Below are 72,089 nucleotides of genomic sequence, written 5' to 3' on the forward strand. Positions count from 1 at the left end.
AAAGACATGAATTCAGAAGCCCTCCAGAGATTCAGCAAGGGTGCGTGATAGTGTATGAGTGTGAGTGTGTGGGTGTGTGTGTGTAAAAAGGACACGAAGCCAGAAGCCCTCCAGAGATTCTGCTGGGTGCGTGTATGTGTGCATGTGTGTGTGCGAGTGTGTAAAAAGGACACGAAGTCAGAAGACCTGCAGATATTCGGCAAGTGTATGAGTGTGAGTGTGTGGGTGTGTGTGTGTAAAAAGGACACGAAGCCAGAAACCCTCCATAGATTCTGCAAGTGTATGAGTGTGAGTGTGTGTGGGTGTGTAAAAAGGGCACGAAGTCAGAAGCCCTCTAGAGATTCTGCAATGGTGTGTGTATGTGTTTGTGTAAAAAGAACCAGAAGTCTGAAGCCCTCTAGGGAGTTTGCGAGGGTCTGTATGTGAGTGTGTGTGTGTGTAAAAAGGAAACAAAGTCAGAAGACTTGCAGATATTCTGCAAGGGTGTGTGTGCGTGTGTGTGTACAAAAGATACGAGGTCAGAAGCCCTCCATAGATTCTGCAAGAGTGTGAGTGTGTGTGTGTGTGTAAAAAGGGCATGAAGTCAGAAGCCCTCTAGAGATTCTGCAAGGGTCTGTGTGTGAGTGTCTGTGTGTTTGTAAAAAGACACAAAGTCAGAAGCCCTCCAGCGATTCTGCAAGATTGTTTGTGTGTTTGTGTAAAAAGGAAACCAATTCAGAAGCCTTCTAGAGATTCAGCAACGGTGTGTATGTGTGTGTGTCTGTAAAAAGGAGATGTCAGAAGCTCTCCTGAGATTCTGCAAGGGTATGAGTGTGAGTATGTGTGTGTGTGTTTGTGTGTGTGTGTGTTTAAAATGGACACCATATCTGAAGCCCTCTAGAGATTCTTGAAGGTTGTGTGTGCATGTGAGTGTAAAGGACACAAAGTCAGAAGCCCTCCAGAGATTAGGAAAGGGTGTGAGTGTTTGTGTGACTAAAAAAGACACGAATTCATTAGACCTCCAGAGATTCTGCAAGGGTGCGTCATAGTGTGTGTGTGTGTGTGTGTGTGTAAAGAACACTAAATCAGAAGCCTTCCAGAGATTCTGCAATGGTGTGTATGTATATGTGTGTGTGTGTGTGTGTGAAAAGGAGAAGAATCAGAAGACCTCCAGAGATTCTGCAAGGGTATGAGTGTGAGTATGTGTGTGTGTATAAAAATGACACGATGTCAGAAGCCCTCTAGATATTCTGCAAGGGTGTGTGTGTAAAGGACACGAAGTCAGAAGCACTCAAGAGATTCTGCAAATGTATGAGTGTGTGTGTGTGTGTGTGTGTGTGTGTGTAAAAAAAGAACGAAGTCAGAGCCTTCCAGCGATTCTACAAGGGAGTGAGTGTTTGTGTGTGTGTGTGTGTGTGTGTGTGTGTGTGTGTGTGTGTGTGTAAACAAGACACAAAGTCAGAAGCTCTCCAGAGATTCTCCAAGGGTGCGTCTTTGTATCTGTGTGTGTAAAAATGAAACAAAATCAGAAGCCCTCTAGTGATTCTGGAAGGGTATGTGTGTGTGTGTCCTAAAAAGGACACGAAGTCAGAAGTACTCCAGAGATTCTGTAGGGGCATGAGTGTGTGTGTGTGTGTGTGTGTGTGTGTAAGTAAAGCGTACAAAGTCAGAAGCCCTTTAGAGATTTTGCAAGTGTTTTTGTGTGTATGTGTGTGTAAAAAAGATATGAAATCAGACGCCCTACAGAGATTCTGCAAGGGTGTGTGTTTGTTTGTGTGTGTAAAAAGGACACGAAACCAGAAGCCTTATAGAGATTCTGTAAGTGTGTGTGTGTGTGTTTGTGTTTGTAAAAAGGACATTAAATCAGAAATCCTCCAGAGATTCTGAAAGTGTGTGTGTGTGTGTGTGTGTGTGTAAAAAGCACACGAAGTCAGAAGCTCTCTAGAGATTCTACCATGGTGTGTGTGTGTGTGTGTGTGTGTGTGTTTGTAAAAAAGTACACGAATTTAGAAGCCCACTAGGGATTCTGCAAGGGTATGAGTGTGAGTATGTGTGTGTGTGTGTGTGTGTGTGTGTTTGTGTGTATAAAAAGTACACGATGTCAGAAGCCCTCAAGAGATTCTGGAAGGTTGTGTGTGAGTGTGAGTGAAAAGGACACGAAGTCAGAAGCCCTCCAGGGATTCTGCATGGGTGTGAGGTTTTTTTTGTGTGTGTGTGACTAAAAAGGACACGAAGTCAGAAGCCCTCTAGAGTTTCTGCAGGGGTATGAGAGTGGGTGTGTGTTTGTGTGTGTGTAAAAAGGACACGAAGTCAGTTACCCTCCAGAGATACTGCAAGTGTGTGTGTGTGTGTGTAAAAAGGACACGACATCAGAAGCCCTCCAGAGATTTTGAAAGAGTATGAGTGTGAGTTTGTGTGTGTGAGTGTGTAAAAAGGACAAAGACTTTGCATTTAGTATCTCCGTGAGTAGCCCGCCATGTCACCAGAGGTTCTTTGCGTTTGATGGCAGTGGGGTGGAATGTTTACAATGGAAAGACCTTTTTCAAATGTATTGCTACTGACCGCGGTCTAAAGCCCAAGTGCTTAGCCATTGGGCCACCAGGATTCTTCGTGGTAAGGATGTGTTCCTGCCAAAGTTTATGAACACTACACAGCAGTGGGGTTTTGGAACTGCTAGGTAGTTTAGCTTAGGGACTGAGGCATCCATTACGCAGGGTCAGCAGTCTGAGCCTTTGTCCCATGAACGAGTGGTACACTGCGCATGCTCAAAGGCTCAGGTTCCCAGCCAGGAAGGGGAGGTACACCTGGGTGTGTTCTGCACCTGAATTGGCCCAACAAGGCCAGGTGAATTCAGTTCAGCCAATGAGTTCACCAGGGTCACCAGCACGCCCCACCTCTTGGAGTAATTTAAAAGGCAGGAGCAGAGAGCAGACCTCGTGACTTTCAGGGAAGCTTCTAAGGAGAAGCACATTTCTGAAGAGCCCTGCAGGTGCCTTTATAAACCTGAAACTTCTTCTAATTCTCATAAAACTCACTTGGATCACAAACTAGGCTTAGAGGTGAATGCTTTCTCGTGTGTAGCCAAGGAGCAAGGTATATCTCTATCCTGAGAGATCTCACAGAACCATTGATTGCCCTGGCATGTTTTGGGGTCCTGATGGTGTCATGGTTATTCTTTGTGCAACAGTTTAAAACCACTAGCCACGCCACAAGGGAAAGATGGGGCTTTCTATTCCTATAAAGAGATACATCCTCAGTAACTCACAGGGGAATTCTACCCTGTCCTATAGGGTTGTTATGAGTCAGCATTGACTCAATGGCAGTGAGTGAGTGCCCTGGCAAGTAAGCCTTGGGTATCTACATTGACTCTCAGTTTCTGGTTAGCGTTTCACCACTTCACCCCATGAACGTGAACTGCAGTGGATGAGGGTTGGGAGCTCTGGCTCTGGGGCTGCTTGCTTGAATTTTCACATCATGGCCCTGCCCCTGATGGGACCTTTGCCATTTGGGCAAATGAGCACAAGCCCGAGTTTCCTTTTCTGCAGTATAGACTGAGGAAGGAGATGTCTCCTCTCTTGTGTGCTAACTGACTTTTACCAGTTAGTGTGAATTAGATCTTTCAAAGAGGAAGATCAGGGAGAAGGGGGAAGGATGAAGCAACATGGATAGAGGTGAAGGCAGTGTGAGGGGTCAGAGAGAGATGAAAGGACCATCATGTCACCTTTGACTACTCTTAGTGAGGCTGGCTTGGAGTGCAGGAGACGGGGAGAGTGAGGACACGGGCTAAAGGCAGTGCTCATTCATTACTTCCGGGCAGAGTTCAGCCTTTGGCATGTTTGTTGGATGCTGACGCTGTGTTCATCCAATGAAACTTCAAACTTCTGTCCTCTCATTAACCCTTTGTCTCCCCTTTGTTCACGATTTAAAACTTCTATTCTCGGGTTCTCTTTAGAGCCCCAGGAAATCAGAAGTCACAAGTCACTTCTGTTTACAGAGAGGCCCCCAGTATGCAAAGGCAGGAGGGTGTGTTAACAGCACACCGGTCTAGTGGCTGGTCACGCCTATGCAGTACATTCTCCATCCCTTAGCTCAACAAAAGGAAAATCACCAAAGAAAAAAAAATTTTCTTTTTCATGGATAATTACTTTTTCAGTTCCCTCCCCCACCCATACTCTGTGTGAATTACAATAGAACACGCACACACACACATACACACAATTTTCTGCCAGAATGTGTTACTCCAGTACATTCTACCCTCCTCCCTCACTGCCTCCTACCCTTTTTTCTCCTATCTACTTTCTTCCCATGACACCCAATGGACAGGTAGGGGAATTCAAAATAGACCCCAGTCTCAAATGTAGTTTAAAGCTCACTCACGCACTGCTATTGTGCCAGTTCTGACTCATAGTTACAGGATAAAACTGTCCTTGTGGATTTCTGAAACAACAATTCTTTATGGGAGTTGAAAGCTGCCCTTTCTACAGGAATGCAGCAGGTGCGTTTGAACTGCCAACCCTGCAGTTAGCAGGCCAACGTGAAGGGATTTTGCCACTTTGCCACCAAGGATCCTAAAGGTAGCATGAGGAGAACATTTATTAAATCTTCCATGGTACACAGGCAAGGGGGAGACCTGAACCACAGCTCTCGGGATTCTTGGTGCCTCGCAGTGGACAGTTCCAGCCACATCGGATCCAGGCTTCCCAAGATTTGCAGAGCCACCAGCATAGTCTTTGCTTCTCTCCAGGATTCACAATTGCTTCCTGGTTGCTCAGGTATGTAGGAGTTTAGTGGTTCTCTAATGCAATCATCCCATTTTGCAAAGAAGATGCTGATGCCCAGACCGGGGAGAAGATTATCTGAGGCCACTGAGAAGGACACCATCACCTCAAGTCCTTCTGACCCCCCACAAGTTTCTGCCAACAGCACTGAGCCCTGGGTTACGTACTCAGTCTTTTGAAGCCTTAGCCAGCTGATGCAGCTGCCAGTTGGATTGATCAGGGTATGTGACCCAGAGCTCCTTAGAACGTGCCCCCCAAATGCAAATTTACTGCCATAGAGTTGATACTGATTCATAATGACCCTATAAGACAGGGTAGAACTTCCCCAGTAGGTTTCTGAGACTAACTTTCAGCCTTTCTCCTGAGAAGTGGCTGGTTGTGTGGTGGTTTAGATCTTGCAGTTAACAGCCTTTTAGAATGAGAGGTAGGGTCACATTTCTGTTCTGATTATGCTCCATTTTCTGAGATGCCAGTGCCGAGGCTCCCCCCCTGCAGGTAGCAGTGAGATTTTTCTCACTAAACTGCGCTGGATGGGAAACTTGGGGCAAGTAGTGCATCGCAGCCAAGGAAGATCTCATTGACAGTGCAGTACTTGAATAAGGCAGGAAGACACAGGAGTGGCCATCTGGCGGTGGGGAAAGTGTTTCAGGTAGGAGACAGTCAGTGCAAAAGGCCTTGTGATTGGGTTCTCCAAGCTTCTTCCTGGAACAGCAAGGAGACCAATGTGAGTGGGGCATGACACTCTGTAGTGAGGAAAGATGATCACTGTGTGGGCCTCCTGTATGATTGAGAAGCCAAGGGGAATTTTTAAACCCTAAGCCAGATCAATGCTCAAGGAAGCATTAGTCAAGACATCAAATGACACGCTGCATTGGCTAAATGTGCTACAACAGATCTTTTAAAAAGACTGAAGATCAAGGATGTTACTTTGAGGACACTGCCTAATCTTGTGCCAAATCTTGCCATGGTTGTTAGGTTGGAGTCCATTGTTGCAGCCATGGTGTCAGCCCATCTCCTTGATGGTCAGTCTCTTTTCTTGTGGACCTTCAGTTTTACCGAGCATGATGTCCCTTTCCATGGACTGGTCTTTCCTGATAAAATGTAGTAGCTACCAGATTGGATGTCATGCCTTTAGAACAGTGGTTTTCAACCTTCCTAATGTTGTGACACTTTCATATAGTTCCTCATGTGTGGTGCTACCCCCAACTATAAAATTATTTTTGTTGCTACTTCATAACTATAATATTGCTACTGTGATGAATCGGATGACCCCTGTGAAAGCATTTTTCGACCCCTCCCTCCCCATGGGGGTTGCGACCCACAGGTTGAGGATCACTGCTCTGGAACATTTTCATCATAGAAGAGAGTTTGGTTGCACAGCTCTGAGTTAGACGGTGAGACGGGTTATTTGACATTCATTTGCTGATGTGTTTGCGAACCCAGTGGAAACACTCGGGAATGAGCATCTTCTTTAGCCATTTTCCTGGATCATTCAAATGCCATCTCCCCTGTGAATGCCTCACTCCATCCTTGGCTTTCCATACTTGCCATATGAAAATGGGATAATATTCAATACTTAGCATTATATATAACCCAGTATTTGGTAGTCTGCCTCAAACAGATGCGAGTCTCTCTCTTTTTCTACTAATATTTAATTTTGATATGTGAAAACATACAAAGCAAAATCTGTTCCATTTCAACCCTTTCTGGACACAATGTTCAGTGACATTGGTCACACTCTTCATATTGAATTAACATTCTTGTTCTTTCTATTCTAGGTGTTTCCTTTCTTTTTACTTAATCTCTCTGCCACAACCCTCTCACATATATTTTGAATTATCTGTAGCCCATTTAGTTTTGTGCTGATTTTTTAAAGACTGCAATACTCAAGGATGCAATCCTTTAAGAGCTAAATTGTTATTTAGTTTAAAGATGACTTCAGGGGACAGTTTCAATTCAAGGTTTGAAGAGTAACTCAGGGTCATAGTCTCTGGGACTCTTCCAGTTAAGTAAGTCTAGATAATTAAAGAATTTTAAATTATGTTCCACAAGGTTCTCCCTTTCTATCAGCATCCTTAGGAATCATGGTGCTATGGTGCCTGCTAACCTCAAAGTCAATAGTTGAAACCACCAGCCACTCTGCAGGGGAAAGCAAAGGCTTTCTGTTTCCTTAAAGAATAGCAAGCGAGGAAACCACAGGGGGTGTTCTATACTGAGTCAAAATTGACTCCATGGCAGTGAGTTTATGTTGTTATCGAAAAAAGAACACATTTTAATGGGGGCTCTGACAGATAATATAACAATCCATAAATCATTTAGATCAAGCGAGTTTGTACATATGCTGCCACCATCATTTTCTAAACACTATCATTCTACTTGACCCCTTTGATATCAGCTCCTGTTTTTCCCTCTTTCCTCAACCCTCACACCCTTACTAAATTAAATATAAATTAATATCTTTATACACACCGTCTTCTGTGTCCCTCTACTCATATTTCTGTTATTCGGCCCCTAGGCTGTGTGTGTGTGTGTTCCATTGTTATCAGTTCCCTTTTCCTCCCCTTCCCTACACAGCCACCCTGTGCCCTCATGGTATCTGAGTCAGTTCGAGTTGACTAGAGAAGCACATTCATAAACACTCATGTGTCTTAAAAAAGCTTTATATAGAAGAATAATTTTATATTAAGAAAACATCCCAGCCCAGTCCAGACCACGTACATAAGTACGAAATTAACCCATATATCCAATAACAGTGTGTACATTTTTTTCAGACTTATGCAACACATGCAATGACACCAAGTGCTGGAAGATCACAGGGCAGTCGGTGGAATGTCTTATGGACCCAGTGGAGGTGGAAAGTGGCATGGGTCTCCACATGACTCCTCCCGTTCAAGGCTATGGCTGCCGTCAATGTAGATCCATGTATCTTGTCAGAAGGAATATCAAGTCATGGGTGTCTCTCACCCCCAGGAAAGAATACAGGAGTTGCCAGAATCCTCAAGAGAAGGCCATGCCCACATTGAGACCTCACTGGCTATGGCCTGAGTGACAGCCTGGACTCCACTCCTATGCAAGATGATGGGAGATTAAAAAGCTACCACAGTATCGCTACTCCCATTACTGTTCCTGAGGATTTTATCTGTCCTGGATTCCGTGCGTGGTTGCTATTTTTTATGATTTTACTTTCAGCATCTATCTGTGGTGTCCCTGATCTGAATGCCCTGATGCAGTATCTGTGAGTCTCCTGTGAGCAGGGACTGTGTTCTCTACATCTGGGTCTTCTTAAAGCTTTGCAAAATGTTGTCATTTGAATAACACTCAATACATATTTGTTGAAGGAATGGCATTGCAGGTGACAGTCAGTACCTATTCTCCCATCAGTTATATGGTTGGCGGTCTTTTTACCTCTCAGACATATAGCTGAATCATTACAATGTGAGGGTCTGAGCCTGGTTATAATATGGGGACATGTAGTCAAAAGACAAAATATGTTTGCCTAAAGCACCTTTTGAGTATGATGTTTCAATAAAATAAATTGGACAGATCCTGGCAGCAGACATGTTTCAGCCGCTCACAAGGTATGTGGCTTTGGGTAGTGTACCCTAAGCTCTGAATTCAAGGTAAGTAGTTTCAATGGTCAATATGCATCTGAGAGCTGGACAGTGAGTAAGGAAAACTGAAGAAGAATCAATGCATGTGAATGATGTGCAAACAATACCGAAAGTCGTCTGGGCGGTCAGAAGAACAAGCAAATCCCTCTTGGAGGAAGCACGGCCAGAATGCCCCTTAGAAGTGAGGATGGCAAGTCTTCATCTCACATCCATTGGACATGCTATCAGGAGAGACTGATTCTTAAGAAAGGACATAATGCTTGTTAAAGTACAGGGGCAGCAAGAGGGAAGAAGACCCTTGATAAGATGGATGTCCACAGTGGCTACAGCACTGGGCTCAACATGGACCAAAGACTGTGGTGATGACACAAGAGCAGGCAGGGTTTCATTCCGTTGTACAGTTCCGGTCTCTGGTACAAAGGAAAATAAGTTGCCCTATTCTGTGGGGTCGAGGCTATTGTGCCTGCTGTGTATTTTGTCCTAAGGACTTGCAGTGTTGTTCTTTATACAGTGTTGTTGTTATTAGCTGCTTTTCGGTCCATTTTGACTCATAGCGACCCCCATGCATTTCAGAGTAGAACTGTTCCATAGGGTTTTTAAGGCTGTGACCTTTTGGAAGCAGATATTCAGGCCTACCTTCCTTAGGCATCTCTTGGATTCTGGGTGGGATTTAACTGCCGACCTCCTGGGTGCTAGTCAAACACTACCCAGGGAGTCCTCCCACTGAATAGTGTGAGTGTATTCCCACCTAGGGTGCTCCTCTTCCAGTACTTGTTTGGACGGTATTCTCTTTTGGTCCATAGGGTTCCATGGACTCATTTTCAGTAGTACATCATCAGGTCTTTCTTCCCAGTGTGTCCTACCTTGGATGCTCTGGTGAAGCGTGTCCAGAGTGGCTTGCTCTGGTTATAATCGTAGCTGGTGACACCGCTTACAGCAATCACAGCTAGAGACAAATGACAACATGATGACAAACTGACAGATGGGTGGCAGCCTAGGGAAGGAATGATCAACACAACACAACCTGAGTGGAAATCGAGCTATGGAGTCTCTGAGAGTCCAGGCTCTTCGTCCTGGCACAGCCTGGGGCAGGGCCTGGAGCCAGGAACTGTGGCTGCTGGGGTGAGGACCCCCAGCTTCCCCACCTGGCATTCCCTCCCCAAACACAGCTGGCAGCCTGTGGGAATTGTCTTTCCCCTTGCACATGACAGCACTGACGAGCATAACTCAACCCTGCTGGTGGTTAATGACTGGTGACATTATGAGGCCGCTGCCCACCTTTGGTTGAGGGAATTTGCCAATGCTCGGAAGTTGTTGGGCTCTAACGAAATGCAACCCCTGCAAGCAAGCACTGAGTCAAGTGCACGAGGTGTGGAGCACTCTGACATCCCCGCGTGACCGTGAAAAGCAGGCTGCGGAGCAGTGGTGGCTGCTGAGGCTCCTTTCTCCTGGCAATACTGGCGTGCTGAAATGGTGGGCTGATTTGCCATGGAAAGCACGGTTTCATGGGAACTTGAGGATTAAGAATCCACATGCCTGCAATCAATATTGTATGTTCATCGTATAATTTACTTTGAAAGGGAGACGACACAGTTCTCCGAATTTTTGGGTGAAGTAAACCACTTTTCCAAAGGAGTAAGTGGATTTCTGTGTGTATAAATCATGCCCAGCACTTGGGAGTGCAGAGGAGGATATGGGAGGATGGTAAAGAAGAGCAGCAGGAGAGGACCTGAAGACCTCCTGTTTCCTCAGGGTCAGGGGCCAGGCAAAACCAATGTCCCTGGAACACCACTGTCTCTCTGGAATGGTATTAGCACAGCTTGTTCTTTGCATACTGTACTGAGTTCATTCTGACTCGCAGCGCCCCTGTAGGGAAGAATAAACATGCCCCAATGAGTCTCTGAGACTATAATTCTTTACTCAAATAGAAAGCCTCATCTTTTTTCCATGGAGGAACTGGTGGATTCAGAACTGCTGACCTCGTGGTTAGCAGGCCAACACCGAACCTACTATACCACCAGGACATTTCTGTTTAGCCTAGAGACTTTCAAATGGATAGAACAAGACCCATCCCAACCCTGTTCACGGCTATCAACCCCCCTTTCTTTGAAGTGCCCACTACGTTCTGTGAAGTTCACCACTTTCTGTGTGTGTGTGTGTGTGTGTGTGTGTCTGTGTGTGTGTGTGTCTCTGTGTGTGAGAGAGAGTTATAAAAACAGGAACTTTGACCTCCTTTTAGAACTCTTGCAATTCCAGGGCTTGCTCAACAAAGCACGAATCCCCAGTGTCTTCAACCTGACTTGTCCCATGTGGAAATACACATTGGGGTTCCAGACACACTGAGCTAATGAGTGAGTGGACACTACTGTGCTATCTAAACAAACCCTGTGTGACAGGGCTGCACCTGCCTTACTTAATTGAATAACCAGGACCGTTTTCTAAAATAGGTAATATCAACTTAATCTCCCTGCCATCGAGTCACTGCTGATGCATAGCGACCTTGTAGGACAGGGGAGAATTGCCCCCATGAGTTTCCGAGCCTGTAACTCTTGACAGGAGTAGAAAGCCTCATCTTTCCCTCACTGAGTGCTGCTGTTTTCGAACTGCTGAGTTTAAGGTTAGGGACACAATGTGTAACCCACTACACCACCCGGAGATGCTTGTGTCAACTTTCTATATAGGAAAAGGAAATGTCGCCAGGTCCGATGCCATCTTCATGGTCACTGCTGTATGTGAGTCCAAAGTTGTGGGCCAATACATCTCAAGGAGAATCGCCTGCATATCCAATGACACATCCCCGCACCAAACCCGATTTCCTTTTCTACTGATCAGCCTTGCTTAATGACATGGCCAAAGTGAGCAAGCATAAATCCTCCCAACCTCCCTTGCCAGGCACAGTGTGGTTTCCGAGAGCAGTGTTTCTTCTACAATGGGAGTGCTCATGCTTTTGCCACACTCGGCAGATTCTATGAATATTTTGACTTTTTTAAAAACTTATTTGATCATAGAGCATGTTTCCCTTTTCCCTTTGTATGAGATGACAAAATTTCACTCACTTCCTAGTCATCCAAGGAAAGAGTAAACTTCCCTGCCCTGCCAGTGAAGGGCTTGGCCAATAGAATAAAAGTGGAAGGAGTTGTGTGCCACTCTAGATCAGAGGTTTTAAGAGAAATGGTCCTTTTGTTGCTTACCTATCCTTCAAGAGGCAGGAACCCTGGTAATATAGTGGTTATGTGTTGGGCTCTTAACCTCATGGGTCACATGCATGCAAGTCTTTCAATTTCAAAGCCTGATTGTTCCCCTGCACAAAGCTAACAGAGATAAGCAACAACTGCTTGTAGGCTGGAAAGATTGCCCGAACATAGTGTACTTTGGGGATTTCTTACTGCCAGGAGAAATACATTCGATGTGGCAGGTGACGGTCCTAGTATCTCTCAGCTGCCAATCAGAGGCAGGTTCTGAGCCTTCAGTCAGGGCCACTGGAGGAAGTGGCTCATGGTGCTGCTGCCATAGTCCATCCCAGGTCAAGCCCTCTGAGGTGCTGGGTTACAGAGTTTTGGATTGGCACTCAGTGAGGGCTGCTTCAAAGCTCTTTCCTTTCTTAAACTTGCTCCTGCAACCACATTCTTTCTGAAGGTCCTTGTCAGTAAGCCAAAATCCCAACCAATTTGCTAAGTCAGGACAAAATGCAAAGTTGATGGTACCGAGAGACATTAAACCACCTACAACCTTTTAGACCATGTCAACAGATCATCTGTAGCCTCAACTGCAGAAACATTTCACTAAATCCTCTCTGTTTCTCCACAAAGTTTAGGAATGCCCTTCTATCTTTTAAAAACAGATATTGGTCTGGCATCACTTCGGTTCCAGCTGAGGTAGTGGATTCACCTGAGCTAAGCTCTAGAGAGGATCACTTAATCTTCATTCAAGATATATGTCATGAGGACTGTAGATCATGCAGGGACTGCACAATCCCTCTGTGTCGGCAGCGGCTGCATCACAGTCTAGCCCATTGGGAAGACAGACGGACCCATGGCAATTATAAGGCAAGATGCTGAGGGTGCTGGGGTGGTCTAGGGATACAGGAAAGGAACTATTGGGAATGGAGGCAATTATGAAGGGTTCTTTTTTCCCATGGACCAAACCCATGCCAGTTGCCATGAAGTTAACTCTGATTCATAGGGACTCCTTTGGGCCAGAGTAGAACGACATTCTGCTGTTTTTTTCTATAACTGATTTTGTTGTTGTTGTTTGAAATGCAGCACCAGGCCTTTCTTCAGAGACACTTCTGGCTGGGCTTGAAGCTCCAACCTATGAGTTAGTAGCCCAGTATGTTAGCCAACTGCACTACCCAGGGACTCCTCCATGTGACTAAAGAATGACTTAAGGACTTCCCCCACAGACCCAAACCAAAACCAAATCCACTGCCATGGGGTTGACCTCATATATGGCACAATAGACTGGCTCTGCTGATTTTCAGAATTGCACATCTTTACTGGAGCAGAAAACCCTCATCTTTCTCCCAAGGAGTAGCTGGTGGGTTTGAACCATTAACTTTGCCATTAGCAGCAGCCCAACTCTTAACCCATTATACCACCAAGAGTGGTTCAATTTGGAAAAATAGTATGTGATCACCTATCTATGAAGGGAAACCCCTCTCATAGAGTGCACTTACACAAATGAGAAAGAAATGAGTCCCCAAATGCCCGTCTTAATCAACAATCTGGGGAAGGGTGTTCTGGGAAGCAGTTTTCAAATGTTCCTGGAGATTTTAAAATTAATCAACCTAATCCCTGTTTTAAAGAGCCCTGGTGGTACAATGGCTAAGGACTGGGTGGCTAAACAAAAGGCTGGTAGTTTGAACCTACCCATGGGCTCTAAAGGGGAAAAGACCTGATGAGCTGGTCCCATAACGATCTCAGCCTAGGACACCTTTGGGTGCAGTTCTACTCTGTCCTGTAGGGTCACTATGAGCTGACATCAACTTAAAGACACACAGCACGTTTGACTCTGCGTTATTTGTTGATAGAGTTTGTGCAGAGCATTCTGAGTAGAAAACAGACTCGGGCATCTGACATCAACCAGCAACAGTCTCTTTCCTTGAGAAAGACTGTGGAAAGGGATGAGGAGGGAGCTTCCAAAAGCGTGTGGAAAATGATATGAAAAAATAATGGAATTTTGCCATGAGCTTTTTGAAGCTCTCTTCATGAGAGCTAGTCCTCCATGGAGGTTTCTAGAAAAGTGAAACACGAAGGAAGAGGCTGGTAAGTCCCACTGAACAATTCCAGGGGAGATTGGGTCTTGACTCAGTGTACTTGAGCATTCTGGCTTATTCCTCCAAATAGCAAATCAGACTAGACCAGGTTCTGAGACTCAGGGAAGGCAAATAAGACACACCAGGCCCATGATTCAGACTTATGGGGAAAGTCACACTGGAGAGGGAAGGCCTCTTTACCTTGTGTGCCTGACAAGTGTCTCATTTGCCTCATCTAAAACCCAGCCCTGGAAAAAAAGCTAACAGTACCAGCTTCAAACTTGTGTTTGAATCTTGTCTCTGTCACTTATTAACTTAGCCACCTTAAATCCCTTCCTCTAGTTTTCCATCTGTAAATGAAGCACAGTTCCAATCATAGGGCCTTCAGTAAATGGCTATTATTAGCTAGGCATGCACTCCTGTGTTCTAGGCGAGAGTTCTCAGCCAGGTTTTTGTGGGAGCTTGTTCTTCAGGGTATTGTCATAGATGAGTGTGTCACCCAGATTCCTCTCAGGGCCAAGAGACTGATTTCCCCAGCTGCTGAGAGAACCACTGATAGAAAAGGTCCCAGCTGTCTGGCCCCTATCGGGATTGCCTCAGCTGATGAGAGCTCATCCATGGTCTGCTCCTTCCCAAACTAACCTTCATCCAACGACTTGTCAATGTAGGGGTATAAATGGCATAGTGGAGGCATTTGACCCCCCTGTAACTTCACAAAAGGCAATGGAGGAAAATCAAGATAAACAGCCCAAGGCTGATTCCTATGAGACAGAGATCAAAATGCCTCCACCCTCCTTTCTTTTCACAGTTTCTGACACCAACCATCCGTACCATGACACTCTCTTCTTCTCTGCTGGGTTTGATAATCCTTAAGTGGCAATGGCCACACAGAACTCGCAAACAATACTTATTTTTCTGGGGTTAATTGGGGACCTAGCAGGTGACAATTCAGGATCAGAAATGACTGGGGATATAGTTCTTCAGTCAGGACAGTCTCTTCCCAGTGGTGTCCAGAGGCAGAACTTTTTCTGGTCCTTGGCCTGTGCCCTGCAGCTCCTTGACCTCTGCTCTGCTTGGGACCGTGTGCAAAGTTCTTTCAGCTCTGCTGATAGGTGCGTTGAGGCAGCCCGCTTTGTCTGGAAGCCTTGACCCAAAACACTCAGCTTTCTCATTCTGTGTGCTGGCGAGCTCCCTGTTCTGGGGTCTTGGTGCTGCTGCCTCTGCTTCCATGAGCTATTTATCTGCCACTGTTTTTCATTGTCTCCTGATGCATCCAGTGTCAGGGATCTCTGTCTCCTGGACAGAGGTGGTGCTCAGAGTAATAATCCTGGGTCCAAAGAGCTCACTCCACTGCTGGTTCGTCTTTCTCGGTGCTCTTGAAACTCCACTTTCTGTTTCTGAGTTAACTCACCCAGGATGACCATACCGACCAATCCCCACATTAGGGGTCTACAGGTCTTATTTGAATGGTCTCACCTCTTCGAGGATGCCATGCACTTTACTGATATTATTAGCATGCTATCTACTTCCCTCGGTGGCATAGTTCCACCCTGTCATTGGTAGGCGTTACAAAGACTATAGCTAGAGGAGAACTAGTAAGCAATTTGCTGCAACACATTAGGCTACAAAGTCCCAGGCTACTGGTCACCACTTGGCCAGGTCCCAGTTACAGAGCTCCCTGTGATGGCTCCTTTTGCATATCAATGTGGCGAGGCTATGGTGCCCAGTTTTTTGGTCAAACAAGTATTCATCTATTTGCTCTTGCTTTTTAAACATTTTATTAGGGGCTCATACCACTCTTATCACAATCCATACATATACATACATCAATTTTATAAAGCACATCTGTACATTCTTTGCCCTAATCACTCTCAAAGCATTTGCTCTCCACTTAAGCCCTCCGCATCAGGTCCTCTTTTTTTGTCCCCGCTCCCCATCCCTCATGAGCTCTTGATAATCCACAGATTGTTATTTTGTCATCTCTTGCCCTTTCCGGAGACTCCCTTCCCCCCTTCTCTGCTGTCCATCTCCCAGGGAGGAGGTCACATGTGGATCCTTGTAATCAGTTACCCCTTTCCAACCCACTCACCCTCCACTCTCCCAGTATCACCCCTCACACCCCTGGTCCTGATGGTATCATCCACCCTGGATTCCCTGTGCCTCCAGCTTCCATATGTACCAGTGTACAGCCTCTGCCCTATCCAGTCCTGCAAGGTAGAATTTGGATCCTAGTAGTTGGGGAGAGGAAGCATCCAGGATCTGGGGGAAAGCTGTGTTCTTCACCGGTAATACATCGCACCCTGACTGACCCATCTCCTCTCCTAAAGCCCTCTATGAGGGGATCTCCAGTGGTCGACATTTGGGCCTCTGGTCTCCACTCTGCACTTCCCCCTTCATTCTCTATGGTATATATATATATATATATATATATATATATATATATATATATATATATATATATATATATATATATATATATATATATCCATCCATATACACACAGAGATATATATACATATATATTCTTTTTTTTTTGCATGATGCCTTATACCTGGTCCCTTTGGCACCTCATGATCACACCGGCTGGTGTACTTCTTCCAGGTGGGCTTTATTGCTTCTGAGCTAGATGGCCGCTTGTTCACCTCATCTATTTGCTCTTATGAAGGAGTTGGTCTCAAGCAAAATAGAATACCTTCCATAATGTGGGAAGGGGTAAACCTATCAGCCAAAGGCCTTCAGCGCAGAAAGGGAGTTTCCCTAGGGTGTGTTCTGACCATTCTTATTCTTGTCTTTTCCCATCACCTAACCTATCGATTTTAGGATGAACATCTACAGAGCTCTTTAGGCTGTTGCCTGACCTCTGAATTTGGAACTTGCCATTTCCCTATGTGAGCCAATTCCTAGAAATATGCCTCACTCTATGGGGCTCTGGTGTCGTAGTGGGTGGCCCTTTGGGCATTCAACAGCAAGGACATCAGTTTGAAAACACCAAGGGCTCCTTGAGGGAAAGATGAAGCTTCGTAATCTCCTGAAGAGTTACAGTCTCCAACGCCCAAAAGGTCAGTTCTATACTGTTTTACACAGTCACTTTGAGTCCACCTTGATGGCAATGAGTGGCCGGTGCAGTGGTTAACCATAGGAGCCCTGGTGGATATATCAATATCTCCAGTTACAGCTATATAACTGGTTTGGTTTCTCTAGGGAACACTGACTATGACACTCTCCATAGGCAGGGCTGAGACCTCTGTTGAGATTTCCCTCTTGTGCCCTTCCTTGATTCCCCCCACAGGTGCTTATTCCCTGAGCATTCCTCAATAAATGTCAGGAATCCAGAGCTAATTCCATCACAGTGTCTCCTTCTTTCAGGGAGTCTGAATGGCTTCCGGGGAGTATGAACTGCAGTCTCCATCCAACTTCCTCCTTCTATTTCTATGATCTGGATCTTATTTGGGGCTCATTTGGTTGTAAACAGGTAAAGAGACCAATACTTGCAAGAGAAAATCCTAGGAAAATGGAAAGGTGGGTAGAACAAGAGGACAGCTGGCTCTGTCGACGGTTCCTGACCACCACTGGCATGTTCCTGTGTTCTTTGTGTCTGTCTCTCAGGGCACATGCTGTAATCTCGCAACATAGACTGCCTCCTCCACGTGGCGGGACATGTGCTTCTGAATTATGCTTCTTAGATGCCAGGCCACTTGCAAAAGCGGGACTTTCTTTTTCGTTTTTTGTTTGGAAATGCTCCAGAAAAAGCGTCTAGTTGACACATCTTATGTCAGTGTCTCCACTGGGCCAATGAAAACAGCATTGTGACCGTATTGAAATGTGATGTCTTCCCCAGGGAACTGATGTTTCAGCCAGTGAGGTAGTTCACAGGGACAGATAAGAAAGGGGGTTGGGACAGATTAAAATAATAATAATGTCTATTTGCAAAGAATAGGGCCTTATTATTTTTCGGATGCCCCCATCTGAACACCCTACCACTGAATATAGGCAGGAGGTAGGGCCCACCTGTCACTCAAGCAGCTAAAAATGTACAGCACTTGCTGTAGCAGCTGCTAATGTGCCCATGTATTAGCATTTGGCACCCACCACTCCCATAAATGCCAGTGGTCTCACAGGAAGCACATGTAACTCCCCACACAGGGAACAGTCATTGAGCAGACAGGGGAGTTGACATCCTCCAGGACCTAATGCCACTTTAACCAATGACACATGAGGATAGGTGGAGCCACACTCCAGTTCCCTCAGCCTTTGGGTAGGACAACGACAAGAGGATTTATACTGTCTCTGGGAACCTACTCAATGACATTTCTTTATCAGTCTCTTCCCTTTGCTCTATCAGTATTACCCTTCTCCACTGGTCCTTCCTGGAGGCACCTCCCAAGGAAACAATAGTCTAGCTGCTATTCCAATTCTAGGGGATTCCAATTCTTGGTGACCGCATTCATGTGAGTCAATCAGAACTGTGCTTTCTGCAGATTCTTTCTCTCCCCTTTTTAAGAGTAGTTTTAAGGACACTGTGAAAGCTTTCCACCATCCAGTTCCAGAACATTTTCATCGACTATGCAGCCATTAAGCAGTCATTCCCCATTGCCCCTCCCACCCCACCCTGGGAAACCACCAATCTACTCTATGGCTCTACAGGATTTACCTGTCCAGCATTTTTGCTCTAAATGGACTCACAATACATGGCATTTGGTGTTTGGCGTCTTTCACTACATGTCTTGCGTTCACCTGTGTTACAGAGTCTGTCTGAATCAAAGGCCTTAGTTTTCTTGTGGCAGACTATATGTATATCCCATTCTGTGTAGATCATATTTTCTCTATTCTTCTACTGATGGGTATTGTTGGCTTATTGTTTACCTTTTGCCCATAGTGATTAGTGCAGCATCCATCTGGGTACTCGTCTTTCATTCTTTTAGATATGCACTTGGGAATGGACTCCCTGGATCAGCTGGCAAGGGTTCATGACCAAGTGGGTTATGTTGGGCTGCTAACCATAAGGCCAGCATTTTGGACCCTTTAGCTACTGCGAGATAGAAATGCTCTCATAATGATCCACAGCCCCCCAGACCCACCAGCCGCAGTTCTACTCTGTCCTTTTGGGTTGCTGTGAGTCAGAATCAACTCGATGGCAGTGGTAGTGATGAAGCCAGCGACTTGAGAGTGGAACCAGGGACCGTGGAGAATTCTGGCAGTAGCCATGGTGTCCTCACTACCCAGATGCCAGCAGCCACCAGTGAACAAAGGAGGCACAAGCAACATTCTCGCTGACTTCATGCTGGTGACCCAGCTGCCCCTGCTTCCTCAAATGCCATTTCCTCAGCTTTACTGGCAAGGGGGTGTACTCCCTATTATCATGTCACCAACTCTTTCAATGGTCCACCTAGCCAGGTGTGATTCCAGACACTGTGCAGCCACCATCAGCGCAGGTGGCTGCTCACCTCATTTGTACACATGCAAAGAATGTGATCCTTCTAGGCACTGGTGTCCTTAGTCATCCTGGTTGGTATATTTACATCCTTGGGGAGCTGGGTCAGTGAGCAAGCGCTTCTCAAGGTGCCCATATGATCTGTTTACTGAGAGTGCCAGCCCAAGGATCTGACTTGCCACCCACAGTGAACGCACCTCTGAGGCAAAGGGGAGGGCTTCTTTCTAACTGGGAGACCAGCAGGTCTTCTGCAGACATCACTCCCCTGCAGCACTCTTTTTCGAGGCCTTTCATATTCCAAAGAGCAGCATTAAGATTCCCATCTGTCACCCAGTCAGACTCACATGTGCGAATTCTCTTTTCAGAGCAAGACAGCCAATGCAGTGAGCTGGGTAAAGGGGCAGTCTCACTCTGAGGAGACTCAGCCAAGAGTGTAGGGACAGGGAGTGAAATGTGCAGCTTCCAGCTGCCACCCAAGCCTCCTTAGTGCAGTGGCCTGAGAGCAAAGAGATAGTCCTTTGTGACTCTTTGATCTCCTTCCTGGCCTTTGTGGAATTAACACTGCTCAGTGCCAGTCTCTTCTGAATATATGGAAAAGATAGCTCAGAAAAGAATAGAGTTAAATAAGAGCAGGACAGAGTAAGGTGGCTTCATGGTGTTGCATTTGTGTGTCTCAGAGCTCATCCTGCCTCACAGTGACCCTCTGTGACAGAGAAGAACTGTTCCACAGATTTTTCTAGGCAGAATTTTAGGGAAATGTACCTAGCAGCACAGTGGTTGCATGTGCGGCTGTAACAGAGAGACTGGCAGTTTGAACTCACTGATCCCCATTGAGAGAGTGAAGACGTGACTGCCTGCTCCCATGAAGACTCCTATCCTGTTGTTGTCTGTCCATTTGTGGTGCTGTGGTGAGTTGTGTGTTACTGTGATGCTGGAAGCCACGTGACTGGTATTTCAAATGCCAGCAGGGTTACCCGAAATGAAGAGGTGTCAGGGAAACTTCCAGGCTAAGAACAGAATACAAAGAAGGGTTCCACTGCCCACTTCAGAGGAAGTAGCCGCTGAAAACCCTTACACTATAGCACAGTGTGCCTTTCCTTCCCGTCACAGGGAGTCAGAATCGCCTCAATGGCACATAACAACCAACAACACCTTTGAGGAGGGAAATCTCCTTCACAAAAGTTCAAATTCTTTAACAAAATATTTTGTTCATTCACATTTTTAATTATGCATAAATTTATGTCTACTTGCATTACATCTCATAAAAAGGCATAAGAATTGTTTTTGCACTGTTTAAAACTAAATAGAAGATAGTGAAGGTGAAAAAATAGCTTTCGTGAATGTTGCTTTGAAATACAAATGGCATTGTCCTAAGAAATATAAATGAGTTAATTTTTTTAAATCATTTTATTAGGGGCACATACAACTCTTATCACAATCCATACATACATCAGTTGTGTAAAGCACATCCATACATTCATTGCCCTCATCATTCTCAAAACATTTGCTCTCCACTTAAGGCCTTGGCATCATGTCCTCATTTATCTCCGCCCTCCCTGTTCCCCCCTCACTCATGAACCCTTGATAATTTGTCAGATCTTACATATTTTGTCTCCCTTCACCCACTTTTCTGTTGTCCATCCCCCAGGGAGGAAGTTATATGTAGATCCTTGTAACTGAGGTGTCAGAGCAGCTGGGTGTGATGCAGGGGAGGCTCTGGAAGCAGCTGAAGACACTGTGGGAGTTGGCAGCCCAACAGTGAGGGTCACTGCATCCGGGGGTACCAGAAAACTGGCTGGGGTTGCTTATTCCCCTAGATGCTACCCCTGCCTTGAAGAGAACCGTGACAGAGGTCTGTAGACATGTGTCAGGAATAGATGAGTCCTTCACTGTTTCCTCTACCCACAAACCTTTGAGGAGAGCCTGCAGGGCAGGGGCTCGGCTCCCTGGATCCAGTCACCTGCCCTTCCCCACAGCCACACCCTCGCCAGCCCCAACTCCCCCTGCCCTGGGTTTGCTTCTTGAATCCAGAGGAGCAGCCTGGGCAAAGACCATGAAGAACCTTGTCCTTCAGGCAGCCCCTTTGATTGAGTCCCTTGTCCTACAGAGTGTGGACACATGCACACTAACTGTTGGGGGACTCAGCTGTCACCACAGGGGCCAGGATCTGAAGAGGATGCTGACACTGCAGGGGTTCCTGAGGGAAGCCAAGGACTTGCAGAGCTGGCTGAGCAGCCAGCAGCTGGTGGCCAGAGGAGAGAGGACTATGAGCACACCCTAGTGAGGAAGGGGCTAGGGGCAAGGAAGGTGCCCTGGAGCCGAAGGAAGACGGGTGGTGGAGGGGGGCTGCATGCACAAGGGGCTGATGGGGAACATCAGTCTGGACTGAGGACAGCTGTGGCTTCCTATTCCCCTCTCTGCGTAGAGGGGCAAGTTCTGTGGCTCTCCAGTCTTGCCCTGCCCAGTCACTCACTGAGGTGTCTCACAAGCCCACCAGCCAGGGCCCCCTGTGACCCCTCTCCTCTCTTCTCAGCTCCTCTTAACCAAGTTTGCAATGTGTCAGCACCAAGTGAAGATGGGTGGCCACCAGGGGGCAGCCTGCCCCACTAGCGGAGAGCCTGCTGGAGTGGCAGCCCAGCACTGCCCCCAGGGCCCAGCAGTGGTGACAGGACCTACAGTGAGTACCAGCAGCCTGGAGCAGGGGTGAGTTTGGGGGAGGTGCTGGGCATGGGCTGGACGGGCTTCCAGGGAGACCCTTGCTGTGCTGCGGCTCTGCCAAACCCCTGAGAGGTGAACTGGCTTTCTGTGTGCCCACATTGGGGGCCCGGGCCACGTATTCCAGGGAGCAACTTGTGCAGCCTGGAGTTGGGACCCCTTACTTAAGCTGAGAGGCCATGTCAGACGACCTTCAGCAAAGCTCAGCCTTTGAGTTCTGGGCTTCTGGCTTCAGGGCATGGTGAGGGCAGCTGCTGGTTCTGGCCCAGCTGCAAGCAGCCTGGCTGTACCTGGCCCTTCTGGGGACTCCAGATAGCACTGGGGAAACTGGGTGCACCGAGAGGCTGGGTTACTTGCTAGAGACCACAGCTAATTAGCAGTGAAGTTGAGACGCGATATGACCCTCACCATAAAAAGGAAGTGTTTTCTGCCCTGGTGACTCTTGGCCTTCCCTGAGGTCTAGGGTGACCATAGCAGCCACATGAAGAGTGTCAGAAGCAGGGCACAGTGACTGCCTCAACCTCCCCACTCTCCCCTGCCGGGGCTCTTCCAGTCTTGGCCTAGTGCCTCTATTGCTGGGGAGCAGGCTGCAGAGTACCCCAATCCTGCAGGGCCCACAACCTTCCTAGCAGTGCCAGTGGATCTGAGAAGGCACAGTCTGGCACTGTGTGACCAGGCTACCTGGAAATGGTCCCATTGAAGATCTGGAGAGCAGACCGATTGTTTTCCTTTGATTGTGTTACAGACACCTTACAGGAGAGAAGGATGTTTATAGATCACTGTCTACAGTTTCTGACCTTCAAAGCACTCAAAACATTGCCATCGAGTCGATTTCTATCTTCGAGGCCCTGTAGGACAGCACACGACGGCCCCTGCGTCTCTGAGGCTGTCACTACAGGAGCAGACAGCCGAGCCGCGTCTTTCTGATGGGTTTCAGACCACTGACCTTGCCATGAGAGCAGCCCGGGGCATGCCTTTTTCTGACCTTAGGTTTGACTAATATATATATATATATATATATATATATATATATATATATATATATATATATATATACATATATACATATATATACATATATACATATATATACATATAATGCACATATATATATGAATTTTAATATAGAGGGTTTTGTTTTTAGTGGAAACATGCAGAGCAGTTTAACAATTTCTACACATTTTGTTTGCAGCTCTCATAATATAACACAGCACTCTTCTTGCCTTCTCCCTGGCCCCTCCCTCCCTCCTGAACTTTGAGGGCAAATGCTCCCCTTTGCTCTGGGAAGCACTTGCCTCAGAGGTGCCATGTGTTCACTTTATCAGCTCGACTGTTGCTTGGGCAGGGGTGATTCCCGGAGCTGCGCTCTGTTTTGGATTTGAAGGGCCTTGGTCTCGGGGTTCCAGCAGTCCCTGTCAAACTTGTAATGCCCTCTTCATGAAGTCACCTTCCATTGGCTTTCAAGCTGTGCACAAGTTGCCAGTTTGAGCTCAACCAGAGCAGTTTGAGGCGGTGGCTGGGCACCATCTAACTCTCCTGGTTTCCAGGACAAGGATGGAGGGCTGTGGTGTTGGTGGTCCGTTAGTCCTGTGGACTGCTTTGCTTCAGTTTTTGATTTTCTTCACTCGTCAACTCCAGATGGGGAGAGAGGGGATCCTAGTTGCTAGAGGTGGCTTTGCAATGGAGACAAACATTTTATACTAAAGTGAGATTCTTACGTGACATTTGCGTGACTGCAGCAGCCCCTGCTCATCTTCCTCCGTACTCACCCTAGCTGACCACCTTCATGCCTCAGAGGATGGGGCACTCCCTCTGCCCGTCCACCCTCAGGTCCTCACTTTCAGTCCCACAGGATCCTGTGGTATCAATCCCCCCCTATCAGCCCCACCCCCAGCCTACACAAGGATTACAAACCCTTGCTCCACTCAGATTCTCTGTAGCTAGTGTCACCACCCTGTGTTCCTCAGAGTGTGCTCTGCACCCATGAGATTATTGATTGGTTTCCACCCATAGTGACCCTGTGTGTCCCACAGGGCTTGCTCTGGGGGCAACTCTCACAGGGCGAAACCAGGAAGAGGAGGGGAGGGAGCAGTTGGGCAGAAGAAGCTGTGATGGACCGCACAGCGCCAGACTGCCCATGGAGGACAGGACCCTGTGGCTGTTTCCCCGAAGGTGTGCCCCTCAGGGCAGATCAATGCTCTGGAGACCCCACCGCAGGTGGAGGCCCCTCGACCCCTCAACATTCCCACACTCCACACCCTCACCTACATTTGGAGCTGGGTGAGCTTCTCCTCCTGGGCCACCAGCTGCCTTTCCAAGTCCTGGTGCCAGGCATGTGGCCCTCTAAGGGGCGGATCCCTGCTCACCCCACAGTCAGGGTCTAGCAGGAGGTCCTCTCAGGAGGCCAGCCAGACCGCGGTCTGACCCAGCATTCCCCGCAGCTCCTCCTAGTCCTGGCTCACCTGGCAGTGGTCCTGGTGTAGGGCCCAGGCCATCCGGAGCTCCTGCAGCTGCCTGTCCAGTTCCCGGAGACACTGTGACCTGGGGGTTAGAGGGCTGTTGGGAGGGGCGCAGGGTGTCGCCTGGGTGGGATAGGGCTGGGTTACCGTGGAGCAGGGAGCAGCAGGAAAGGGAGCTCTGGCCACGCACCACCCTGGCCCTAGACCTCAGCGCGCACATCTCTGGGGCCATGACGTAGCTGGTGTCCAGCAGCTGCTACCCCGCCTGCCGCACTGCCTGGGCTCTCAGACAGAGCTCCTGCCCCAGTGTCTTCTTGGCCACAGCTGGCCCTTCTGAGGATATAGACTAGCGCCTGCTTCTCTTGAGCCTGAGTGCTGGGTGGGGGACAGGGCATGGGAACAGGTCTCAGGGCCAGAGGGCAGAACAGGGAGGAGGCAGGGAAGAGCTGGGTGCCCCCACCCGCATGGGACAGAGCGAGCCCCCATCCAGGTGGGGTGGCACATACAGCAGTTCCTGGCAGTGCCTGAGGAAGGCGTGGCCATGGGCTACCCACTCCAGCTGCTGGCCCTGCTCCCAGGCCTTCATGTTCAGGTGGCCCAGGCCTCCAGCACCTCAGCCAGCTGCTCGGCCAGGCCGTCCTGGACCGCAGGGTGTACCTGGATGGCCTCCATCCGCATCTGAACCACCACCTCGTCCACAGCCACCAGCTCCCTCTGCAGCTGGCAGAGAGCAGGCTGAATGCTCCTCCACCCAGGACTCTGCAGGCCATCCTGGCTGTACCCCAGCCTAGGTCAAACCCAGGCCCATCACCCCCAATCCCAGAGGGGGAAGGGGCGGGCTGCAGTCCTGCCTGGGGTCAGCTGCGGGTGAGGGTTCCTCATCCATCCATTGCCTACAGAAGAGGGGTTCTTGCGGGGGGGAGGGACTGGGGCCCTCCCCTGCAGGAGGCGGTGCTGGCGCTGCAGGACCTCCACAGACACCAGGTCGTGGCCAAGGACAGCACCCTCCACCAGGACCACCTTCTGCATGTGGCCCCACAGCTCGAGCGCCGCCTTGTGGAAGTCGAGGGCACAGCGGGAAGGAGGGCCAGCAACTTTCTCCCTTAGAACAGGGCCAACTCCTTTTGAGCAAAGACTGTGGCTTGGGGATTTGTGGGGCTTTAACACGGAGGGAAATAGGACGAAGACTCTATTCCCTAACTTATAACAGGGAGAATCTGGAAAGCTGGTATTCCACGGTAGGAAAGCCTCTACTTTGGTAAGTTAGAGGTAAAGTCCAAGTACATTATCCTGCTTTAAAAATCATTCCCACGGATTCTCCGTTAACAGCTAGGCTGCCTTAATGTGAGCACATGGGTGATTGTATCTCTGTGTAGAAGCAGATATGATCATTTTGCCCTCTCTTCCCACCGTGACACCCTGCCCCCCTTATAGCTTCCCCCAATGCAGGTATTAGCTTTCCTCACCTTGGTGAGCTCAAGTACAGGGGCCTTACGATAGATACCGCCCACCTTGTGACCCATGTCACTACTGAAGAGGTGTGTCTCCAGGCTCCCTATACACGTCCCAAGATAGCAAAGGTTCCACTTCTCCCAGTTCCACGTGGTCCATCAAGAGGAGCTGACGTGAGCATGCCTAATAAAACATGTCTGACTCTGTATTGTATTCTCTCGCCCCTGTCTTTCCTGTCCTCTGTGACTTTACCGTGACCGTTACCTATTATCATCGCTGTTCATTCGCGCCTTCTGGCCCTTCGGTGGTTAGAAGATGGATGGTTTCCTCTGATCACAGCAGGTTCCTGATGAGGCCCGGGGGCCACAGGCAGGGCCCGAGGGAGGAAAGGGTCTTGACACGCATGTTGGGAGGAAGGCAATAAGATGGGGAGCCCTGAGCACATGAGACGGCGGCTCAGGGGGCGAGTGGGCTGCCTGTCAGGGGGTCTGCCTGTAGCACCTCCAACAGTCAGTGAGGAGAGGGCTGGCCCCGGGGCCACCCAGCCCCAGGATTTCAGTTGCAGGACCTGTCATGTGCTCAGTGCACTTAGACACCAGATCCCGCGAAAGGAGGGTGTGGGGAGGGGCGGCAGGGAGCTCTAAGAGTGGCGGTCAGCAAGAAGACCAGCAGGGCCTGTGCCCCCAACGAAACTGCGGCCCGTGTTCAGGGAGCATTGGGAGAGCCCATTGCGTGGTCCTGCCACAAGGAGTGACCTGCGCTGAACGACTCCAAACTGGGGGCAGGAAGGAGCGTGGTTGGACGGGGAAGGATGATTGATGCTGGGAGCTGGAGTCAGCCATGCCCCTTCATACAAACATGTGCACACGAGAATACACACAGAAGTATGCATGCACACACCCACATGCCCACCCCTACACATGAGCACACACACACACGCACACACATGCACACACATCTGGGGTAGGCCCCTGTGTCCCGAGCCCCTTGGCTGTCACTGGCCTGTCCCTCTGAGCACCCACCTCTCTGCGGGCTTCCATTGCCTTGTCCAGCCTCACCCATGTGGCCTCAACGCCGCTCCTGTGGACTTGACTCTGGGCCATGGAGCTGGGGGAGGCGAGTTCCAGGGCACCTGCCAGCTCCCTCAGGGCCTGCACCCTGGCAGCCCCACACTCTGCCCTTTCTCCCGGAAGACCTTGAACTTCTCTTCCAGCATCTGCCAAAGTGGGGCTGGAGAGGGTCAATGTGGATGGAATTCAGGCAGCTCCTAAAACTCACGAAAGGGCCAGCTGGTCCCAACAGCTCCCACATCCCTCAGCCCTGGTTCTAGAACTCTGCAGGGCATCTCCTGCCCCCTCAGCCCACCCAGCATCTACCCTACCCTCTGTTCCTCCATCCACTTTCCCAGCACGACTCACTTCCACACCCTCCAGATCCTGCCCACACTGTCTCTGGAGATAGCCCGAGTTCAGGGAACCCAGGGCAGCCCCTGCTGTCTGCAGCCAGTGGAGGAGGCAAACCTGGGTCGGTGGATCAGGGAGCCTGGTCACAAAGCCCACTTAGTAGGGTCACTTTCCCAAGCCAAGGGCTCCCTGCACCTGCAGGGGTGTTCTGGGAAGAGTTGAGCTGGGCTGAGGATGCCCTGCACAGCCCCAGGCTGACCCAGGTCACAGTACAAGCTACTGCGTTTCCAGCCCAGATGGAGCTTAGGCGAGATAACGATTTGCCCATGATCCTAGCCCAGAGGCTGGCCCGGAGTCTCAGGGTCCCTGCATTTGCTGCATGCAAGAACCATGGAGGGGTGCAGCTTCTACCTTTGAAGGGTGTGCAGTCTCCTCCAAACACACAGCATGCCTGGGTGGCACACAACGTGGCTACCTGCGGAGTGCCGGGCTTTAGAATGACCCCACCTACTGACTCATGGGGATCCTCCAGAGGGTTTGCAAGCCAGTAAATCTTTCCAAGAGCAGGGAACCTCTTCTTTCTCCTGAGGAGCAGTTAGTGGGACTGAACCAGGCAACAACCCAACACTTCCCAAGCAGGCCTCCTGGAGCATCGTTAGAGCAAGGGGTAAACTGCTAGTGATAATGGGCTCCTGGGAGGAGAGTTTGCAGAAAGGCCTGAAGCGCTGAGCAAGATCTCAGGACGGTGGCCCTCTGGGAGCTTAGGACAAGTTCTAAACCCAGCCAGGAAGCTGAAGGGCTGACCAGACAGAAGCTGAGGGGGAGGAATGAGCATGCTGGGATAACTGCTGACCCCCGCCTGGGGGCAGGGCTTCCTGGTTGGAGCTGTGGGAGCTGACTCAGGCCAGACCCCACCTGCTCTGAGACACTGAGGCCACCCTCAAAGTTCACAGCCAACTGTCTCACGTGCTCATCCATATCCAGGTGGGTGCCTGGGGGAGGGGGTGGCTTCTGCAAGTGCTGCCACCCCAGGCCCAGAGTCCCACCCTCAATGCCTGGGCCCTTGGCCACCATGCTGTCTCAGGAGAAAGCCACAAGCCTCCCAGATGCTGTGTCCCACTGGGTGGAGGCCCCCCTGAGGAGATATGGATCGCACCAATGAATCACACAATCTGCCTCTGACCCCTTGAGGTCTCATCACCGCCCACTATCATCACCCCAGTGCCGCTTCCCACTCTGGACTAGAGTTCATAGGTATTAGCAAGAGATAAAACTCACAGCACATGGAACCCAGGAACAGGAATGGGAATAGAGATACCAAATGACATATAACCGCACACCCCTCGCAGGGAGAGGAGCAACAGAAAGCTGAGGATAAAAGAGACAATGGTCGATGTGAGATATGAAAATAATAACAATCTATAATCTATCAAGGATCCACGAGTGGGGGAGGAGGAAAAAAAGGGGAGCTGATCCCAAAGCTCAATAGAAAGTAAATGTCTAGAAAAGAATGATGGCAATATACGTATGACTACGTCAGATACAATTGGTGTATGGATTGTAACAAGAGTTGTAAGAGCCCCCAATAAGGACACACTGAGGATGACAAAATACACCACTGAAAACCTTATGCTAATCATTGATACACTGTCAGGTAGTGGAGGACTAGTAAAACTAGGCAGAACCTTGTCAGAGAGAGGACCAGATGACGAACACTTTTGGTCAGATTAAAGGGGAGGATCAGTGACAAAGAGCCAGGCCGTTTGCAGGATGCATGGCCACGGGAGCTGCAACGATGGGTTCAAACATCAGAAAGAAATGAGGGTGGCCCAGGACTGGCAAGCCTTTCCTTGTCCTGTACATTGGGGTTGCTTTGAAGCAGACCAACTGGACAGCACCTACCAACAAGACCAACCAAGGAAGAGGAAGCCACTATGGTCCCAGAAACAGACATCACTAGGACGTGTCAGGAGACTTTTATAAAGGTAACCAATGGCCTGGCCCTTCATCACAGAAAGCTGGGGAAGCACCATTGTCCTGGTTTACAAGACGTTCCCCAGATAAATTACTGTCCAGCTGCCCATAGGAAGGAGAAATACCTATAGACATGACGGAAGGGAGGTTCACTCCGCTATGGGAATGTGCTAATCTGTGCACTGAAATGTTGAAATCCACAGACACACGTGTATAAAACAGAGTTGAAATTAAATGTTTTACCGTGGAAGACGGGTCACCACAGAGCTGTCCCTTTTGTGTTGAAACAAACTTTGCTGAATTTACCTGCCAGCAGTTGCATGTCCTCCCTTTCTTTTAAGGTCGATGGAGACGCACGAGTGTAAGGAGAACGGTGAATGGTGGCCGTTCATAACCCAGGATCATCAGAAACCACAGAGTAAATTTTAGGAACGTAGACGTAGGACAGCGGAGAAAACTTCACTCAGGGACTTCAGTGAACTCTCCTTACAATGCTGAGGCCTGACACGCCTAGTGCCTGGGGGCAACCGGGCTCCTGCCCTAGGTAGTTTTGTTGAGCATGGCTCACTCAGGTGGTGCCTTTTCTCTCCCAGCAATATTGCTCCGTGAAATTCTGCCCATGATGAAAACTGTTTGCCATGGGTATGTCTTCTCACATCATTGGCCGACTCTTCGAAGTACAAATGCTTTTCTAAACGGGTGCTGCCTCCCTGAGCTTTCCTTTGTCTTGGCTCAATTGATGCAGATTCCTGTGCTGAATAAGCCATGGACTAGCACAGTTGGGTGCTTGTCAGTATAGCCAGCACAAGCAGCAATTTCGTTTGTCAAGACCCACCTGGCTGGAACAAGATTCCTTATTCCCGTAAAAACGATTTTTATCCAAATTCTAGAGGAGCACCAGTGTGCCTCTGGGAGCTAAACCCGGGCCTGCTGAACAGAGGCTCCGGAGTTTTCATTTTCTGACTGAAATTCAACACGGAATTTCATGGATCTAAGGAAACCGTGAATTGTGGACGAACCAGATTCTCACATCTTCATTGTCTAATGGAAGCTTAAGTTTCCCAGTCTGATCCGGCTGCCACTTCATTTCTGGCAATGACCATTCAATTGTGGACGTTCAGCCTTCTTCGGAATTCTCTTATATCGGCATGTTGCCGCGCCACATTAAGACCACTCGGTGGAGGTTTATGTGACTCAGGACAACTCTTTATTTCAGGCATCTAGAACAAAGGGAATTCACAGAGGTTGATGATCACTTATTAATGTCCCGTTTCTCTATAAAGCCCAATGATGACACTTCTACATCTGAGGGCAAAGAGCTCGTGCAGCATGATATTCTCATTTCAGCCACGCCGCCTGCAGTTTCTTCCTTGCAGAAAAAGCTTTCCCAGTGTACTTCTTTAAAATGCTGCAAAATAGTGGGACCGAAGATTTTGGTTTAGGGTTAACTTTAAACGGGCATAGGTACAGGCATGTGGGCATGTTTAGAGACAGTGTTCAAGTTCAGGTTAGAGTTACGGCTGCATGAGGACTCGGGTTATGGTAAGGTTGTGGATGAAATGTAGGGTGAGTGTGAGGTTTTAGGTAAGAGTGCTTAAGGATGAAAGAACCTATTGTCTCATTTAGGCTTATGGTAAACTTGACTGTTTAGGTATGGGTTAGGGTTAATATTTGTGTGAGGTTTAGAAAGTGTGCGAGGTTAAGAGTTGGGGTCAGGCTTGCGGCTTGTGTGTTACATCCGTTTTGGTTGTGGATAAGTTTAGCTCTCTGTCTAATTTAAGGGATTGGATTACACTAACGGTGGTATGGAGGCTTGGATTGAAGGTGATGGATAGAGTTAAGTTAGGTTCAGGCGAAGGGTGAGGGTTAGGAGTAAGGTTAGTTGTAGGGGGAGCTGCATGTTCACATCAGATTTGGGGTTAGGATTAGGCTTAGCCTTAGGGTAGACATATGGTTAGGGTTAGGGCTTGGTTTAGGGTGAGCCTTAGGTTAGGGTTCAGTTTAAGTTTAGGAGTATACAGAATTAGACCTAGGCTTAGGGTTACACCTCTTTTTAGGTTTAGACCTAGGGCTAGGTTTTGACCTAGGTTAGGGTTAGGATTAGGGTTGGTTTTAGGATAGGATTTAGGTTTGAGGTTTCATTTAAGTGTTGGATTATTGGAAGTACATCTGCTCTCCCTGGTTTTCCTTCACGATCACAATGTTTCTGAGATTCATGGTTTAAGGAAAATCTTGCTTCTTGCCGGTTTCAAGGCAAAAAGGCGCCACCGGCAGTTTTTTTTTCCGTCAACCTTACACTCGCTCTTTGAGAATCTTGGGTCTTTGGGAAAGCCGTGAGTCCAGCAAGATTTTTCAGTTCAAGTGTGCCCCAAGCAGTGGGTTCTAGCTCTGAGCAATACAGCCCGTGGAATTCCTGAGAATCTGGAACCTGCTATGAAGTTCAGCCTGCGTTTTATTCACACGGAAGAAGCTCCTTCGTGGTTCCCATGCCTCTGTACACTGATGCTTCCAGCAACGTCATGTCTCACAGGTCTATAGTGCTTCTCTGAGTTTCACTGGTCTAGGGTAAAGGGTGAAGCGCCTGGGTTCCCGTGCTTCACTACTGTATGGCCTCAAGATGATGTTTGTAGGCACAGCGGCAAATCCATCGGTGGCAATTCTCTCATATTGTCATTGCGATGGGAAGATACCTTATTCACTAGGAAATGTTTTACCATGGAAGACGGGTCACCACAGAGCTGTCTCTTGTGTTGAGACAAACTTTGCTGAATTTACCAGCCAGCAGTTGTGTGTCCTCCCTTTCTTTTAAGGTCGATGGAGACGCACGAGTGTAAGGAGAACGGTGAATGGTGGCCGTTCATAACCCAGGATCATCAGAAACCACAGAGTAAATTTTAGGAACGTAGACGTAGGACAGCGGAGAAAACTTCACTCAGGGACTTCAGTGAACTCTCCTTACAATGCTGAGGCCTGACACGCCTAGTGCCTGGGGGCAACCGGGCTCCTGCCCTAGGTAGTTTTGTTCAGCATGGCTCACTCAGGGGGTGCCTTTTCTCTCCCAGCAATATTGCTCCGTGAAATTCTGCCCATGATGAAAACTATTTGCCATGGGTATGTCTTTTCACATCATTGGCCGACTCTTCGAAGTACAAATGCTTTTCTAAACGGGTGCTGCCTCCCTGAGCTTTCCTTTGTCTTGGCTCAATTGATGCAGATTCCTGTGCTGAATAAGCCATGGACTAGCACAGGTGGGTGCTTGTCAGTATAGCCAGCACAAGCAGCAATTTCGTTTGTCAAGACCCACCTGGCTGGATCAAGATTCCTTATTCCCGTGAAAACGATTTTTATCCAAATTCTAGAGGAGCACCAGTGTGCCTCTGGGAGCTAAACCCGGGCCTGCTGAACAGAGGCTCCGGAGTTTTCATTTTCTGACTGAAATTCAACACGGAATTTCATGGATCTAAGGAAACCGTGAATTGTGGACGTACCAGATTCTCACATCTTCATTGTCTAATGGAAGCTTAAGTTTCCCAGTCTGCTCCGGCTGCCACTTCATTTCTGGCAATGACCATTCAATTGTGGACGTTCAGCCTTCTTCGGAATTCTCTTATATCGGCATGTTCCCGCGCCACATTAAGACCACTCGGTGGAGGTTTATGTGACTCAGGACAACTCTTTATTTCAGGCGTCTAGAACAAAGGGAATTCACAGAGGTTGATGATCACTTATTAAAGTCCCGTTTCTCTATAAAGCCCAATGATGACACTTCTACATCTGAGGGTAAAGAGTTCGTGCAGCATGATATTCTCATTTCAGCCACGCCGCCTGCAGTTTCTTCCTTGCAGAAAAAGCTTTCCCAGTGTACTTCTTTAAAATGCTGCAAAATAGTGGGACCGAAGATTTTGGTTTAGGGTTAACTTTAAACGGGCATAGGTACAGGCATGTGGGCATGTTTAGAGACAGTGTTCGAGTTCAGGTTAGAGTTACGGCTGCGTGAGGATTCGGGTTATGGTAAGGTTGTGGATGAAATGTAGGGTGAGTGTGAGGTTTTAGGTAAGAGTGCTTAAGGATGAAAGAACCTATTGTCTCATTTAGGCTTATGGTAAACTTGACTGTTTAGGTATGGGTTAGGGTTAATATTTGTGTGAGGGTTAGAAAGTGTGCAAGGTTAAGAGTTGGGGTCAGGCTTGCGGCTTGTGTGTTACATCCGTTTTGGTTGTGGATAAGTTTAGCTCTCTGTCTAGTTTAAGGGATTGGATTACATTAACGGTGGTATGGAGGCTTGGATTGAAGGTGATGGATAGAGTTAAGTTAGGTTCAGGCGAAGGGTGAGGGTTAGGAGTAAGGTTAGTTGTAGGGGGAGCTGCATGTTCACATCAGATTTGGGGTTAGGATTAGGCTTAGCCTTAGGGTAGACATATGGTTAGGGTTAGGGCTTGGTTTAGGGTGAGCCTTAGGTTAGGGTTCAGTTTAAGTTTAGGAGTATACAGAATTAGACCTAGGCTTAGGGTTACACCTCTTTTTAGGTTTAGACCTAGGGCTAGGTTTTGACCTAGGTTAGGGTTAGGATTAGGGTTGGTTTTAGGATAGGATTTAGGTTTGAGGTTTCACTTAAGTGTTGGATTATTGGAAGTACATCTGCTCTCCCTGGTTTTCCTTCACGATCACAATGTTTCTGAGATTCATGGTTTAAGGAAAATCTTGCTTCTTGCCGGTTTCAAGGCAAAAAGGCGCCACCGGCAGATTTTTTTTCCGTCAACCTTACACTCGCTCTTTGAGAATCTTGGGTCTTTGGGAAAGCCGTGAGTCCAGCAAGATTTTTCAGTTCAAGTGTGCCCCAAGCAGTGGGTTCTAGCTCTGAGCAATACAGCCCGTGGAATTCCTGAGAATCTGGAACCTGCTATGAAGTTCAGCCTGCGTTTTATTCACACGGAAGAAGCTCCTTCGTGGTTCCCATGCCTCTGTACACTGATGCTTCCAGCAACGTCATGTCTCACAGGTCTATAGTGCTTCTCTGAGTTTCACTGGTCTAGGGTAAAGGGTGAAGCGCCTGGGTTCCCGTGCTTCACTACTGTATGGCCTCAAGATGATGTTTGTAGGCACAGCGGCAAATCCATCGGTGGCAATTCTCTCATATTGTCATTGCGATGGGAAGATACCTTATTCGCTAGGAAATGTTTTACCATGGAAGACGGGTCACCACAGAGCTGTCTCTTGTGTTGAGATAAACTTTGCTGAATTTACCAGCCAGCAGTTGTGTGTCCTCCCTTTCTTTTAAGGTCAATGGAGACGCACGAGTGTAAGGAGAACGGTGAATGGTGGCCGTTCATAACCCAGGATCATCAGAAACCACAGAGTAAATTTTAGGAAAGTAGACGTAGGACAGCGGAGAAAACTTCACTCAGGGACTTCAGTGAACTCTCCTTACAATGCTGAGGCCTGACACGCCTAGTGCCTGGGGGCAACCGGGCTCCTGCCCTAGGTAATTTTGTTGAGCATGGCTCACTCAGGTGGTGCCTTTTCTCTCCCAGCAATATTGCTCCGTGAAATTCTGCCCATGATGAAAACTATTTGCCATGGGTATGTCTTTTCACATCATTGGCCTCCTCTTCAAAGTACAAATGCTTTTCTAAATGGGTGCTGCCTCCCTGAGCTTTCCTTTGTCTTGGCTCAATTGATGCAGATTCCTGTGCTGAATAAGAGATGGGCTAGCACAGGTGGGTGCTTGTCAGTATAGCCAGCACAAGCAGCAATTTCGTTTGTCAAGACCCACCTGGCTGGATCAAGGTTCCTTATTCCCGTGAAAACGATTTTTATCCAAATTCTAGAGGAGCACCAGTGTGCCTCTGGGAGCTAAACCCGGGCCTGCTGAACAGAGGCTCCGGAGTTTTCATTTTCTGACTGAAATTCAACACGGAATTTCATGGATCTAAGGAAACCGTGAATTGTGGACGTACCAGATTCTCACATCTTCATTGTCTAATGGAAGCTTAAGTTTCCCAGTCTGATCCGGCTGCCACTTCATTTCTGGCAATGACCATTCAATTGTGGACGTTCAGCCTTCTTCGGAGTCGTTCTGTGCCTGGAACACTTGTTTCCTCATAAAGGGAGACAATGGGTAGCAAACATCACTAAGGACATGGCATATATTTAGTCCCAGATATCACCACAGTTATTTTCTCAGACAAAGAGATCACTAGTCATTTGGTGCCAACAGAGCACAGGGAGCAATGCAGAAGGAAACCTCACAGACCTGCCTCTGGACGGTAGTAAGTCACTGAGCTCAGTATATTTGAAATCATGCACTGCACGCATGAATCTGGCTATGCCTGTAGGATGAGAATTACCATGATAACCTGTATTTCAAGAAGGAAAGTGGGTTCTATAGAATGACAATGAAATATTAGAGTCACTTTAATATTTGTTCTGCAAACAGAGAATACTAGTTCCTCCTTTCAAGTGGGCAGTGAGGAGAAAATTTAGGTTAAGGAAAAGAAAAACTCTCCATGGAGACCTGATTCCAACAGGAAATCCTCCCTATCCTTCATCTGTGTCTGTCTAGGGCTGGGTGTCTGTGCTCAGTGGGTCCTGAGCGCCCCCTGCTGCCCAGTGTTTTCCCTGTAGGGGAGGCTTATGTCTGGGCTCACACTGACTTCCCCTCACTGTGCTCCTTGCACAGTAATACATGGCCGTGTCCTCAGCAGTCACGGAGCTCAGCTGCAGGGAGAACTGGTTCTTGGATGTGTCTGGGTTGATGACTAGACGATCTTTTAGAGATGGCGCATATTCTCTGTACCATTTTGAGCTGTAGTAGTAAGTCCTTCCCATCCATTCAAGGCCGCTTCCAGAGTGCTGCCTGATCCAATCCCAAGTAGCACTGGTACTGGAAACAGAGTCCCCCGTGATGGTGCAGGTGAGAGTGATGGTCTGTGAAGGTCTAACCATCTGAGGACCAAACTCCTGAAGCTGCACCTGCGCCAGGCCACCTGGAGACATAGGAAATAAACATAAAACACCCTACCTCTGTGAATATGCCTTGTAGGATTCCATCTTCCCCCAACACTGACCTGATGGGAGACACAGCACTATGAGGAGAAGGAGGAAGGAAGCAGACATTTTGGAGCAAGGTCACCCTTATTCAGCAGTCACTTGAGTCCCTGGTGGGGAGACAGCATTTAAACAGGAAATCACATTAGTGATTTGCCTATGAACACCATTGGCTGGATAAGGTCTGGAGACTGTGAACAGTCCACGGGCACATAGTTCCTGCTGCTCCAAAAAGAGTTTTCTCCAAGACTGGCTCCTGCCGCATGCTGGACCAAGGCAGCTTGCAGACATGGAGGTTATCAGATGCCTAAGCAGAGGCTCAGTTTCACATCTTGCCAGATCGAAGTGTGTGCTCGCTGAAATTAATCAGAGTCCTGGTGTATCTGTGTTCTTTGATATAAACACTTCACATTTTCATTCACTTATTCTTTCTGTTGTTCATTGTGAGCTCTGAGAGCTATTCACACACCAGGAACTTTTCTCCACTGAGGAAAAAAAATCATTGAATCAAGCAAGCAAGTCAACAAGCAAGCAAAGAAATATTTGCCTCAAAAACCTAACCCTCTCTCCTTGAGTCTTTTCTGCCTCATAGAGACCCTGTATGGTTGAACAGAACTTCTCTGTGGGTTTCCTGGTACAGTTTGACAGTTCATAAATGTACCCTGGGTCTGATAACCTCCTATTTCTGCAAGGACTAACTAGTGATTTTAAATCATCGAGCTTTCATTTAATAACCAGATACATAACCTCAAACTGTCACTTGCCTCTTCATATCTCCTCCCTAAGGTGTCTAATATATTACAGGGCATTATGATGTCACATTCAGGATGAAGGAGCCCATGAAAACAGCCATGGGTCAGAGTTTTCGCTCACATTACATACAAGTGAAGCTGGGCGATGGGTAAAGAAAGCTGGAGAATACTTTGATGGACTTTGAATGATGGTGGTTTTGGAGAAGAATTTTGAAAATACCATGGGGTACTATAAAAATAAATTGATCTTAGAGGGAGTACAGGCACGGAATTTCCTAGAAGTAAGAATACGGATGGTAGCACTTCACCTCACACACGTTGGTCATGCTATGAGGAGAGGGCAGTACCTGGATAAAAAGACTACATGCTCAGTAAAGTCGAGGGTCAGTGAAAAACGGGGACCTCCCTAATGACATGGATTGATGCAACAGATGTAGCCATGAGACCAAGCATAACCAGTGTGATGATGGCGCAGCATCAGACCGTGCTCTGTTCTGCAGAAGGTTGGTATCAGTTGGAACAGATTCAAAGGTACCTGAAATAAGCAAAAATGTGTCAAAACACACAACAGTATTCTACACAGGCCCTGTTAGAATGATAGTTTGGGGAAGGGGGTTGGAAATGAATATGTAATGTCATGTTGAAAAACACACTGCACCAAGGGCTCAAGTAGAAAGAAAATATTTTGAAAATAATGACAGCAACATATATACAAATGTGCTTGACATAATAGATGGATGTATGGATTGTGATAAGAGCTGTAAGAGCTCAAAATAAAATGATATTTTTTTTAAAAAGAAGAACCAACTAATAAAAATTTTTTTTTAAAGAAATGTACTCATCAAAAGGAAATGTGTTCCAAGTTTCCAACCCAATTACTGCTGAGAAACAAAGGCAGGGGCTGGATGACAATGAAATGGGGAAGCTTTACTTGGAAAGTGGAAGGAATGATCCAAAAGGAGAATCCTCAAGATAAGATCCTGAAAAAAAAGGAATATAAAAAGAGAAGGAGAATTTTTTTAATTTATACTTTTAGGCATAAGGATCAGTAAGTAAATTTAGGGATTAATGGATATGTACCAGTTTCACAGGAACAATCATGGATATGCACAGGGTGGGGTTGTGATTATTGAAAAGACATGGCTTTTTGTACTTCTTGCTTCTAAATGTCTTTCCATTTCATCTGATGTCTTTCAAGCACATTTTGGATCCTTGGCCAAAGTCCTGTTTCATGGTGACCTGGAGGTTGGGAATGTCTTTCCTCTGCATGTGTGCCCAGCAGGTTTAGTCCTAAATGATAGTAGGACCCATTCTCAGAGGAAATGGGTCAACAAAGAGAGGGTATCAGGAAGTAAAATGCAGAATAAGTATCGGCAATACATAAGGTATGTATATTTCATAATCTTGTGTCAATATGTCATCTCCCAGGGGAGATTCCTTGGGGAAGTGTGAAATTTGCAGTGTTACACAGGGCCAAGGAGTTTGGGCAGTGGTCTCACACAGAATGTCCAATGACTTCATTGTTCTTATTCTGGAATCTGATTCTTCTTGATTCCTTTATTGGTAATAAATTATTGGTAATAATTATTGGTGATAAATATTGGTAAAATTTCACCAAAGATTATTTACAACATTAATAAAAATAAAATTTCCTTAAGATGGTAAATCTATTGTCATATATTGTTGCTTATTTTCCTTTCCTCCCTTCCTCTCTCCCTCCTTCCCTCCCTCCTTCCCTCCCTCCTTCCCTCCCTCTCATCCTTCTTTCCTTCCTTCCTTTCAGGATGTAGCAGTGATTGATAGACAGCCTTGAGAAAGAATGTGCATACCATTTCCTCTTCCATCATTCCTGTCAAAGAGAAAACTGGGGTTTCTGTTAAAAATTAAAGAGTTTATTTGAGTGACAAAACAATCCAGGGAGTGGCAGTAGTATCTCTAAGGATCCAAAGTACTGATGTGAAAGGAAATTTTCAGAGAGTATACAGACAGAGGGATCCGGGAAGTTACAAGAAAATTCTGATTGCTTGGCAATTTATAAAGTTTGAGTAATTTCTCAATTATATATATATATATATATATATATATATATATATATATATATATATATATATATATATATAAGTGTGTATATATATTATATATAAATAGGTGTGCTCATAGGCTTCTTGAAGTATGACAACTTTGGAAAGTAATTACAAAAACACTACACATCATCAACAACAAAAATGAGGTCTGACCTATATCTTTGACAGAAAGCATCTCCTTATGCTGACCACATAGTTCTTTTGAGCTCCTTCGCAGAATTCAAAAGAAACTCACAAACAATTAGTGGCAGATCAATTAAACACAATCACATGTGGGACTACAGGAGCAGGGAAAGGACCCTGACTGGGAGAGGTACACTACTGCCAAACTGAATAGCTTACAAAATTGGGGCAGACATCTCTGATGTCCAATTATGACTTAAGAGCTTAGGACTCTAGCTCCCCAATATCCATCTAGGACATAACCAGGGAGTGTGTTCTTAACTGTGTCTCCCTGCACTGGCCAGGGTGCTCTCAGCAACCTCGCTCTGTCTGACACTCCTTACATTGCTTTACATTGCAAGTCAGGGACCAGAAATAACTCAGTAGAGGCTGACTATGTGGAGATAGAAGCTGAGTTTAGCTGAGTCTGAACTTAAAGTGTCAAACTGCTATTATTTTATGGTAGAAATATAAACTAGTTAGGGGAATTTTATACTTTGTTTAGCTGTAACTTTGCAAGAACTTCTCCATAGCCCTGACCCAGGTTAACCCCCTCTATCTTGTCTCACTGATTCTCCTGTGACTGTGTGTAGGCATGAGTTGTCATGGGTGCTAGCTAAGTCAAAGGCCTAATTTTTTCCTTAGTGTCATTTCTGTCCCTACTTGTTAAGATCTGGCACCTGTATACATGGCCGGTCTCATCGATATTTAGGGCCCTAGCACTGAAAGCCCTGAAAAAAAGATCTTAGTTAAAGCAAATTGTTTTCACCGTTTGTAGCTGTCATTCCAAGATTTGTGTCTGTGTGAAAAATTGTTTCACTCAGTCTGTGTACATGTGTGTATATGTGTTAGGCCAGGGTGACTAGAAAAAAAATGTAATGACACTCCTATAGGTATAAGAAAGAGCTTTATATCAAGGAGTGATTGTATATCAAACAAACATCCCAGTCCAGATCAAGTCCATTAGTCCAGTACTAGTCCAGGAATCCCTCGTCAAACTCACACAGCCACAAGCAACGATGCAGAGTGCAGGAAGCACAGCCTTGTGGGTGAAGAGTTCTGTGGTGGACGCATCTCCAGGGCTTTGGCAGGTCTCCCAGTGGCCCCTCAACAAGAAGGTGAAAACAGAGAGAGGAAGTTCCCAGGATGATCCTTGTGATAAGGCCACACCCACTAGGAGCTATCATCAGGCTTCCAAAATCCACCTCTTCATTTCTATATCTTCAATTTGACATGACATTGTGTGTGTGGGTGTGTGTGTGTGTGTGTGTGTGTGTGTAATCACTTCTAGTCAGTTGGCCACACAGCTGTGTTAAATATTACATGGCAAAGGTGAGTGAGTGCTTCCAGTGCCTCATCTGCTTGTTGAAGCATTTCAGTAGGCATTCCACTGCTCCCTGGACCTACTTTTTCACTGATGCTCTTAGTGCACCTTTACCTTTTTCTTGAGTGATCCTGGTTTTTGCTCAGATGGTTCCTCTTGAAGCAGTGTGGGAAACAGCTACCTGTCTTTTGCCCTTTGTTCTGTATCCTTGAACAGCGTTCTGCCATTTGTTTCAAAGTTCACTGTAAAGGTGAACTCTCATGTATTTTAGCCTAAAGACCTTTATTATAGACATTTAGAGTCTTTACCACTGGGAATGTTAACATTTTTTTTAAAACTACCAAAAGTCCCATGGAAGTTTATTTCCAATAATTTTGATAAAGCTGCCTCTGAAAGCTCACCCTGGCTAAGAAGGTTCTGGAGTCCCCTGGTGGAGAAGCTGCATTTAAAGATGCCAGGTATTTGTATATGAGTGTCACTGTGAATGGTATACAATATGGGAACAGGGAACAGCTTGCTAAACTCATGGATCACAACTCCACAGGAAGGTTTCCCCAAGAGCTGGTTCCTGAAGCAAGTGGGATGCAGGCAAGTGAAAGACCAAGAAGGTTTCCAGGGCTCTCAATATTATGACACACATAATTTAATCTTTGACTCAAGGAGTGGATGCTGGGTTTGAACCCATAACCTGTGGTTAGTAACTTAATACTTAGTCCACTGCACCATGCAGCCTTTTTATAAACATCTGCTTCAGGGAACCTGTATTACAGGGTAGTGTGATGTCACTTTGAGGATCAATTGCCTCAAATGCCTGTGATATCTGTACAATGGGTAGGGACGACTGCTGAAAAGTCGATGACCAAAATTATGGTTTGGGGGAAGATATTGAAAGTATCAGTGACTGCAAGTAAGGAAACCTTACTTTATCGACTCGGCATCCCTGATATTCTCCTTCAGTCTTATTTTTGTTCCCCAAATGCAAAGGGTATTTAAAAGAACGTGATTGGAGTTCTCAAAAAATGTTCGAAAAGGAAAACACTGACTTGAACATTAAATTACATTAAAATACACTGTCAGGAAATAGTTTTTTTTTAAGATTTCTGTTTTTTATCAGTAATAAATCTGGTGTACATGTACAAGGGACCCTCAAAGTGGCAGATATACTTATATTTCTTTTTACATATATACTCATACTTTGAATATATTGAGCATATATTCAAATAATATATTACAAATATATTGAAATATTTTAAAAACATTTTATTAGGGACTCATACAACTCTTATCAAAATCCATACACACATCAATTGTGTAAAGCACATCTGTACATTCGTTGCCCTCATCATTTTCAATGCATTTGCTCTCCACTTAAGCCCTTTGCATCAGGTCCTTTTTTCCCCCTTCCTCCCCGCTTCCCCCTCTCCCCTCCTTTGTGAGCCATTGATAATTTATAAATTATTATTTTGTCATATCTTGCCCTGTCCTATGTCTCCCTTCACCTCGTTTTCTGTTGTCATCCCCCAGGGAGGAGGTCACATGTAGATCTTTGTAATCGGTTCCCTCTTTCCAACCCACTCACCCTCAATCCTCCCAGTATCGCCCCTCACATCCCTGGTCCTGAAGGTTTCAACTGCCCTTGATTCCCTGTGCCGCCAGCTCCTATCTGCACCAGTGTTCATACTCTGCTCTATCCAGATTTGCAAGGTAGAATTCAGATCATAATAGTTGGGGGGGAGGAAGCATTTAGGAACTGGAGGAAAGCTGTATTCTTCATCGGTGCTACATCCCACCCTGATGGACTCATCTCCTCCCCTAGACCCCTCTGCAAGGGGATCTCCAGTGTCCGACAAATGGGCTTTGGGTCTCCACTCTGCACTTCCCCCTTCATTCACTATGGTATGATTTTTTTCCCCTGATGATGCCTTATACCTGATCCCTTCGACACCTCGTGATCGCACAGGCTGGTGTGCTTCTTCCATGTTGGCTTTGTTGCTTGTGAGCTAGATGGCCACGTGTTTACCTTCAAGCTTTTAAGACCCCAGACACTATCTCTTTTGATAGCTGGGCACCATCAGCTTTCTTCACCACATTTGCTTATGCACCCATTTGTCCTCAGCGATCATATCATGAAATATTTTTATTTTATATAATGATATTTGTATTTATTTATTCACTTTAACATATATTTACTTATATTGATATTCACAGTAATTTTCATATTTATATTCATATTTATGTTCACATATATGTTTAGATTCATATGTGTATTTAGATTTAGATTCATATTTACATTGACATGCATATTCATATTCACACTCAAATTGTTATTCATGTTTATATTTTCAATTATATTTACACTAATATTCATGTTCTTATTTGTATTGATATTAATATCTGTACTTCCATACATATTCACATGTATATGTGTATTCATACTTAGGGCATGTTTGAGTCAAATTAATCTAGCAACCAATGATTACTGTTTTCCAGTGCAGTCATAGAGGTCTACCATTTTTACAGTTTGAACATTTTTTATAGCATATGATCTATTTCTTCTTTTTTAATTTTCAGTTGACATCTTGGACATCAGACTTTTTAAACTTAGATAGATAGTGTTCAGGGCCCAGGCCCAATCCCAACTACATGGAAAGCCACTGCTCCCCCCAGAAGAATTTACTTCAGAAGATAGCACAGAAGCTACAGGTCAGAGAGAGGGATATGTCTGATCAAAGCACATGGGAGCAATGAAGGGTGAGGAAGAGGGAGTGGAGCACATCCTGACCCACCAAGCCTTGAGGACTGATATCCTTGCTCAGAGTAGTCAATGCACAGAGAGAACCATATGGCCGGCCCCACTAGGAGACATGAAAACCCTCATGAACCCAAAGCCCTACAGGGGACAGCACTGGAGATACAGTGTGGGAGTGGCACCCGATCTGACCCCACCACAACAAGGCAAAACACTAAGGCCGGGCAATAGAACAGCAAGAGTACAGAGCAAGGAAGTCCCAAAGGAGTACCAAAAATAGACTTTGGGGCCAGGCCGTGGCACCCCATCAAACTCCACTGGAAAACACTCCTAAACGTCATCAAACAGACCTTGAACTATTATGTCTTTGTTTTGTTTTTGCTGCTGTTTTGTTTTCTTTTGTCACTTTGTCTTGCTCTGTCTTATTTTGTGTGCGTATTATTATCTCTGCAGGTCTATCTAGGTAAGATAGGCTAGATAAACAATCTGGAGGAGAAAACAACGTGACCGATGGTCCTGGGGGAGGGGGGGTCAAAGGAGAGGGGGAGGTTGGGGAAAGGAAATGGTGTTAATAAACCTGGGGACAAGGGTACAAGAAGGGATCCAAAATCAGTGGCAAGAAGCATGTGAGACGCCTGATAGGGATTGATCAAGGACAATGTAACTGAGTAGGATTACTGAATCCAAAATGGAGGCTGAGCATGATAGTGGGACAAGAGGAAAGTAAAAGGAAATAATGGAAAGAACTAGGAGGCAAAGGACATTTATAGAGGTCACAATGCAGGCATGTACATATGTAAATATATTTATATATGATGATGGGGGAATAAATCTATGTCCATATATTTATAAGTTTATATTAAGGTAGCCAATTGACATTGAACCTCCACTCAAGTACTCCCTCAGTGCAAGAACACTTTGTTCTATTAAACTAGCATTCCATAATGCTCACCTTCCTAATACTATCACTGAAGACATATGGGTGCATAATCAAATGTGGTGAAGAAAGCTGATGGCGCCCAGCTATCAAAAGATATAGCGTCTGGTTTCTTAAAGGCTTGAAAGTAAACAAGCAGTCATCTAGCTCAGAAGCAACAAAGCCCACATGGAAGAAGCCCACTAGACTGTGTGATCACGAGGTGTCAAAGGATCAGGGACCAGGCATCAAAGAACAAAAATTCATATCACTGTGAATGAGGGGAAGTACAGATTTGGGAGCCAAAGCCCATCTCTAGGCAACTGGACATGCCCCTACAGAAGGGTCTTGGGGAGAAAAAGAGTGCAGGGTGCAGTGTAGCAAATATGGAACACAAAACTTTCCTCTAGTTCTTAAATGCTTCCTCCCCCCACCACTATCATGATCCCAATTCTACCTTACAAATCCATCCCGACCAGATAATGTACACTGGTACAGACAGGAACTGGAAACGCATGGAATCCAGTTCAGAAGATCCCTTCAGGAACAGTGGAGTGAGTGGCGATACTGGGAGGGTTGAGGGAATTTGGGGATGTAAAGGGGGAACCGATTTCAAGGATCTATATATAACCTCCTCCCTAGGGGATGAACAAGAGAAAAGTGGGTGAAGGGCAACATCAGACAGTGTGAGATATGACAAAATAATAATAATTTATAAATTATCAAGGGTTCATGAGTGAGGCAGAAGTGGGAGGGAGGGGAAAATGAGAAGGTGATACTAAGGGCTCAAGTAGAAAGCAAATGTTTTGAGAATGATGATGGCAACAAATGTACAAATGTGCTTGACACAATGGATGGATGGATGTATGGTTTGTGACAAGAGTTGTACGAGCCCCACCCCACCCCCGCAAATGATTTTTTAAAAATAAAGATAGGTAGTGTTTTTCTAGAAATATGTCCACTTATTATAAATTTTCAAATTCACTGTTGTGATCTTCATAGTTTTGGTTCTGTTGTGATATTGGCCTTTTCATTTCTTATTCTTTATATTTGCTTTTCTTATTCCTTTTAGTTTAATAAATTTACCAGTAGTTTGTCAAACTTTGTTAATATTTTTAAAGAATTAACTTGTCTTATTGATTATTTCCCTGTTTCCTTTTCATTTATTTCTTCTTTTTTTTTTTTGCTGCAAAAGATCTCTTTATTGTTTTTTTTTTAACAATTTATTGGGGCTCATACAATTCTTGTCACAGTTCATAGATATACATACATCAATTGTATAAAGCACATCTGTACAGTCTTTGCCTTAATCATTTTTTTCTCCTCTTTTCTTTTTTTACATTTTATTAGGGACTCATACAACTCTTATCACCATCCATACATATACATACATCAATTGTATAAAGCACATCCATACATTCCCTGCCCTAATCATTCTCAAGGCATTTGCTCTCCACTTAAGCCCCTTGCATCAGGTCCTCTTTTTTTTCCCCTCCCTCCCCTTTCCCCCCTCCCTCATGTGCCCTTGGTAATTTATACATCGTTATTTTGTCATATCTTTTCCTATCCAGAGTCTCCCTTCCCCCCTTCTCTGCTGTCCCTCTCCCAGGGAAGAGGACACATGTGGATCCTTGTAATCAGTTCCCCCTTTCCAACCCACTCACCCTCCACTCTCCCAGCATCATCCCTCACACCCTTGGTCCTGAAGGTATCATCCACCCTGGATTCCCTGTACCTCCAGCCCTCATATGTACCAGTATACAGCCTCTGTCCTATCCAGCCCTGCAAGGTAGAATTCGGATCATGGTAGTTGGCGGGAGGAAGCATCCAGGATATGGGGGAAAGCTGTGCTCTTCATCGGTACTACCTCGCACCCTAATTAACCCATCTCCTCTCCTAAACCCCTCTATGAGGGGATCTCCATTGGCCGACACTTGGGCCTTGGGTCTCCACTCTGCACTTCCCCTTTCATTTAATATGGTATATATATACATATATACATATACATATACATATATACATATACACAGATATACACATACATACACACACTTACATCTTTTTTTTTTTTTTTGCATGATGCCTTATACCTGGTCCCTTTGGCACCCCGTGATCGCACTGGCCGTTGTGCTTCTTCCATGTGGGCTTTTTTGCTTCTGAGCTAGATGGCCGCTTGTTCACCTTCAAGCCTTTAAGACCCCAGACACTATCTCTTTTGATAGCCGGGCACCATTAGCTTTCTTCACCACATTTGCTTATGCACCCATTTGTCTTCAGCGATCCTATCATGGAGGTGTGCAGTCAATGATATGATTTTTTGTTCTTTGATGCCTGGTAACTGATCCCTTTGGGACCACTTGATCACACAGGCTGGTGTGTTCTTCCATGTGGACTTTGTTGCTTCTGAGCTAGATGGCCGCTTGTTTATCTTCACCTTTTCATTTATTTCTGCTCTATTCTTTAATATTTATTGTCTTCTGGTGACTGATGTTTTACTTAGCTCTTTTTTGTTCTAATTGTTGAAGGTTTGTGTTACCATGCTGACTTTTGCTTTATTTTTTGATATCTTCATATATTGTTCATAACGTGTGTTCTTAGTATTGCTTCTGAAGTATACTAAAGCTTTTGGTATGCTTATTTTTGTTTTTGTAAGGAATTTAAAATCTTAATCCCTACCATTTCCAAGTAATTTAATGCACAGAATTGCTCATTTTCCATGTTAGATTTTATTCTTTTATCTTCCTATTGTTCATATATAATTTAATAATGCGGTGAAGTAAAATTTATTTGTAATATCACAATTTTTAAAAATGTATTAAAGCTAGCATTGTAGCCTAACGTATGGTTTATTCTGAAGAATGGTACATATGAACATGAGAAGAAGGTACATTGACGTTTTCCCAGATAGTATGTTTCCTACATGTCTAAGAGGTCAGTAATTGTGGTATTTAGTTCTTCTGTTACTGTATTGATTTATTATCCAGTTGATATTTAGTGTTGTTCTGTCAAACCCAGTGTGGATGTATTTAACTCTATTACTGTAAAATTATGTAGTTCTATCTTTAAGACTATAAGAGCTTGATTAATATATTTTGAGGGTCTGCCACTAAATTAATATATACTTATTACTATTTTTCATCTTGCTCTTTTGTTCCTTTTATCATATAATGCCCTTATTTGTCTCTCATTAAAGATTTGGTCCTATTTTATTATTAATTTGTATAGCCAGTAACACATTTTAAAATTGTAATTGATTAATATTGCTACCCTTGCTTTTTTAATTTCCATTTTCTTGATATATTTTCTTCTACCTTTGATTTTTAGATTATATTTGTCTTTATGTCTTAATTGTGTTTCTTTTTTTTTTCACAGTTGAGCTTGCTTTATGGGTGGCATGCTGGCTGGGTTGTGGGGGCAGGGCAAAGACTCAGACTGAGCTTATCAAGGGACTGGGGCATGGCGTCCTAGCTGGTGCCAGGATGGGATCAACTCCTTCAGGACGGAGGGGCTTTGAGAAGAGGCGGCAGAGAGAGCGAGGAGAGGTGGGGAAGGAGGGAGGGGTGACAAGGGGATGGGGTAGGAAGAGAGACAAAGGGAAGGCAAGGAGGAGACAAAAAGCAGGGCCTGGCTGGGGCTGATGTACAAACCAGAGGTGCTCCGTCCGGTCAGCAGCAGGAGAGGCTCAAAGGGGAGCCTCCTGGGAAGTGTAGGCAGCCATGCGGGCCCGCTTCAGCTGCTCGTAGGTGACGAACATCACCACGTTCCAGGAACCCAGGCGGAGAAAGGAGGGCATGACCCCTTTGTAGGAGGCCCGGGGCCCCTCCTTCTGGAGCATGGTAAGGGCGCAGTTGCCAGCGCTGCTGTACTGGCCCAGGGCAGAGTTCATATATCTTGTCTTGACCACGTTGACGGGGAGGCGATAACGGTGGTGCAGAAGCCGGCCCCGAAGGCGGAAATGAAATGGCAAGGGAGGTCATCCGTCATGAGGTTGGCCTTCAGGAGGGAATCTTTGATGAGGTCATAGGTCACCAGTTCAGCACAGTTGACAATGGCATTCCGAGCCACATTGGGTGAGGTCCCTTTCCAGAGTCCCTGAAACCCTTCCTCCCGAGCAATGATCTTGTAGGCATCCACAGTGCTCTGGTATCTTGGGCTACCTCCAGCCGGGGCCTGACCTTGGAACCAGACCTTCACCACATCTGTGGGCTGGGCCACCACCACAGCCAGGGCACCAGTGGTGCTGCCTGCCAGGAGGCGGCTACCGATGCCGGCATGCTCAGAGCCCTTGGTGTAGAACTGCTTAACGGAGTCATAAAGGCCGATGCGAACAGAGGCGAAGCTCATCTGGCGCTGGAGGCCGGCGACCAGCCCGTTGTAGAGGTTGCGGGGGCCCTCTGTGCGCACCATGGTCAGGGTGGCGCCCAGCACGCCGCGGTACTGAGCGCTGGCTATGGCCCGCAATGGCCCTTGGATTTCTCCTTGGATCTGCAGCCGGACTTTAGCGGTATCCAGGGGGAAGGTGATGAGATCCGCGATGCAGGCGGCTGTGCCAGCCCCCAGGAACTTCACCGTGGCGGTCGGGGGCACATCGGTAGCCTTGGACCCAACCATGATGCTGACTTCCTGCTACCTCCCAGTAATGAAGACGGGTGGAGAAGGGGAGGGCACCTTCAATCAGCAACGAGATGAGATAGAGGAACTCTGCCGGAATCCGGACTTGTAAGGTCTCAAGATGAGGCCTCCGAAGATCAAGCTTCTCTAAAGACGTCCCATTCTTCAAAGCCAACAGTGGCGATCAGGATCTGATCTCTTTGGTTTTCCATAGAAAATAGCTGAGATATGGAACACCTATTGGTCATACTATGTATCCGGGCTGCGGGGAGAACACGAGATGCAGATGGCAGTGCGGTCGGCGGGGACACAATCGGAGATGAAGCCGTCGCGGTGCAGCAGATTTATGGATCAAGCAGATTTATGCTTTTCACTGCCTCTTGAGAGGTGCATTGAGTCCTTGTACATTCCATGTCATTATTGATGTGTATGCATTTATTGCTGTCATAATGCATTGCATTTCTGGGCTTTTTTCCCCCTTTGTGGAGTTATTGAGTTTTTCCCCTCAAATTTTGTGCCCTGAGTTCATTTTTTTAAGTTTCTGTTAATTTTTTTCATTATTATTTTGTAAGACTCCATGCTTTGTTCTTGTTTTTCTTATGGATTAGCTTTATCTTTTCTTCTTCTTCATCCTTTCCATATTACTTGAGAATTTTGTTAATAATTATATGATTCCAGACAATAATATTGGCATAGAAAATATTTTCTAGATCATTCTAAGGGAAATTTATTGAATAAATATGCATTTTTGAGTATTTATTAGGATGAAAAGATTCAAGATACATCAGAGGGTATGAAGAAAATTTCCACTCAGCATGAGAATATTTTTTTTGCATTAACTATTTCTAACTTTGACAACAAATGGCCCTAGTTAGTTTCCTGGAGTGTAAACTGAGATCTCATCTATACTTATTATTCTGAAGTCTGCCTTTGGATCTCTGGTGACAGACAGACAAAGCCCATTCCAATGAAGAGAAGGCAAGTGCCAATGCAGGAAGTTTCCCAAGAGTCACTGTGCACGGTATCCCTAGAAAGGTGCTGACAAGGTGGGGAAACCACAGCTTCTGAGAGGAAATCATCACGACTTCATTGCCTGGCATCTGCTGAAAATGGCCTAAAGAACATTTTGAGAAATTAGTTTGCAATTTCCTCCCCTTGTGACATATTTACTATCCTTTGGAATCAAAGCTGTCCTTCCAATGAGTGCTCCCTTTATTGTGACTCCAATGAGTGATCTTACTAATGACTCCGCCCACCGGACAGGTCATTCCAGTTCACCTGTTCCCAGTGTCAGGAGTCTCTCTGTTTGGAACCCTTGTTTCTGCATACAGGGAGACAATGGGTAGCAAGCATCACGAAGGACATGTCACAAATTTAGCCCCAGAAGTCACCACAATTGTTTTCTCAGATATAGAGATCATTAGTCATTCACTGCACGATTCACTGACAACAGTGCACAGGGAGCAAAACAGAAGGAAACCTTCACAGACCTGACCCTGGGCGATAGTAGGTCACTGAGTACATTTGAAATCATGCATTGCATGCATGAATCTGGCATGCCTGTATTTTATTGTCAAAGGTTTTGAGTCATGAATAGGGTGAGAATTACCATGATAACCTGTTTTTCAAGAAGGAAACTGGTTTCTAAAGGAAGGCAATGAAATATTAGAGTAACTTTAATATTTGTACTGTGAACAGACAATGCTAGTTCCTCCTTTCAAGTTGGCAGTGAGGAGAAAATTTAGAGAGTAATAAATTCTACATTACAAATCTGACTAGATGAGAGGATGTGCATAGGCACAGATAGCAAATGGAAACACAGGGAATTCAGGACAGATGACACCTTCTGGACCAGTGGTGAGAGTGGTGATTCCTGAAGGGTGGAGAGAATGTGGGGTAGAAAGGGGGAACTGATTACAAGAATCTAGGTATAGCCTCCTCCCTGGGGGATTGACAGCAGAGAAAATGGTGGGGAGAGATGTCAGACAGTGTAATGTATGACAAAATAATAACAATAATTTATGAATGATGAAGGGTTAATGAGGTAGGGAGAGTGGGGAGGGAGGGGAAAATGAACAGCAGATACTAAGGGCTCAAGTCGAAGGCAAATGTGAGAATGATGATGGCAACACATGTACATATGTTCTTGACACAATGGATGTATGTGTGGATTATGATAAGAATTGTACGAGCCCCCAGGAAAATGATTTAAAAAGAAAAACAAAAACTGTCCGTGGACATGCTGAGAGATGAAAGAGGGAAGGAACCCTGAGTCCTCCTTGTCATCCATCTCTGCCTGTCTAGTGCTGGGGATGTGTGCTCAGTGAGTCCTGTGTGCCCCCTGCTGCCCAGTGTCTTCCTTGCAGGGAAGTTTGTGTCTGGGCTCACACTGACTTCCCCTCACTGTGTTTCCCTTGCACTTAAAGTAATACACAGCTGTGTCCTCAGCAGTCACCGAGCTCAGCTGCAGGGAGAACTGATTCTTAGATGTGTCTCTAGTGATGGAGAGCCGGCTTTGGAGGGATGGGTCATAATTTGTACCGCCATTATAGCATATGAGTCCCATCCACTGCAGACCCTTCACTGAGGGCCGGCGGATCCAGTGCCAGCAGTAACCACTGCTTGTGATGGAGAAACCAAAGACAGTGCAGGTGAGTGACAGCTTCTGGGAGGGCTTCACCAGTACTGGACTCGACTCCTGAAGCTTCACCTGGGACAAGACGCCTGCAGAAAAAACAGATGGTCCACGTCAGTCACGTGAATTCACAACAATTCCCAAAGACCCAGGGCAGATATCTGAATCTCCACTTTGGGAACTGTTACCAGGCACAGGAGAACACACAGAAATAGCATCTTTAGACCACAGCTCTGCTTTTCCAAGAGACCTAGAGCCCTGTCTGTAGAGAACTGATAGCTTTCCCGCCCAAGGGTGAAATTTACCCTAGTGCCTGAAGAATGATTGCATGTGAGGGAGCCCTGTCCTTATAAACAGATAGTAATAGAGACCAGACAACCTTTTTCCTCCTGAGCCCATGCTAGGGTAGCTCTTTGTTTGAACTCATATGCATGTTAGTCTACAGAGAGAGAGAGCACTTGACCTAAGTGGTGTGTATTAAAGATCAAAGGAAAACCAAGTATTTCTGAGCTCAGTGTTTTCTCCCTCCAGCCCCTCAACGTCTCTGCCCTGCCTTGGGCTCCTGTATGTCCTGTGCCCTAGAGAGTGGACAGACTATCATTTGTTGAAACATCAGGTGGACACCAGGGTATCGTCATCACCCACAGTCTCCAAACATCTGTTCTTTCCACTTCAACACTTCCATATCAACCTCCTCAAAGTCTTCAGGGGTTTTCTTTGGGCCACTGCCATCACCAACACCAGCACTCCTACAAACAACACATCTCAGGTTTTGATAACTAGGGCCAATCTCAGTGTAAATAAAGAGATCCAAGTGGCATAGGGCCTCAGGGAGGAGGTTTCCAACTGGGGAATGTGGGCCCCAGAAAAGAATAGTTTCAACTTTGTAACTTCTAACTGATGCAAGACTGAGATGACAGTCCCTTGGTTTGCCAGAGCACATGCAACATTAGGGCAAAACTAGTCAGGAGTTCAAGGATAAATACATAACAGAGAAGTGAGTGAAAATTTAAGTCACCAGGAGTACAGAATAAGAATAATGATATTTCAGGTTTTGAACAAAAAGACACCCACTTGAGACCCAACAAGCACCCTGAATTAAAATAAGGTCCATCCAGGCACTAGTCCTGATCCTGAGCAGGAGCTGGAAATAAAGGAGGGAAGGCGAGGGACGGATTAAACGGTAATCACCTGTAATACTTCAGCATCATTAATAAATCGATGTAATTTATACTCCAGGAGCCTTCCTTATTGGAATCTCCAGCCTTTGGTGAGTCCAGAAAATCAGGGGTTCTCAACCTTCCTAAGGCCACGACTCTTTAATACAGTGTCTCATATTGTGGTGATGCCCAAACATAAAATTCTGTTCTTTTTAACATTTTATTAGGGGCCCATACAACTCTTATCACAATCCATACATACACATACATCAATTGTATAAAGCACATCGTTACAATCTTTGCCCTAATCATTTTCAAAGCATTTGCTCTCCACTTAAGCCCTTTGTATCAGGTCCTTTTTTTCCCCCTCCCTCCCCACTCCCCTCCCTCATGAACCCTTGATAATTTATAGATTATTATTTTGTCATATCTTGCCCTGTCCTATTTCTCCCTTCCCCCCTTTCTCTGCTGTCCGTCTCCCAGGGAGGAGGTCACATGTAGATCCTTATAATCGGTTCCCCCTTTCCAACCCACTCACCCTCTACTCTCCCAGTATTGCCCCTCACACCCCGGTCCTGAATGTATCATCCACCCTGGATTCCCTGTGCCTCCAACTCCTATATGCACCAGTGTACAACCTCTGCTCTATCCAGTCTTGCAAGGTAGAATTCGGATCATGGTAGTTTGGGGGAGGAAGCATCCAGGAACTGGGGGAAAGCTGTATTCTTCATCGGTACCATATCACACCCTGACTGACTCATCTCCTCCCCTAAACCCCTCTGTGAGGGGATCTCCAGTGGCCAACAAATGGGCTTTGGGTCTCCACTCTGCACTTCCCCCTTCATTCACTATGATATATTGGATGATGTCTGCCTTATACCTGGTCCCTTTGGCATCTCGTGATCACACAGGTTGGTGTGCTTCTTCCACGTGGGCTTTGTTGCTTCTGAGCCAGATGGCCGCTTGTTCACCTTCAAGCCTTTAAGACCCCAGACACTATCTCTTTTGATAGCGGGCACCATCAGCTTTCTTCACCACATTTGCTTATGCACCTGTTTGTCTTCGGCGATGGTGTCATGGAGGTGTGAAGCCAATGATATGAATTTTTGTCCTTTGATGCCTGAAAACTGATCCCTCATAAAATTATTTTCATTGCTACTTCATAACTATCATTTTGCTACTGTTATGCATCAGGAGAAACATGTGAAATGGTCGTTCCACCCCTAAAGGGGTCGCGACCCACAGGTTGAGAACTACTGTTCCAGATGAAGGCAGAATAAACCCGGGTTGGATTGGGTGAAGTTGCTGTGGGAGGTGTTCTTAGGAAACACTTGGCACCTCTGGGAACGCCTTGCACACACAGACACACATGCACACAGGTGAACACATGAAAATATTAGCAAACAAGAACCTAAAATGTACGCAGAGAGAATTCAAAAGCCAAGTGAAGTAAGAGACCATGTACAGTATTTAACTTACAATAAGAGCTCACCCAAAAACCCAGAGCTTAGCATCGTGATCTGCGTGTTCGTTGCATTTATAAAATGTAATACTTGGTGACACTTTTTTTCCAGTTAATCTCATTTATCAAACAAGGTTTTTTCAACAGTAAATAAACTCTTGACAAACTTCATTGTTCATTGTTCAACCATAACCACCCTTAAATATTATAAATGATCTCTCTCTCTCTCACCTCTCTCTCTCTCTTCCTCCTTTCAGTGTAGACTGGTTAATTTTTTTCATGTTTGTAATTTTTGAATACTAAGAGGGCACTACAGCATCACCCCAGGGCATAATTACCAATGAAAGCAAATTAATTAATTATAAAGATTGTTTAGCTTAATTATGTCTCCTTAATTATGTGTGTCTTATTTGGAGATAAATAGAATGAATGGGATTAACAATGAATGGTAATTTTTTTATCACCATTATTTGCAAAAATCTGCCTGGGCACACAGACAAGATAGTAAGGCGAACATCAGCTTGAGAAGTGATGTCCACTGGCTGGAGAGTACATCGTCAGAGGACCATACTGGGGATACATGGTGTGGAGTGAGCCTGGTCTGACCCCCACCTCCCTCCACAGTGGGGTGGACCAATAAGGGAACAGAACAGGTCAGCAATGGGAGCCAAGCCAAGCCATAAAGCCCCTGAGGAGCCACAAAAGTAGACTTCAGGCTAGGAGGAGAAGTTCCCTAAACTCCCCAGGACCGGCGGGGAGAGAGTCATAAAGGTCAGCAGACAGATCTGGGATTATGTATGTTTTTAGGGTTGGGTTTGTTTGTTTTTTGCTAGTTTTTCCACCCTTTATAATTCAATCTATTCTTTCTGTTTTGTTTCGGCTTTTGTTGTTTTGCCTACCCATATTGGCAATGGTTTTGGAGGGCCTTGGTTCTGGAGTGTGGGGGAAGGGAGTGCTTATCAAACAATTCCATAGGTAGAGGAACAATTAGGAAATTAAATCAATAATGAGGAGGACTTAGAAATTCTGGGGGTGTTGGAGCAATAGCAATTTAGCTAAGAGGCATTACTAAGAGGCAGAAAAGGCGTGAGTGTGATGGTAGAACAGGGGGAATGTAAAACAAAATACAGAAAAGATCTAGGAAGCAAAACTATGGATAGAGGTATAAACATAAGGGTGTACATATATAAATATATTAATTCATAAAATAGAGATATTGACTTATGTACATATAATTGTATGGCCATACATTGAGGAAGTGGATGGACTATGGGCTTCTGCTCCAGCCCGCCCACAACACCAGATCACTTTGTTCTAACAACATGGCATTTTACTGTATTGTTATTTAAGTTCAAGTTAATTGGGTACAAACATAACAATGGTTGAGAGACAACAATTAATAACACATTCTATGAGTCCAGTAATATTCTGATACCAGGGTCAGATAATGATACTTCAAGAAAATGTAGACCAATATTGATAATGGAGCTACAAGAAAATTTTTTTAATATTAAGAACTGAGGCAGACACATTTAATATGTTGTCTGACTCAGTTCCCAAATAACTTGAACTTAAATAACAATACAATAAAATGGTATTTATTCATAACTGCCAGAATCTGCACCTTTAAAAATCTTACAATTAGGCTAGAAGTGTCTCATGGAATTTTATTTATTTTATTAAATATTTTATTGGGGGCCCTTACACCTCTTATCACAATTCATGTAGTCATCCATTGTTTCAAGCAGATTTGTACAGGAATTAACAAGACTAACAATAGCATTGACCACACATGCTAATGATCCTCAGAAATCAGGATGGTGACATGTTGTCTCATGTACTTTGAATATTTTATCAGGAGAGATCCATCTTGGGAAAATGATATCATGCCTGGTAAAGTAAAAGGCAAATGAAAAGAGGAAGAGCCTTGTGTGGATCATTGGCTGCAGCAATGGGCTCAAACATAAAATCCACCGTGAGATGGAGCAGGACTTGGGAGTGTTTCATCCGATTGTACCTAGGTTCTCTGTGAGCTGGAACCTACTTGAGGGCAACTAACAACAACAACACACTGTCCTCTTTGTCCAAGACTCTCCTGTTTCCATTCTTCCCCCTGAGCTAAATCCTGTCCTTGATCTTACTTACATGACTGGTTCGCCTAGCAGGGGGTGAGTTCAGTTCTGGACATGAAAGTGACCAAAAGCAATTCCTTGAGGGTCTTTTTTGTGAGTCTGAGTTTGGGTCCCCATTTTTCTCCCACTCTCTCCAGGATTTTCTAAAGGGATTACTTTTGGAGCACTTGGTTGCAGTGGCTATGCACATCCCATTCTGCTGATCAATCACTAATTTTTGGTGAGCAACCCACTGGAAAGTGGCTTGTATAACTAAGAAACCGTTTGGACTCTAGTTGCATGCTATTGTGGGTGGCTCTACAATGAATGAACAAACCCCTGTTTGTGAAGAGGGTAGAAGTTGGGCTGCTAACTTTAAGACTAGCAGTTTGGAACCACCTATAACACCACAGGAGAAAGAATGAGCGTTCTCTCCAGCAAACGTTTTCATTCTTGGAAACTCACCAGGGAAGTTCCCCCTTGTCCTATAGTATCTATGTGAGTCTGCATTGACTCGATGACAATGAGGTTTTTATGGTGGAGGTTGGGGAAAGGGAAGTTAATGATTTATCCACAGAAACAGGAAACCTCACATGAAAACAGGTGTAGTAGCTACATAGTTTCATTTCAACTTGGGAAATAAGTCTAGGGGTAGAGGGTAGCCTGTCAATCAGATCACAGCTTGATGATGCCTCCTGGTGGGCATGACCTTCTCATGTAGATTCTGGGAATTTCTACTCTTTTTCCCTGGAGCTGTGCTACCCTCTCTTTCTGCTTCACCTTCCTGCTCTTGAGTAACTTGGAGAGCTAGAAGAGCCACACGAGACCCATGCCAGCACTAAAAGCTTCTACCACCATTGGATACACAAAACTTTTCACCCACTGGCCTGCGGTCTTCCTGCATTCGTCATCATTCCATGTGCTGTGTGAGTCTGAAGGGGAAATTTTGGACTACTATCAGATATATGGGCTAATATTGGATGTTTAGAGCTGATCTGGATTGGGATAAAATGTTTTCTTGTTATCTATTAGTCATTGATGTAAATATCTTTCTTGCACATATTTGAATGACCGTGAATTTGTTTCTCTAGTCTACCCAGTATAACACAGCAAGTATTTCCAGAGAAGTCACCCTTTAGTTGCAAAACCTAGGCTAAGTTTTCCCAGATCTAAGGATAAGGTGGCTCCAGCAGAACTGGGAACATAAACCAGTTTAATTCAGAAAATATTGCCTGATAAGTGATGTTTGTGGATTCCTGATAAAGTCAGGTAACAGTTTTCTGTACAGCCTGGGGAACTATCTGACCATATTGGGAAACATAACCGAGTGTTACAAATCAACTTTCTCTATTTTCAGCCAGGAACTTTGGAATCTGACTCGAACTTTCATAAAGGAATTCCCAAGTATAACAGGCATGAAAGAAGCACAATCTTTCTGGATGCAAGTTAATCGGGAAATAGTTCACTTTGATCTTTCCCAAAAACACTTATTCTGAGAGTCTCAGCAGCCAAGAGTTACCTGCAGGTAGGAAATTTAAATTTCAGATCACTCAACTTGGAAAAGTCTTCCTCACTGTCCATAACGACCTCTTGGACTGATAGAAACTTGAATGAGTGATACATTAAATTAGCAGAGTGCACGAATCATGATAAGCATCATAGAAGAACATAACTCTCATGTTTAACTATCCCCAAAGCTTCCCGGTGAAATCAAACAAGAAGATAGTATAAATTCCAGCTCTATGGACATTACGTTTAACAACCATTCTCCCATCTACGTTCCTCCATTCCCTTTTCACTGCTCCTGCTGAAGGTTTATTTTTAAATTTTGTTAAAATGACATATAACTTACCTAGACGTGCATGCCATTAGGTACTTCTCTTTTCCCCAAAACCAGTCATACACGATAGTGCTTTAGGTCAAAGAATGGACCATCACTGTAAAGGTTAAGCAAGGACCCTAAGTTCTTGCTTCAGACCCATTAACACCTTGGCAGGATTGGATGGTTGGGTGTTTGGAGTTAGTTAGGAGGATGCACATCCGGGGAATCTGATCACAGGCTTACGCACCCAACGTACATTGTTGTATTTCACCCATGTCACCCATACACGCTCTCTGCTATGGGGGAAAGTACTGGAGCCTCGGCCATTGTTATCTGAGTCTCAGCCACTGCTGTGGGCCCTTTGGCGCGGACCGCCTCTCCCTGGCTCCTCCCCGAGCCCCGTCCCAGGCCCGCCATGCCCCGCCCACCCTTGCCAGGCACCTGTGTTGGTGCCTCAGCAGAAATGGGCGGGGCAAGAGCTGCCGTGAGAGGACTGAAGGCAGAGACCCTACTCCTCCCTGACCCCGCTAGCTCCTCCCCCTCCGGGTCACGCCCAGAAAGGGCCGGAAGTGGCGGTGTCTTATACTGAACTGCCGCTCACAGCGAGGATTCCGCTGTCTGGTGCTCTGCTTGCGGTGCCAGAGAAGCGCCCACAGCCTGAGCACCCTGTTGCCGGCGCTCCCAGGTGGGAGGCCCTGGGCTCCGGGACATGTGTGTGGGCGGAGGCTGTTTTAGTCCAGCTGACTAGGTTGCAAGCGCCCTTTCTCTCCCCCAGGAACCCTGCCAGCGCTTCTCTTGGTGAGAGGTGGGCGGGTGTCCCCAAGGCCGGTCCTATTTCCCTGCTTTCAGATTGGTTGTGGTTCATGGTGGGAGTCCCTGTTGGAGAAAGGGGATCCCGGCTGGGGTTTGGGGCTTCGGGGTTCCCTGATTCTCTCTTTGCGGGTCTCCTAACCCCCCTCCCTTGTTTCCTTCCGCACAGCGATGCCTCCTCCCGAGACTCCTTGCGCCTCCTCAGCTCAAAGGTGAGCCCGGGATCTTGTTCTGCTGACCTCTCTCTGGACCCGACCAGAGTCTGTTCTAGGCAAGAGATCTCTTGCTGGTCCGTGACAGAAATGTCTTCCCTGGCTTTAAAATATTGGTGGCCGCCCTTTCTTCTTACTCTTTGTTTTTATTTCTATCTATATATTACTAAGGTTTTTAAAATCATTCCCATTTCATTTCCTTTCTATTCTTTATTGTTTCTGTTGGGTTCAGTTTGTGAAGCACAAAAGGAGTGGATGCCTATAGATGAAATAACATGCGAGTGTCTGTAAGGATGTCTGGGTGGGGTCGGGGTGGGTCGCTGGCGGAGTTGGGGAGGGTGAGGGGACTTGGGGAGTAAGAATGAAGGATTGAGGGGACTGAACACTACAACTGAAGGTGACTAATAAGTCTGCTTAAAGGCGATTTAATCATAGTGGGAAAATAGACGATGTGAAATCGATTGTGGTAGTGATTGTGGAATGCTTAAGTAGGCTGAATTGTGGGATTATGTGGGATATGTGGATTAAGTGCCCCAAAACGTGTTAAAAAGAAAGAAAGATGCTCTCCATCACAAAAGTAATCTAACTAAACTATGCACAGAAGAATCAAAAACCAAACTGAAACAAAGGAACCAAAAACAAGGTAATGCTAAGGTGTTCAACCTCTATTTGGGGGATGAAACTGGAAGTGACCCTGAAATGGGCCCTTGGCGTTTGAACGTTGTGAGGCTGAAGGACAATTTATTTGGGGCTGGTGTACTGGGCGTTGGCCCTGGGGCCCTTGGCCAAGGCGCCTCTGCCAGCTGTCCAGGCAGCAGCAGGCTCATGGTCACCAGGATGTCGCAGGCTGTGATGGTGGAGTAGTTTGGAATGTGCCAGTTGAGATGCCTGGTCGGCGATGTGCCCAAAGGTGTCTTTGATCAACGAGTGCACAACGCTCATGGCCCTGAACGAGATACTAGAGTCTGAGTGGACCTACTGGAGCATCTTGTGCACATAACACACAGTAGGTCTCCTTGCCGCTGCATTGGCATTTCTTGCTGTGCTCCCTTTGAGCCTTAGCTGCAGCCTCCTTGGGACTCCTCCCTGGAGCAGGCAGGGACTTAGCAGGGTCAGGTGGGTTGTTTGACTGGGACGGTACACCTGGTAAAGGTAATGTAGGTGTCCTAAGGCGAGCTGAGGGAGGACGGAAACCTCCCCTGGAGCAGAAATTGTTGAAGCTCACTGGATCTTGATTTTTAGTAGGAATTTAGACCATGAAAGAAGGACCTCTAGATCCCTCTGACCTGTTGGGTTTTCAGCAGGAAGTGTTGGAAAAGTTACCACAGGGATAACTGGCTTGTGGTGGCCAAGTGTTCATAGTGATGTCACTTTTTAATCCTTCAATGTTGGATGATTTGATCTAATCTTCCTTGTAAGATGGGGGTGGAGGGGTGAGGGGCAGGAGTAGAGGAGAGGAGGGAGGACAGGAGAGAGGAAGGAGGTGAGAGGGAATGATTGGAGCTGCCTCCACATTCCCTGATCACCCCTAGCCTTGAACCCCGGGCAGCCACCTGCTGGAAAAGGTGTGTAGGCCAGCCACTGAGTGGGGACTTGTTTTTCTCGACACTACCTAGGTGGTCAATGAGGAGGTCCTGTTAGGAAAATGGGTTGGAGATGCTCACATTGTGCACTTGTGTGTCAGCATGCCGTTTGGATCCCTGGCCCGCTGTCGGCACTCTCCCACCCTGGGGTCCCCAGGCTTTCCCACCTGTCTCACAAACTTGAATAGTTGAGTTGGATCCCATTTTATTTTTGTAGATCTTATCATTGTTTCAAAATGTTTCACACACACAAAAATCTATTTTCAATTTCATTATTTATGTGATTTTGGTGTGTACATAAGTGCATGTGTGTGTACCATACACATGCTTTTGTAGTATCCTTTTTGATAATGACTAAGGATGTTTACCAGTAGTTTTGTTAGGGCAAAATGTGTGCTACCTGCTAACTGCATATATAAATCTCCTAGTACTGCTTTTGCCCATTTTAGCCCTGCAGGCAGGCTGGCCGGCTCTCCCTGCTCTCTGGCAAACAGCATCACCTCCTCCTCCTCTTGTGTTTTAGAAGGGTATAGGTGTGTTTGAAAGATGGTCAGCATCTTAATATGTAAGGGTTAATGGTTTGGGAGTTGGAGATTAGCAGTTTATCATTAGGGATTTAAGTACCAAGTATTTTTGTGTGTTGAAATGTTGCCTAGAACATTTTAACATTTACTACCTATATATAGTATTTATGACCTATTTGGCAACTTTTTAAAAATTTAATAAATCTTTTTATTGGGGCTCATACAACCCTCATCACAATGCATAAATATTCGTTGCCCTCGTTATTCTCAAAATTCTCCTTCCACTTGGGTTCCTGGAATCAGCTCGTTTTCCTTTTTATCCCTTCCCTTCCCTCCCCGCTCTCCCCTCCCCCATGAACCCTTAATAGTTTATAAATTATTATGTTATCTTATACTTCCAGGCCTCTCCCCTCACCCACCTTCCCATTGCCCATCCCCCAGAGATTAGAGGAAGGTGATCACACAATGATGGTTTTTGTTCTAGGTGTCTGCCACCTGGTCCGTTCAACACCTTGTATTCGCTTAGGTTGCGCACTTCTCTGTGGGCTTTGTTGTTTCCGAGCTAGATGGCCGCTTGTTTGCCTTCAATTGGCAACTTTTTTACATGACATCTTCAATTTATGATGAATAAGGAATTTTCTTTTCTTCTTTTTGGAAGTCATTTTCTTCTTTTTATTAATTCCTTTTTTCTGATCAATCTAGCTAGTATCATTTTTAATATGAGTGGTGAAAATGGATATGTATGTTTATCCTGATTCTGCGGTGGGGTGAACTTTTTTCTCTTTCTCTTACATGTGACATTTTCAAAGTTTTTTTTACAAGAATGTATATTAGCATATTGAGTTTTACCTATTTCATGTTAGATTTGTAGTTGTTTTTTTTAACATGAAAAGCTTTTTACTTTGTTTATTATTCATTCTGTGTCAATTTAGATAATTGACTTTTCCCCCATCACTAGGCATATTTGAGTGTTCATTTTCTTGTGTTAAATCAATTCTGGGATGAATTAGAATTAATCTTGATGCATGCTTATTTTAATATATTGTCTGACTCAGTTTCCTATTTTAAAAATAACTTTTTCATTCAGATCCATTATCAACACTCGTCTATAGTTTTCTTAAAATATCGTCATCTGACATGGGTATCAGGTTATTTCTTGTCTCATAGAAAATGTTACTAAGTGCTCTCTAAAAACTATTGTTATGTTGGAACCCAATAAGTTGAACTTAAGCAACAAAACAGTAAAAAAAGTGCTTATTAATCTTATGTGAATACTCTAGCTGCCAGAATTTTTAGTTTTCATCTATCTTACAGTTAGGCTGGAAGTTTCTCAAGAAATTTTATTTTGATTCAATTGATTATAGACCTTCTAAGCATCCTGCAATCCAGTGAGTAATTATTGTCAGTCTCTTGCTCTGCTGGATCCTCTGAACTTCCAGCTGAACCCTCAGTGTACAGGACTGCATGATTTACAGTTTCCTAGACAGACAAATAGCTGCTCACCACTTAGTGAGTGTGTTGTTTTAGACTAGAGCCCATGTTCCTGAAAGTACTCTGCCACCTGGCATGCTGTGAGGCCCTTAGAGAACTGCCTTCAGCTCACCAAAAGAATGGACTAATGAGGGGTGGAAATGCCTCAGTGATTTTGTTGTCACCTTGTTTGTTCCAACTTTTTTTAACTGAAGAAACCTCTTCCCTTTTTTTCATGAGAGAAATAATATCTTTTGTAAAAATAACACTCTAATGTCTTTGTGTTTGCGCTGGGTGTATATTTGTGGTTTCTGAGACTGTTGTCATATCAGCTGTCATTGAGTCAGTGCCATCTCACTGGGACCCATTGCACAACAGAACAAAACATTGCACTCTCCTGTGCCATCCTCATAATTGAGGATGAACGCATGTTTTTAAAAAATTTATTTATTTTAACTCATTTTTTCAGGGGCTTGTACAGCTTGTATTACAATCCATGCATATATCAATTGTGTTACACACATTTGTACATGTTGCTATCATCATTTTCAAAACATTTTCTTTCTACTTGAGCGCTGTATCAGCTCTTTTTATTCTTCCCTCATGAAGCCCTGATAAATTATAATTTTTTATTGCTTTTTCGTGTCTTATACTGTCTGATGTCTCCCTTCACCCACTTTTCTGTTGTCCATCCCCCTGAGAAGGGGTTATATGTAGATCATTGTGTTCATTTCCCCTTTCACCCCTCACCTACCCCTTACTCTCCTGGTATTGCCACTCTGATTATTGGTCCTGATGGGTTTATCTGCCCTTGATTCCCTGTGTTTCTAGCTCTTTTCGGTACCCATGTGCATTCTCTGGTCTAGCCAGTTTCGTACAGTAGATTTGGGGTCATGATTGTGGGGTGGGGGAGCACTAAACAACTAGAGAAAAGTTGTATGTTTCATAGGTGTTATACTGAACCCTAACTGGCTCATCCTTGTGACCCATTCTGATAGGTTAGTTTATTGTGCCAACCTGGCTCATAGGAACATGGTATAAATAATGTTGCAGTTTGATTGGAGGGCAAAGAGATAAATGGCTAGGCAAACCGTGCCTCTCTCTCTCTCTTGCACTCTTCTCATCAGATCAGGGTGCGCCTGCTAGTTCTCTGCCACAACTTGTGAGCTACACTAAGTGTTGGCCTAACAACCTGTGGATCATGTCGCTAGAGCTTGAGGTTCCTTTGAGAAGTGCTTCATCATGTTGCTGATGTATGCATCACTTGAGCTTGGGACTGTTGGATCCTATCTTCTTGCTCTTTGTTGATGATCAGCCCTTTGTTTGCTGCCTGTGTCCAGACTGCCTGCATTGCCGTACATAAGACTCACCTGTCTTCTTCCTTGACCTTGGACCCAGTGGCCCTCATGAGTTGAAGGACTTCCAGTATATTAAATGTTTCACGGAAGTGAGTTGAACTGAGCACTCTGGACAGCTGTGTGAACAAATTAGCTGCTATATTCTTTTGTGCTTTATATGTCTATCCATTATATAGAATATATAATAATATATAATGATTATATATAATGGTTTTATATATAATGATTATATATTGTATATGTAATAGATGTATGTATGCACATATCTATATATATTCACAAGTGTCCTGGTTTTGTTTCTGTGTAACACACCCTTCTGTAAGGGGGTGTCCAATTGCCTACAGATGGACTTTGGGTCTCACTCCACACTACCCCTCTTTCAAATTGATAGGATTTTTTGTTCTGTGTCTCTGATGCCAGATACCTGATCCTATTGACACCTCATGATCACACAGGCTTGTGTGCTTCTTCCATGTGGACTTTGTAGCTTCTCAGTTTGATGGCCTTTAGGACCCCAGAAGCTATATCTTTTGATAGCCAGGCAGCATCAACTTTCTTCACCATGTTTGCTTCTGCACCATTTTGTCTTAATCGATTGTGTCAGGAAGCTGAGCATCATGGAATGCCAGGTTATTAGAACAAAGTCTTCTTTCATTGAGAGAGTAATGGGGTAGAGGTCCAATGTCTATCTGCTACTTTTATACTTAAAATTTAAATATATTTACATAGATATGTTACCCTTTTGTCATATATATGTGTACATATGTAAATGACTGTATTTAGAACTCTATAAATGCCCTTTGTCTCCTACTTCTTTCCTCTGTTTCCTTTTACTTTCCTCTTGTCCCACTATCATGTTTGGCCTTCATCAGTTTTCAGTAATTCCTCTCATTACATTGCCCTTGATCACGCCCTACCAGGCATCCTACACTCTCCTCAACGTCGATTTTAGATCACTTGTGCCCTTGACCCCAGGCTTACAGCCACTTCCTTTCCCCCACTTCCCTGTTTCCTTTATCCCCCCCCCCCAGAACCATCAGCCCCATTGTTGTCTCCTCTGGTGTGTTTATCCTGCCAATCTTATCTAGATAGACATGCGGAGACAATAATAAGCACAGAAACAAGACAGAGCAAAATAACAACAACAACAAAAAAGGAAGCAACCACCGGGAAAAAAGAGAAAAGACTTAAGAATCATTCCAGGTTTGTTCGTTGATCATTAGGAGTATTTTACTGTTGGTTGAGTCTGATGTGGTACCATGCCTTGGCCACTCAGTCTGTTGTTTTGTATTTCCCGGGCACTTCATTGCTTTGCTCCTCTTGCTGCTCTGTTGCATGCCCTTAGAGTTTTGCCCCAGTGTGGTGAAGTCAGATCGAGCACATTTCCCACAGTGTGCCACAGTGTTGTCACTCATAGCGCTGTGGGTCATTAAGGGATGCCGTGTCTTGTGATTGGGATGGCCCTATGGTCCTCTCTGTGCATTAGGCAATTTGAGCAGGAATATCATTCTTCGGGTTTGGTGAACCATTTGTCGCAGTCACTTTGTTAATCCATTTGGTAGTGGGATTCATGTTTTTCACTGCCCGTCATCTTTACCAAACAAAATATCCTTTTCGAGGAATGATCTTTTCTGATATATGTCCAAAGTATATGATATGAACTGTCACCATCCTTGCCTCTAAGTAGCACTCTGACATTACATCTTCCAAAACAGACTTGTTTGTCCTTTGCATGTCCATGGTATGTGGGACATTCTTGTCCAGAACTACAATTCTAATATATTCATTCTTCTTCAGCCTTCCTTTGTTCATCTTTCAAATGCACAAGAGTCAATTGACAATAGCCTGCTTTGGTCAGGTGAAACCAGTCCTCCAGGTAATATCTTTTCCTTTCAATACTCTAAAGATGCATTGTTCAGCAGATTTATCTAATGCAATGATTGATCTCTTGACTGTTATACTTTCAGTATTCAGGATATTTGCTTGTTTGGTCTTTTTTCTATACACCAACTAATTTTTTTCTGGAAGGAGTTAAAATTTACTCAAGCTTTAGATTAAGAATTTTGATCAAGGAGGGGCTGTCGGAGCCAGCTCAGGAGTCAAACCGTCCTGAAAGAGGGGGAATGATTATTAGGGTAAAAAGAAGAGATTAAAAGTATTGGGAGGGCAACAGTGAATACTGAAGCTTCGGGTTTGTTTTACATACTCCTTTTATCCATGCAGAAACAACCCGGGGTTTATTATCTCATTGTTAAGCAAGCACATTTGCTACACATAGCAATTTTGTCTTCTGCCAAGGCAGACATCCCTGAGAAAATTAAACAACCTATCTTCCCAGACTTTGCATACTTTCTTGTTCTTTTTTTGTTGTTGTTGTTCTTGTTCTTAACAGTATGTTCAAAACGTAAAGTCACAGAAGAAATCAGCAAACACTGATACATAGTTCATGAGACTTATCAGCTGTTTCAAAGCTGAGTCTTAATGGCCTTCAACAGCCCCCGCTTTTTTATTTACTGAAGATGTCTTTACTCAAAACGTCAGCAGATCACTGTGTCTGTCTTAGGTTGTGAAGTCCTGAAATCGCCCTTACCCGTCATCAGTCACTGTCTGCAGGAGACTATGACCTGTCTTAGGTTGGAATACTCAGACTCGATTTTACCCGTCTGACTAACCAGCCTCTGCCTTATACTCCTGTTTGGGGTGGGAGTGAAGTATGCAGGTGTACTTCCTGTAATTTTGTTCCTAAAGCCAATAATTCAACCATAACCTTGTGCAGTATCATAGGGAGTATGCATAAGATAAACAATACACACTCTCCCGCTGTGACTAGAGAAAAAGCATGTGAGGTAGGCCTCTGAGATTTCCTAACGAAAGGAAAGAATCTTGAAAATGCTGGAGCCAATCCTCAGCAACCTTGTCGACATCAAAATAAAGAGACTTAGCATCTTTTATGGCTAATATTTCTTGATGGAGTTGTAATCAATCTAAAGACTCATTAGCATTGTGCCAAGTACCTTGAAGATGATTCTACACTTTAATCCAGCTATACTGACTGTTAGTGTACTATTTAGGTGTAACACAGATCCATGTATGTACAGCATGGCACTGTAGACTAGACCTGGCCTTAAGCCCCTGCACCTCGTCTCCTAAATACATGACCATGTCATAAAGAGCATTTACTTTTTGTTCTAACTTCCTGTCTATATCTTCTTGAGTACCCAAAACATTAGTCACATCTTTGGATAATTCATTTCCACAGTGGGCAGTTTGTAAGATTTGTGAAAGTACAATTGCTGCAGTAGTAGCAGTAGCAACTAAACTTAATATAGCTAAAATACTTGCTATAAGCAAACCTACAAAACACTTAAATCTGGTTGATGCTTTTTCAGTCTCTACTAATACCTGTAACCCTCTTTCTGAATACCAAGGCCCAGTAATATTCACTGGCAGCATAACAAAAGAAGGTTGATATAAAATGGCGATGACAATACCTTCAGGGGACCAGGTAATACAATTAGACAACTTGCAGTCATTACAAGACCTGTTAAACTTAGAATCATCATGATCTATCGTAATATTCCCTGCCAAAAGTACATAAGGCGATGGTACGCAGGCAGTAACATTTCCCTGTGGTCTGGAGGTAGGGCCCATAAGCTTCATGTCCCCCTAAGCAGCCCCTATTTTCCACCACTGAGTTTGTGGAAAACCCAAGTCTGACCACCAAAGTCCTGCAGACAGCCCCTTTTCCCATTTGGCAGTGTTTTTTTTTTTTTTTGAGTATTGTCCTGGTTGACAGACCAATCGATGATATATCTCTCTTTTGTGACGTTATACCTGATGGGCTTGTCTGTGAGACATGATCTCCACAATATGGTTTTATTATTCTTTTGAATCTCTAGTCTACATGAGGAAAAAGACTGTGGAGTGGGTGGAATAACATTTCCTTCACTTTGTACAGGGAGGGCGTGAGTCATTAACCCACATCTTGATTTCCAGACCTTCCCAGACAGCAGGAAGTAAGAGTGGTGGATCAGAAACTTAAGCCTAGTACTTCTCACTGAGCCATGTCCCCAGAAGCACTCTGAGGCAAATTACCATCTGCATGGTTTGCAAACTGCACCAACCATTCAGGCAGCCCCCATGCTCCATCAGCATCCTGTGTAAAAACCCAAACATGCCCTCCTCCCCATATTAATAGCGGGTTGGGGCCATTCCTCCAGGCAAAACAAGCCAATGATATCTCTTCATAGGCTCTTTGAAGTTGGTGGAAGGGACACTAAAGGCAAATCTTTTACAATATTTTGGATCCAAGGGTGTGGTATAAAAACAATCTTTTAAATCTAAAATGATCTTATATGTATTGGCTGGAATAGCAGAGGGGGAAGGGAGCCCAGCCTGCAGGGCTCCCATAAGTTCCATAGTATCATTAACCCTCCTTTACTGTTTTTCCTTACAAAGCAGCTGCTATCGCAAGCCCCTGAGTAAAGAAAGGGTCAATGTCTGAGCATAGTCTGATATAATCGGACAGGTTGCCCTTTTTTCCAAAAGGTCTCAGCGCTGCCTGGCAGGCAGTATTTGCATTTTCAAAAGCCAATTGTTTCCATTCTGCGGCGGGAAGCACCTCGAAGGAAAGTGTATCTAATAAAGATTGAGTAAAAGAGGCAGTTGGGCCATATTGGGCACAAGCAACCTTGAGTTCTTTTAGCTGTTTGAAAGGAATAGGAGTAAGCCCTCTCCAATAGTTTGTGTTGTTTTTCATCAGTTAACCTTATTTAGAGAGCTTGAACCCCATTCTCTGGGCAAAGATGATGGAAGATAAGTCATCCTTTTCCTTGATCCATCTCATTTACCTTTAAACTTCTGCATTCACGTTGGCTCTTGGCATCACCCATGTACCTACAACTAGACATCCTTTGAGTGTAGCGTGCATTCTTTTACAAAGGCTTTATCATTGCCATCCATAAACACAAGAGCTTCAGAGAGGAGAAAATAAACATCCCTCTGGGCCTGTTTCCTAGTTAAGGATGTCTCTGCATTGACTAGTTCACCTCTAGGATTTGCTGTTCATGTCCTTCTGTTTCTTATTGTCCACTTTAAAAAGAAGTTTCCCTGATTAGCGTACTCTGCTGTGCATATTACTATGGGCCTCTAATGGATTCCCCCAAGCTTAGTAATTTCTTAACACTCAATAAAGTATTTTATTCAAGGAGATGTGAGCTCATAAAGTTTGAAGAGCTCACATGGGTTGGACTGAACACACGCAAGCAGGAAACTCACATAATGACATTTGTGTTTTAACAGTCATATTAACATACACATGCCTACTATGAACAAATCAGCACATATACTAGAACTAACAAATCTTCATACAATACCCTCAGATTAATAAATATACATACATTTACTTAAGAAAAAACCCACAAAGACACACTAAAATATACTAGAATTATAATAATAGAATCAATGCAGAACAGACTACAAGTTCTGTCACATAGTATAACATATTAAGGCACAGAGTAGTTCATGTGTACTAGCACATACGAAAAAACAGACAAAGTGCATACAAGAATATACACACTGAGCTACAAGAATGTGGAGGTGTGTGGCAGAGACATTTTCTCTGCAGGTAGAGGAAATAGGTACCTAATTTAACTAATCCTTCTTAGGCTCCTCTACATTTCTCCCCTGAGGGTCCCTGTTATCTGTGGACTTGAGTGACCCCTGAGCCCCGCCCTCTCCCTGTATGGGTGTATGTGTCTGGGTTCCCATAGCCTTTCCCTCTGTGTGTGCCTGACTCAGAAATATGTGATCATAACTACAGCAGTCACAGTACTGATTGACAGAAAATCAGTCCCTGGGCATGTCTCTAGAGAAGGATATTCTGACAGAACTTGAAGGGAACCTGTGGGTGCCCTGTACAGAACAGGACGCTTATAGCCCATGCACAAGGGGACATAGGGCAGGAAGGGAGGTGAGGTCTGGGGAGGCATGTTGAGACTAAGCATAAAATGTGTCTTATCTCCCTTTTCCTACTCTTGTATCAATATGCACAACTGCTAAATTAAACAGCCTTTGGAGAAAAAAACTGACTCTCAAATTAGCCTGTGGTGGACAAGGACAGACAGGAGCTGTGAATGAATAAAATGAATGAACTCAGAGAAGAAAGTCTCCGTTTGGATGAATGGAGAGAGGTGACTTGATCTAGGATTGGTCTACTGGTGGTAAGTTCATGTAGTATGTTGTCTGGATATATATATATATATATATATATATATATATATATATATATATATATATATATATATATATATATATATATATATATATATATATATATACACACACACACACACACACACACACACACAAAGATAATAAAGTGAGATCCTTTGCACAGCAGGGACTGTTATCCCGAGGAAGGAGGGAATACAGTAGGGTTATTGAAAGCAAGGGATAAAGTTTTTGATGAAGCCGATGATTTGAACAGAATTTGTCCTAGATGCACGAATTACCAATTACATGGGAAATTTGAGACAATTCAAGGGAAAAACGAAACAAGCTAAGTTTGAAATCATCCTATCATCAGAGGGAGATTGGGTGAGTGTTTCAGAAAGACGGGAGGAGATGCACTGATTCCCTGAGGGATGCTGAGAAGGAGAAGAATCCCCAGACACAACAGGAAGCCAGTAGTGAAGCTCCATTTGGACCTGCTCCTGGGTCTGAGTCCTGTGCTCTGCAGATCCTGAGGGATTCCTGCAGCCTAACCTCTTCCACTAGGGTACATTCATGTCTGGGTTAACTCTGACTTCTCCTCACTGTGTGCGTTGGTCTGGGTAGACTAGAGAAACCAATCCATAGACACACGTATATTGTGTATAAGAGATTTAATATAAAGGGCAATTGTACATTTAGTAAGCATCTTAACCCCAGTTAGGTCCAAGCCCATAAGTCCATTATTAGCCCATGTGTCGGATACCAATGTATAAATTCCTCTTCATACTTATGAAATACATGCAATGATCCAGAATGCAAGATGATCACAGGCCAGTGGGCAGAAAGTCTTTGGATCCAGTGGCATTGTAAGCTTTTCAGCGGAGACGGGTCTCTACATGGCTTCTCCAGAACCCAGGGCTGCATGGGGTAGGTCCATGTGGCTTCTATTCAGGGATGTCTCACAGAGAGTCACCCTTGTCAGTAGGGTGTCTCCCAGGGATTAGAGAGTCTCTCTTCCACCTCCAAGATGGAATACGGGATTTCCCAGAATTCTCAGAAGGCCATGCCCACGCAGAGGCTTCATTGGCTATGATCCAATTGACAGACTCCAACCCTTCCCTCTTTATCCTCTGAAGTCCCAAATTCACACCAGATTATGTAACTACCATACTGTGCATCTTTTGCACAGAAATACAAAACTGTGTCCTTGAAGTTCAGGTTGTCCATTTGAAGTTATAGTATGTCTTTACCATTGTCTTTGGAGATGGTGAATTGGCCCTTCGGAGAGTCCTACCAACACTATTCATGTATGAAACCCACTGCCGCCCCTTCTCTGGGGCTAGGCAGATCCAGTGTATATTATAAATACAGGCAATGAATGCAGAGACTGTACGGGAGAATATCAGAGAAGCCTCCGACTGCCTCAAGTCTCCCTCAGATGCCATAGCTCCACCTCACACTGGACACCTGCAAACACACAGACATCCTGATCCTGAAAATCATATTTACTGCCTCTCACTCATGCCCCCTCATGCACACTTTCTCTGCATCAAAGCATCTTTTGAAATTCCAAAAAGGAAAATTGAGCTCAATAGAGATTCCACTGTGACTTGATTTGTTCAGTCTTGAATGGGGGTACCTTGGAATTCCAGAGGTGGAGCAACTGTCCAAGAGCTTCAGAGTTGGGACTTGGATGGTTTTCCTCAGCAGGGGAGGGGTCTATTTGCATACCTTCTGCCTATATAGTCATAAGTAATGTTGAATGACTTCTAAGAGAGTCACTCCAAGAGTAGATAAGAATGTTCTAGATATCTTGAAAAGCCCTGCGTGTGGGGTTCATTATGCAGTGTGCTGCTAAATGCAAGGTCAGTCATTCTAAATCTCCAATGGCTCTGCAGGGGGAAGAATTCTCTACACAGCCATGAAGATTTATAGACTCAGAAGCCTACAAGGGCAGCCCTATTCTATAGGGTTGTTAAGAGAAAGAATTGACTTAATGGAAATGTCAACCTACAGTTAGAGACAGTT

The sequence above is a fragment of the Tenrec ecaudatus genome, chromosome 13, assembly GCF_050624435.1.
Source record: "Tenrec ecaudatus isolate mTenEca1 chromosome 13, mTenEca1.hap1, whole genome shotgun sequence".
NCBI lineage: Eukaryota > Metazoa > Chordata > Mammalia > Afrosoricida > Tenrecidae > Tenrec > Tenrec ecaudatus.